Here is a 72,089-nt window from a genome sequence, read left to right on the forward strand (position 1 = left end):
GTGGAACAGAATGGAACGGATGGGGGATAGGAATGAGGTAGAAGAGATGCAGAGGGTGACACTTCTCTAAGTGTACCTCTTTGTATATGACTTTTAGAATCACGTTGAGGTTTCTCACTGTATGTATATAAAAATATATATAGTACATATATAAATTTCTTTATTATTTTTGCAACTTTTTAAACTCTGAAATTATTTCAAAATCAACACTTAAAAATCAACAAAAAAGCATTCTCTTTGGGGGCCAGCCTGGTGGTGTAGTGGTTAAGTTCGCATGTTCTGCTTTGGCAGCCCAAGGTTCGCTGGTTCGGAACCCGGGTGCAGACCTATGCACCGCTTATCAAGCCATACTGTGGCAGGTGTCCCACATATAAAATAGAGGAAGATGAAAATGGATGTTAGCTCAGAGCTAATCTTCCTCAAAGAAAATAAAAGCATTCTCTTTGAAATCAGAAATAAATCAATGGTGCCTGCCTTAATTGCTTTCATTGCTGCCATTCTACTTTGTACTAGAAATCTTAATGTATGCAATAAGGAGAACAAAGTATATAATATGAATGAATATTAGAAAGAAAAAAATCACATATATTTGCAGATGTGTTTGCTAGAAAATTAAAAGAGAATCTAGTGACATGTGAAGTGTACTTCTAAGAGAGTGGATCAAAATGAATGTACAAAAATCCACAGCTTTCCTATGCATGATCGACAAACAATTAGAACATATGAGGGAGTGGGGATAAGCTGCCAGGTCGAAGGCGATTGAGGAATAAACGGGAAGCAGGCTACAGAGGCTGTGTGTACAAGCAATTCTGAGAATTTTGAACACAAAAAGGAGCAATGGCTGTTAGGGTATGTAAAAGAGAGTTGTTTTCTTTCTTCTTCTTCTTGTTCCTTCCCCTCCACTTTTGTCTTGAGGAGAAATATTACAGCATTTTTGTATACTATTGGAAATCATCAGTAGAGGGAGAAAGACTGACATTGCTGGACAGTGATGGTAACCAGACCCCCTGCAAAAGCATTGGGATAACCTTAGAAAAGAAAAGGTCATTTCCTTAATTGTAACAGAGGAAATTGTAGGCGATGTATGCACATGGACAAAGGTTTGTAGATCTGGTGGTGTAACAATGAGGAAACATTGTGAAGTATGAGGCAAGGTCAACATCTGAGGCTGAGAGTAGGGTGGGAAATTTGAGGAGACAGATGAACATGTGAAAGAGTAATCTTAGAGAATCAGAAATCAAGTTTTCTATAGAAAAGTGTAGAATTGCTGGGCAGTTGAGATTTTATTTGTGATGTTAGAATATGAGTTAAAAGTGAAACCATTTTTCCTGGTTGTTTATTTGAATTTTTCTGGCAATGTTAAGCTGCTTTAGGTGCAGGCACAGAAAAGGTGAATCGTTGCTTTGCATCCAGAGTGGGTTCTTCTGGATGGGTATGATGGAGGGAGAGAAGGAACAAGGAAATTGACGGTGTTTGCCAACACCAATTATGGTACAATTTTAATGATGGAGCATGCCATCTAAACTGAACAAGGAGGCGGGGCTGGCCCTGTGGCCGAGTGGTTAAGTTCACGCTCTCTGCTGCAGGTGGCCCAGTGATTCGTTGATTCAAATCCTGGGCGTGGACGTGGCACTGCTCATCAAACCACACTGAGGCAGCATCCCACATGCCACAACTAGAAGGACCCACAACAAAGATTATACAACTATGTACCGGGGGGCTTTGGGGAGAAAAAGGAAAAAAATTAAAAATATCTTAAAAAAAAAAATAAACTGAACAAGGAGGGAAGTGAATGGAGGATGAGGCTCTGGATAGAGAAAAAAGTTATAGGACCAATGGATTAGAAGTCATGATGGTGATGAAACATTTTAAAATGGTGGTATGTAAGCAAGTGCGCTAGCTGGAAATGAGACCTTCTAGAGAGTGAAATGTTTGCTTTCAAGATGTCAAAGTTCTACAATTTTTGGTGGACATGGTGTGACCATAACAGGGGGCTGAAGTAAAATCAAGTCTAAAAATAAGGAGGTCAAGAATTGGTGTGTCCCAGGGTGTCAGTGAGGTAGCCAGATGGCATAGCCTCAAAGAATAGGCAGTTCGTAAGAGGGTAGAGGTGCAATGGAATGGACATGACGATGGGAAACAGGGAGGACAACCTGCCCACCACAACATGAGACTTGAGACAAGAATGGCCTGTACTGGGAAGACTACCCAGTGATGCTTTGTTCTCAGGAGACAACTAGATTTCAATTAAGTGAGAAGGTGGAGGAACTGTCTCAAGAAGAAGTTGAGTATGTAGGATTGTTTGCTGATCACCAACATGAGTGAAAAGCTTTGGGAAAGAGGAGATATAAGGCAGATTGGTTCAGATGGGATAGACAGAGCAGTGTGGGTGTAAGAGTTTTGGTAAAAGTAACCAGGGCAGCTTGTATTGGGATTTGAATCATGATAGGATTTATCCTGATCATTTTCTAAAGAGGCATGAATTTGTTCCACCATATTTGTGTGCAAGAAATGTAATATTTATTTTACTTTTCTCTGTTAAATCATACTTGACTCTGAGTCTTTGTTTGCCTATCTGATAAGAAATGAAATTTTTGGTATGCTTGGTGGTCCCCTTCTATTCTCTGGGATTATATAAAAATGGAAGGTTTTCTACAGTGTTCAGGAAGTTGGGGGGGCCTTCTCGGCTCATATTGTAATTGTTGCTCATGAACTGCTTATTGTCCAAATGGTGTTTCATTTGAAGTCAGACAGTTATTCTGCTCGAAAGTCTCTTTGTTTCAGCCCTAGTTCTGTCCTATGAAATTTGGCCATGGGCCGCTAGGCTTGTTTTTCCAGGTTCAGTCGTGGGGAATCCACATCCCAGCTTTATGAAAAAGTCCTAGTATCTCCTGGAGCATTGGGTGGGGTACTGATCTCTGCCACTGGTAGAACCCACTTTCCTTTCAGTCCTCCATATCTACACAAAGTCATTCTTACCCTGAAGTTGGGAAAAACTTTATTTTAACTGTTTATTCCCATTAGCACAGGCTTTTGAAACAAGTAGCTCCATTCTTTCCAAGAGTTATGCCTGGAAGATAAAAAACACTACTCGCCTGCTGGGTAAAAGGAAGGAAAAAAGACTTCGTTCTTTCAAGATGAGGCTATGGGGACATTTTTCAATCAAATTATTCTCATCCCCCTTTTAGGGTTGAGCGTGCACTCAGATCTTGTCCTGGGGTCTGAATACATTGCCCATAGCATGGAAACTTCCAGGGCAACTGCTCCCTCTGCTTTTAAGGGCTCATGTGACTAGACTGAGGCGGTATAGGGTGATGAGAGGCACTGCTCCCTCAAACAAGGGGGTGACATGGCTTCAGTATCTGGCTCCTGCTCCCTTAGAAACTAGCACGGCATGTGGAACTGCAGAAATAGGAAAAGACTTCCCCCAAACTGGGAGTTCTCCACCATTATGCAAATCAGTTAACACCAAACAGTTGCTTTCACAGTCACGCAGTCAGGGTGCCCAGAGTAATCATTTCCGTTGCCACCATCGGGTGGGTGTGAGAACTGGGCTCATCTTAAAGCATATGACTAATGAGCGTGTATCCGGGGGGTCCATCTGGTATTGATGGGGCTCATCTGAAATGATGGCAATGTAGCCAAGACCCAGGAACACAGTTTATGGGCAACTGACTGAGCCTTCATGACTTTCTGCTTCTGGGGGTTGATGGTGGAAAGGAAAGGTTTCGGGGTCTTCTGTTTCATTCAGAATATCTTCCTTTTGAGAGCATTTAGTTGAAAGCTATCCAGGCAAATCAGTTACCGGATCAATTTGTCACCTTCTGGTCTCTGGAAAATACAAATAAGGTAATGCTCAAATGGTTTTGTGTAAGACCAGCCTGTGGTCACCCCAGTTAACACCATCTGCCTTTTGTCTTGATTTCACTGAGGAAGTAGCATGTGAGTGTGAGGAAGCTCAACTCCCAGAAAAAAACAAACTGAGGGAAAGAAATGAAAGTTCAACCATCCACTTTAGTAATTAAGAATAGGAAACATAAGACTCTATCTGATAAATGCAGCATATAACAAAAATGGATTTTAAAAACATAGTATACATTAATTAAGTAAGAGAGGACAGAGAGAATGTACTATAGATAGAGAAAACCAGAGATAGCTAGAGAACGGGAGGGGAAAAGCAAGAGAAAAAGCAGTAAGTTATACTTACCACCAATTACTCATTATCCTGGAGTCTTATTTTATTAATATTTTTCTTTCTTTGATTTTTACCTCCTTTTTGAGCTATTTTCTTTTTTCTGGTTGGCTTAGAGACCTAAATTTGAACAAAATCAACTTTTTGTAGTATCAATTGACATGAATATTACCCTCCTCTCCTCCCATATTATTTATTTGATTTGGATTTATGTGAGTTTTAGTTCATATTCTGATCTCCAGTGTTACCTGGGGGTTTTCTGGAAATGGGCTGTAACTTGCACCATTAACCTCTATATTCTATTGCTGCCATAACAACTTAACACATATTGATCATATTATCTTATAGTTCTGAATTCTAAAGATCAGAAGTCCAAGACAAGTCTCAGGCTAAAATCTTGGTGCCAGGTCTAAAATCAAAGTATTATCAAGGCTGCATTTCTTTCTAGGGGCTGTAAGGAAAAAATCTGTCTCCTTGCCTGTTCCAGCTTCTGGAGGCTACCCACATTCCTCGGCTTGTGGTTCCTTCTTCTATCTTCAAAACCAGCAGCATTGCATCTCTCTGACCTTTCTTTCATCCTCACATCTCAAACTTACCACAGCCAGGAAAGGTCTTCCACTTTTAAGGGCTTTCCCCATCTCAAGGCAGGTTGATTAGTAGCCTTAATTCCCCTACCATGTAACACAACACGCTCAAAGTTCCCAGGAATTAGGATGTAGACATTTTTGGGAGTTATTATTATGGGTGGGCCATTAAATGCCTACCACAACTTCTCTTGTTTTACAATAATCAAATAATTTCCCCTTTAGGTCTACAGGAACCTCTCCTAGTGTGTTTACAAGGATTTGTCTATAAGGAATGTCGAACGAGGAAAGTGTGGCCCTAGAAGTGGTTCACTTTTATGGAGAACTCACTTTTCCCAGCCAAATTCCATACATATTTTTAAAGGTTGTTCTAGAAATTTTGGTCTACTTGAGCCATAGTAAATATGATTTGTATCTTATTTTATTAAGTGTTCATTAGCGTTTGTCAGCTAATGATGTTTGGAATTAGCCTTTATGTGTCTAGATAGACAGGGGAAGAGGGGGGACCCATTATGAGGACAGAGATTTAATGTTTCTGACTTTGGGTCCCTGATTGTATAGTGTCACACTCTTGTGGGGAGGGAAAATGTCTGGAAGAGCTTACTGTCACCATTTGAATATAAATTAATTTTTCCAAATAAAAATGTTAATATTAGTAATTTTGTTGACATCATCTCTGGTTCAGATTTACTTGGAACTTTTAATTCTTTTGACCCTGGTCATGCCAAACCTACTGAGGTAAATGGAAATAGCTTGCCATTTTTCTCCTTCCCTATTTTCTTCTCCTACATGGTATCCATTCTAACTACCCTCAGAGCATCAGGGATGGCTGATGTGGGGAGGCCAATTAATTTTATTACAATTCTGAGATGCTTTTGGTTTTGCCCTCCTACTTTTGCCTCTGCACCCACCAAGAGTACTCTCCACACAGAGGAAATTAGATATCAAAGAGGGTAATTAATTGTGTCCAAGGACTGATGTCAATATTCATCTCTAGCTCAGCCACTGTAAAGAGCATAATTATTCTTCCCACTTCATGTACATTATAACCTGGGCTCTAGAGTGCTGGGAAATGAACTCCTCTCCTCTGTCCTCCGCTAAATGGCCCATGTCAGAGATATACTCTTAGAGTGCTGTTTCACTGGCTGAAGTATCAGCAAGGCGAGGAAAAATAGGTGATCTTTTTATGGCAGAATTCTAGTATGCCAACTTCTGAAAGTCTTGATGCTTTGTAATCAGGTTTTTGAAAAGGTGGGCACAGAAGAGTGCACTCAAGAAATAACAATTTTTCTCTGATTCTTTCCTTTAAGCCCATCTCTCTTCTCTGTTCCTAGATAATATCTTGGGTGGCTTCCATAGTGTTTCGGGCACTTTTGAATGGTCTCATATGAAACGAACATCAGAACTTCACCTCATATGATCAAAAGCTTCTTGCTTCTCTCTGGCGCAGGCCCTTATCCAGGCTTTTCCCAACCAGCATAAGGGAAAGAGCACACATGGTGTATTCATTTATCCTCCTTATTCCACTTTTTCTCCTGCTTGTGGTTGGCAGTCGACAGAGGGAGAGAAGATTAAAGGGAAAATACCAAGTCTTCCCTGCATTGCCCCACTGCTGGCTGTCTCGGGTGGGCACTTTTGTTGGCTATTTTGACTCCTTCCCACTGTCAACTTCCACACTGGGCCTATCCCTAGTAACTGATCTCTTACAACCCACCTCCATCCCCCCAGCTCTTGTTCCCTGGGGAATATTTCTGGCCAGACTGATATTCCCCCAATATGGATTTGTACTGGATATTTTATTGTTTGTTGGAGTCTATCCTCATTATTTGGTGCTACTGTCTTACTAGTAGTAAGTATTTTAAATAACATCCCTATTTCCAGCCTTGCTTCTACAACACTTCCCAGCACGTGGCCCTCCTGTGATCTCCTTTCAAGATGACTCAAGCTCAGTTACTTTCTATGGGATCTGCTTAGTCTGTGGGAACTACACTAGCAGCCTTGAGCTGCAGCACAGCCAGGCTTTCCAGCAGACTTCTCATGGGAATAGCCAGGCACCAGTCTCCATTGTGCCCTCCTCCCCAAATCCAGAGAACAGGTATCAAGTTTCCCCAGGAAATCTGTAACCTCACCCTTCTCTAGCCACATGGCAACATCAAAGCCAGCAAAGCACCTCATTTGGAAGGACAAGTGAAAGGAGGAGAAAAACGCATCACCCTCTGTTCTTTGGAATACCTGTGAAAACAATCTTTTCCCCATCTTAAGTTATCCCTAGTCTTCTCCTGTATGTGGGAAGGGGCACCAGTTGCTGCGAGTGTTTGGCCATACCTTGGCAAGTCCAACAAGGACATGCAAGACACCACTGTTTAGAAATTGCGGGTGTTTATCAGCCATTGTCCTCAGCTTTGGGGCCTTAGCCAAAACAATGAGGAGACAACAGGAAAAGTTCCACTGGATGTTTTCATGACCAAAGGCAACTTCAATAGGCAGACTAGGTCCTGCAGACAGGTATGTGCTTTAAATAGAGCACGGCTGCCTCCATTTGCTGACTCAACAATATTTCCTGTTGAATTCAGGTCTCAGAGTTTGTGGCCCCACATAGATTGCCCACTGTAAGCAGGAGGGTGCTATACTAGGTGCTGCTGAAAAAGCAAAGAGGACTTTGTTCTTCAATCGTGAGGTCAATGTGCTTATAGGCTAGAAGGTGGCAAAGATAAAACCTTGACATGAATACCCCAAAATCTGATAATCACAATAGTAAAGGTATAGCAAATAGTCTATGAAAATTCAGATTCAGAAGAGAGAAGTTATTTTCAGCTCAGAGGACCAGTGAAGGTGTCCTCAGAACACCCAGAAGAGGTAGTGTTTTTCATTCAAGAAGGAGTAAGATTGGATGAGCTAAAGCAAGGGGCATTCCTAATCTGAAAGTCAGCAGCAAGCAGTAGAGAAAGTTAATTCACTAATAAAATAGCAAACATTTTTGAGCTCTCACTGTGTTGCAGGCTCTGTGTTATTTATATGCATGTAATTTATTTTTCAAAATAACTTATGAAAAATGTGCCATTATTATCTCCAGTTAACTGTTAAGAAAACTGAGATGTTGATTAAATTAAGTTGACCAAGGACACACAGCTAATAAGTGATGGAACTGGGATCTGAGCCCAGGGTTCTTCTGACTTTAAAGCTCATAGGTTAGAATCTCTCTAAAAGGCAAAAATTTGCAAACTAAGGCATGAGTTCATAAACAAAGGAAAATGTCTGCTGATGAAGACCATTTGGATGTGAACAAACGTTACAGTGTTTGGTCCAGCTCCCAGGATGATGCTCACCCCTGCTTCTGGGCCTCTGTTCTCACAGTTCTCAGAATCTCAGATGTTCTCCCCTCTGTCTGTACTCAATAAAATTCCCTATCTCCTTGAAGGCCTGATAGAAGACTTGCCACTATAAAGGCACCTTCAGCTCCAACATCCCCGCAAGCCCAGGTCTCTCCACTGCCTCCTCACCCACTATAATTCCAGTTCACATCACTGCATACTGAAGGACACACTTTCTCTATTATTTCTTATTTACCTCTTCAGATAAAATGTAAATTCTTGAAAGATGGGACTATCTTTTATGTTCCTTTTGTATTTCTCATAGTGCCTGTAGATCTGCTGATTGATTACAAGGTTTGGGGCTATTTTTAGAGTAGAATTAATTGCTGGTATGTAAGGTTCTGCGGGAAAGATTTGACCTTCCATTTTGTAAAACTCCTAGCAGAATAAAACTATAAGATTGAGAAACTTCTTGTGAATTTCAAAAGCACCAGCATGTAAGGCGATGGAGGGGTGCTTGTACTGCTGAAGAGTCATTAACGATGCCTCCATAAGGGAGAATGTTGGGTTTGACGAGAGCCAAAGCAACAGCAGGGAGAATCCAAAGATTCATAAGATCAGTCTGCACAGAGGAGTGTGAGAAACACGAAAGGCTGTTGTTTTTGTCTAAAGTGTTTCCCTTCTCAGAGAATGAGCCAAGGGAATATGTGGTTTCAGAACTTCCCTTCTGTTCTCCAGCTTTTGCGACACCCCAGCAAATGCAAAGCATTGTACATGCATGAATTTCGTAGTTGAACAGGAAGAACTTGGGAGGCAATGACAAATACTTCACAGTGCCTCCCTGGCATCTGAGGTGGTTTTCTGAGAGAACACGAGCTCCTACTTAGTGGATTCTCAGGGGACATCTGTGGGAGGAGCTTTCCATAGCAAATATGTACACTCTCACCATCCCCACAGCGCAAATGCCACACGACTGTGTACAATCTGGTGCAAACCAAGAATGTGGAAGGGCGACTTAAGGAAGTCTTAAGGAAAACTCATGACCACACAAGTTGTCCAGAACACTGAATGGTAATTATATAAATCATATGTGTTATTTTCAAGAAATCACAGAGAATGTATGCAGCAGAAGGAAACTCAGGAAGGAAGCAGGTTGGGGTAAAACAAAGTATTACATTTATGAGGATGTAAGAAGTAGCTTTTGGGAATTGCTCATCTTGAAAAATATGACAGCGTCAGTCTTTAGAAAAAAATGACAATCCAAAATACATCAATCTTCAAACAGCAGTAGAAAACTGGATGTGACTTTATTGAGATTCCCCCCACCCCAATCTTAGACACATGTCTTTATAGCTAAAGAGCCATGGCTGCTTATCTTCTTGGCTGATATATTTAGATTTTCTTTAGCACATGCTTGATGAAGTAATACTTGCCAAATTAATTCAAATTGGCTTGAATAAGAGCTTAGTCATGTGGATCTCAAACTGGATGAAACTGATTAATAATAAATGTCAGGATTTTAAAATAATGAGTGAAATGCAAGAAATGTAGAAGAGAAGGCAGCCTTTTGACATAATTTCTCTCCTTTCAGAGCAGTGTCTGTTTGCTCCACCCTTGCCAAGGATCTCAGAAGGCTGCCAGGTGGGAGGTGGCTGGAGAATGGTAATTATTTTGTGAGCTCGTCTTGCTCCTTTGTATATGTGCACATGTATAGGCATCATCCAGTTTTTTAGGCACTTTAGTTTCCTGAGTTCTGGGACTGCCTTTGTTTGGCCCCTGTTCCATACTGTCTAGTACAGTGTGAGTATCTAGGGTGGGGTCTTGCAAGCTTCTCTTGCTCCAGAACTTGCTGAAGCCCTCCAGGATACTCTGAAATGGTCCCTCCTCAGGCCTAAGATAAGGCTAGGGTCAGCCTGGTGTGGTGGGATCATGCAGTAAATAGGCCCCTCTCCTGTCAAGGCCACTGCTCAGTTCTTCCTTCCTTTTCCTTTTCCTTTGGCTGTGCTTGTTCATCTCCTGAAGCTGTTGCTTCAAACACAGGAAGTTCATTTATAATTTAATGAATTAATTCAACAAAGATATGTTTTTATGACATCTAGGGAGACAAAGACAAATGAGACAAGAAATTCACAGCTAGAGGAGAGGAACACAACTACAGGACAGGGAGACACATGCTATGCTCTGGTGTGCCCAGGATGCTGCAGATTATGCGTAGGAGCCAGGCTCACACCAGCCAGGGAAGCATTGAAAAGGATCGGAGGGGCTTTTTGGAGGGCATGATGCATGAAGTGAGTTCTGATGAATAGGGAAAAAAGGGCATTCTTTTCATTCATTCATCACATATCTACGTGGCACCTACTAAATACCTGGCTTTTGACTGGTTGCTGACAAATATTAGTAAGCAAGAAGAGATGTAGTAGGGCCAACCCAGAGATGCAAGCAAACAAACAAAAAAGAAAGTTCTTTAACTTCTAAATTGAATCTCTTGCTCTGAAACATTCTATTCTCTATTGGCAGGGTTGGAAGTTGGGGCGTAAACTTACCATTTCTTTCAGTTCAAACAGTCTTGTAGATAAACGCAGTCTCTTTGGGGTACCTGGTCAGCCTTTCAGAGCTTTTCTCCCTTCCTCTTTCCTTTCTTGCCATGAAGAATCTGGGCACAGGGGGAATTTATTTAACCTACTGGAGTTGGGGGGTGAGGGGTGGCGGGGAAGTGAGTCTGGTCTAAGGAGTGTTCTTCTGTGTTGGCTCCTACTGACCTCGGATGTCTCACCTGGTTTCTGGGAACTGATTTCTGTCATCTAAACTTCATCTACTATGGATATAAAGTGTGGTATTTGATCTTGACACAGAACAGGTGTAATGATTATAGCTTAGGAGTTCATGGATCTCCTGTTACTGATTGGGCGTTGCCTCACCTCTCACTAGGGATGTTTGACCTCTGAGGTCTAATTATGACTCCTTCGAATCATGACTTCTCAACATTATGACTCCTTCACCTTTTGCTATGTGGGCATTTCAACCCTTATCTCAGCAAGCTCTCTGTCTCTACTCTCAGACATCTTCCTTGTCCTCCTCTACCCATTCCTTTTGGAGTATTAATGGAAATTCTAAGTTCCTTCTAAATAGTGTGGAAGCCAGGGGAGACCTGGAATCACCATTTTCCTTTCTGTTTTTCTGTGTTGCCTTCCTGTGGTTCCCAATGGTAATTGGAGTTCAGACTCCTTCCGATTTTGGCTTCCCTCTCAAACTATCAGAGATTTCTATCTTCTTGATCCACTCTCCGTGGCTGAGGGTCTCAGGGGTCATTTTACCCTAGATTTGTCCCTTCCAAATTGGCTCCTTCCTCCAACAAACAGTGCTCTCTATTTCTTCCATGGTCAACTGGGAGCCTCCTTTGTATCATATCCTGAATTCTCTCTATCTATGGCTTGTGGTAAAACAACATGTTAGATCTCTGAGCTTTATTCTTTGTATGTAAAAGGATACTTCTGAAAATTAGAAAACACTTTTCATGTGGAACAAATCCTGTTTTTTAAAATTATTATGTCACACTGGCCTCAGAAACTTATTTTAGAGAGAAAAATCTGAACATTCCTTTCATTGCATTTCTGCTATATCAATTCTAATGATCCCTCAAGTATTATGTGCCTTAGAATTAATGGAGAGGAGTTTGCAATGTAAGGAAGAGCAGCAGAGAGCACATTAACATACTTTCCAAATATTTTCCTCCAACCTATATAAGTTACTGTATCTGCTTTCATTGAGTTTATATTTAGTCTAGGGAGATAGAAGTTTTTAAATTGGATGTAGTCCAATTTGTCTGTTTTTGCTTTTGTTGCCTGGACCACCCTACCTTTTTGAAGCACATGTACACAGGTCTCCATTCAGCTACAGGAATAGGACTTGAACACATACCACTCAACACACAACATTAACCTCTCTGTCCCATCTTCTGAAAGGAAGTCGTTTTGCAAGGTCAAGGAAGGGCAATCCTCTTTATCTTCCTTTGACTGAATTGCCGCTGAACGACACAGCTATTTTCATAAGACAAAAACAATTCTCTTTAAATTTGGAGCTGTAGATGTTGGAGTACCTTTGGGGAGATTCCTTCAAAAAAGAAAGGTTTTGGAAATGTGTGGAGGATATATAAGCCTTTCTTTCTCTTTGAATGTCCTGAGAGCCCTTCTCTCATTATCGCTGAGTGTTTGCACACATAGTTTGGAAACATGTCTAAACTTTCAGTCAGATGAATTATTGTTGTTGCTCTAAATTGCTAATTAAATGGAGGGATGAGTTTCTCCTAGGTCAGAGTTCCCCAAACTTTATTCGTGTGACATTTATGTACCATGCAAGATTTCCCCCGATCCCTATATCTCCTCTACTATTATTTTTACTTAATTAAAAAAAATGATTTTAAATGGACTCACAAAATTCTACGAAACAGTTCTGAAATCGTTTGTTTGTAACACATTAAATTAAACATATACCTATTAAAATAAAATTTATGTATGACCTAAAATGCCGTTGCCTGCCTCCAGAGGAATGCACATCAGACCTCTCTTCTCCATTTACTCACTAACATCTCCTAGTTTGCTGCCAAGACACCTCAAGCTCAACTCAAAACTCAGCCCCCACCAATCCCAACCATCCTCACCAAACTCTCCCAGTGTCCCTTATCTCTGTGAACAGCAGCATCCTCTATCCAGCTGCTCAAGCTGGAGACTCAGGAATCACCCTGTACCCCCTGCCCCCCACATCGAATCCATCATCCAGTCTTGTCAATTTTACCTCCTAAAATTTTACCTCTTGAATCCATCTTGGTCTGAAATAATGTTTTCTCAGTCCTAGGCCACTGCAATTGCCCCTGACTAGTGTTCAATGATGTTTCAGTCACCCTCCAATCGCCACTAAACATTGCAACCAGAGTGCTCATTTCAAAGAACAAAATCCTTAACAAGAGTCTCCTGCACCTCCAGCCTAATTTCACCCAGTACTCTTCCCCAGTCTCCTTTTTCGCACCTAGGGGCCTCTCTCAACTCCATTTGTGCCTCAAGCTGTCCTGCCATAGAGCATTTTCACATGCTGATTCCTCTCCCTGACAACCCTTTTCTCTCTTTCCTGCATTCTTTAGCCCAGTTACTTTCCGCTCCTCCTTTGAGTCTCAGCTCAATTATCACCTCCTCTGGGAAATGATTATTAACTTCAATAACTAAGTTGAGTTCACTTATTTTCAGTTCTCATACCACCTCAACTCTATTTCATCCCACTTACCAAAGTTACAATTTTACATGTATTTGTGTGACTATTTGGTTAATGTTTAACTCCTTCGCTAGACTGTAGTGCAAGATCCGTGTCTATTTTCCTCTTTCTTGTAAAACCAGTGCCTGTCATGGTTCCTGGCACAGTGGATGGTCTCAGTAAATATTTCTTGCATAAATTGATGGATTCATAATGGGCTGTGAGGCTGGAGCATGAGAAAGAGACATTGACTGAAGGATTTGCCAAGGAAAGAAATTCAATGAGAACCAAGTTTTAAATTTTCCCCAAGAAGAGGTTACACAGGCAAGGAACCGGTTAGGAAGCTTCCCTCAGCAACTCTTTAAAGATTGATTGAAACAGAATCAAACACTGAGTTTGACAGATGTTTCAAAGAAAAGAGGAAGGAAAGCAAAAATAAAAAGATAGATATTGATCAACAAGAGCAATGTTGAGAAATTGGAGGCAGGCTGGAAATAGAGTTAACAAATAGGTTAGAGGTAGATTCTGGGAGTAAGAGCTGAAAAGCTAAGTTTATTTAATCTGAAGAATCAATGACTGAGGTGTCACTTAGTAAATGCCCTTAATATCCCACTGTGCAGACCAGAGCAAGAGAAAATGGAAAGAAATTGCACCTGGAGAGTTCTGTTTGATAAAGGAGGTCTTCTTGTCTTTATGGATGATTAAACCGTGGACCAGACTAATAGAGAAGCTAATGAATCTTACTTGGAGATCCTGTAGGAATGGATGAGACAACCATTTATCTGGAATAAAGGCAAGTGATAAACTAGACTAACTCTTAACTTCTTCGTGTTTTTGGAATTGATAGTTTTCTCGCTAAGGAATTTGTCTCCACCTTTTCTGCTCAAACCTACTCAGAGAGGTTTTATCTAAGAATATACCATAGTAAAGATCAGGCTCCACTACTTCCATCTTGAAAAGGAAATAGAAGTCTTTCAACTGCAGGGTCCCCTCGAGCTGGACCCTACCTCCTTTCTCCTCTTTCCGGGCAAAGCTCTTTAAAGGTTTGTCTGTGTTGGCTGACCTCACTTCTCTCTTTACTCCCCTACCCGCTGCATCCTGACTCCTTCCCTTCCCTCTTCTCTGAAGCACTTACCAACACTGCTAACGGCATCCTCATTAGTGAATTCAAGAGTATACTTTTTATTCCTTATCTTAACAGAACTTTTAAGAACAAATAACACTTGCTACACTCTCCTTCTTGCAACACTATTTTCCTTGTTTTTTTTTGTTGCTATTTTTTTATTGTAGTAAAATATATATAACATAAAATTTGCCATTTTAACTGTCTTTAAGTGTACAATTCCATGACAATAATTACATTCACAGTCTTGTTCAACCATCACCACTATCTTATTCCAAAACTCTTCATCACACCAAACAGAGACTCTGTACTCATTAAACAACTTCCTATATTTTCTTGATTTTGTAACCCTATAGTCTTTTAATTTTTCTCTTCTTTCTCTCTTTCTTCCTTCTCAGGCTTCTCTGTGGGACTCTTTTCCTTTACCCATTACTTAAAATCTGCTCTCCGTGAATACTGACATAGACCCTTGTCTCTTCTTACCATATACATTTTCTTTGGTAAATCTCAATCTGTTCTTGCAGCTTCTGCGAGCATCTAAAGCTCAGATCTCTGTCCTGAACCCTTTGAGATAATTCTTTACTTATCTGTTGTCACCCATCAATGCTACAGCCCTTTTGGTCCCTCTAAAGCTTTATGTTATTTTTATTTTTTTTCATTCACCTTAGCGCCATCCACTTTGCCTCATGATTAGTGAGTAGCTAAAGAAATCAAAATTGCCCAGATTTATTATCAGTCTTTACTATAAAACTGTGAGATCCTTGAAGCCTTGGAAGCACATCTTGTTCAGTGTGTTATTCCAGTACCTCCCTCGGTGATGCCCATCAAGACCCTCATTATACACGTGTGGAAGGTGGTAAGGGGAGCAAGAAGGAATTTTCATAGTGTGTTAGACCTCGACTGTGTGAAGCAAGAATTTTAATTTGGGTGGTCTGATTCCAAAGTTTGTGGCTTAACTATACCAAAAAGCAATTATTATTAAATGGTTTTAAAAAATTATTGGAATATATACCATCTGCAAAAAAAAAAACCTTGGTTTTCTTGGAGAGTTTTACATAGCTCATCATTTTTGAGCAATTTACCAGTCAATGTAAACTGATAGCTCGTCTGTCTTGGCAGTGGGACTAAAAATTCCTCAAGGGCAAGGAATGTGCTTTATACATTTTTTTCCTCCCAGTTTTACTGAGATATAATTGACAAAGCTTTGTAGTATTTCTTTTTCTCACCTTTGCAATTACATTTCCCTGTACTTGGAATTTATTTCTCCTTTTACTCACTTAGCTTCTTCATACTCTTAAGATCTCAGTTGGGAGGTCACTTCTCCAGGAAGCTGCTTAGGAACTCCTCCTAACTTCTCTCACTGCATTGTCATGGCTGGTCTCTCCTACTGGTCCCAAAATTCCATGATTGGTAGAGATAAGAACTACTGTATTTATTGTGTGTTTCAAGGCTCAGCATGAAGTTGGCAATTATTAACCATTTGACTCAACAGCAATGACTGTTATTGAATGAAGTTATAAAGGCAAGGGAAACAAAAGAAAAAAATTAACAAATGTGACTACATGAGACTAAAAAGCTTCTGCATGAACAAAACAAAAAGACAACCCACAAAATGGAAGAAAATATTTGAAAATTATATATCCAACAGGGGGTTAATTTCCAAAATATATAAAGAACTCGTGTAACTCAACAACACACGCAAAAAAACCCAATCAAAAAATGGGCAGAGGATATGAACAGATATTTTTCCAAAGAAGATATACAGGTGGCCAAGAGACACATGAAAAGATGTTCAGTATCACTAATTATTAGAGAAATGCAAATCAAAACTACTCCTGTCAGAAAGGCTATAATTACCAAGACAAAAAATAACAAATGTTGGAGAGGATGTGGAGAAAAGGGAACATTCATACACTGCTGGTGGGAATGCAAACTGGTGTAGCCACTATGGAAAACAGTATGGAGATTTCTCAAAAAATTAAGAATGGAAATACCACACAATCCAGCTATCCATCTACTGGGTATTTATCCAAACAACTTGAAATCAACAAGAAATTTATGCCCTCCTATGTTCATTGCAGCATTATTCACAATGGCCAAGAAGTGGAAGCAACCCTAGTGTCCTTCTACAGATAAGTGGACAAAGAAGATGTGGTATATATATATAAATGGAATACTGCTCAGCCATAAAAAAGACAAAATCATCCCATTTGCAACAGCATGGATGGACCTTGAGAGTATCACATTAAGTGAAATAAGCCAGACAGAAAAAGACATGATTTCACTCATATATGGAAGATAAACAAACACATGGATAAAGAAAGCAGATTAGTGGTTACCAGAGGGGAAGTGGGCTGCAGGGTGGGCAAAAGGGGTAAAGGGACACTATACTGTTACTATATAGATAGTAACAGATAAAAACCAGACCGTTGGTGGTGAGCAAGATGCAGTCTATACAAAAATAAACAAAGAAAAATGTATATCTGAAATTACACAATGTTATAAACCATTATGATCTCAATAAAATAATTGAAGAAAAAACAGAAGTATTGAGAACATCTAAGTATCTTTATGCTGACTCATGGATACTAGAGGTTGGAGATAATTGATTCTGTCTGGCCCTTGCTGTTTTGTGTGTGCCATGTCAAAACACTTTACGTTTAATTGAGAAACAGTAAAAGTAATGACAGAGCTTTTATGGACAATTAACTAGAAGCTTCAAAACCTTATCTGCAACTTAGCTTGATGGGCACATTAGCTTAATTGATATTTATTGATTTAAGATAAAGTCCTATCTAGCATTGTTTAAATTGAGGTTCTGCCTTTCTTTTTTAATTAAAAAAATAAAGAATGAAACAGTTCTTATGAAACAAACAGAGTTGCCTTGGCTCTGTTATTTATAGAGCATGCAAATTTCTGGGTGCTCTTGCTCTGTAAACTACCAGAAGGAGGCTATAACTCCTGTTCTGATCTGTCTGTGTTCCAGGCACTTTGGATAATGTATCTTTGCTTTGAAATAGATAGCCTTGGTGCAGTTCATATGGAGAAGAGTCTTGTTGAAGAAGATCCAGGTGTATTGAGCAGCGTATGAAAGGGCAATGCAATGTTATATATTTCTACAACTACCCATGATTGCGAAATACTTCCAAACCCTTGTTTATAGACAAAAACTCTATGAAGTGTGTATATATATTTCTTCAGATTTTATTTTATAGCTATAAGACCTTGGCCTTCAGTTTCTTCATATTTAAAATGAATCTAAGATCTTGGTGCCTGGAGGTAGACTTTCAATAGTTTTCCTGTCTGAAAAATGTATTGTTTGAATGCTTTTTTATGACACTATACTTTAAAAAAATAATTTAAAGAATCTTAAAAGCCAGACACCAAATTTGGGAAAATATCTACAAATTAGTATAAAAAAAAGGCAAATGGGGAAAATTGACAAGGGATATGAATAATTTCCAATATAAAAATAATAAATGGCAAATACATGTGAAAAAGTTCAATTACGCTTGTAAGATAAAAAAGTGCAAATTAAGATAACAATATAATTGAATTGGGAAAGATTAAAGAGATATAAAGATATAAAAATTAAAGATAATTTTCAGTGTTGGCAGTAACAATGACTAGTAGTTATTGAGTGCTTGCTACATGCAAGATACTGTACTTCTTTACCTTTACTGAGGCACTTAGTCATGAAAAACATTTGTGGTAGATGTTCTTGTCAACTGAAATTTTACAGATGAGGGAACTATGGCAGAATGATGATGAAGAATTGCCCAAGGACATATAGCTGGTAAGAGAGAAGCCAGAGGGTTTGATATGATAACCATTATACTACATTGCTTTGTGAACTATTAGGTGAATAGATGCTGCCACAAATGGCTCTGTGGGATGAACGTTGGTATAAATATTCTGAAAATCAGTTTGGACCTCATTTTGGGCTATGGAACATCTGGTTTATCTCTGCAGCAGATATCATCTCTGCTTCTCTTGCTTAGGAAACGTCTTTATATCTTTTTCCTGTATCCTTTATCTTTTGTGTTCCCCTAAATATTATTACAATCACTTCATCTTACAGTTTTATATTCTATGTCAACATACATCTGCCCAAGAACTCACTTACCTAGGTACACATCTTTGTTAACTATTATCATATTATGATATGATATGTTGTCATATTTCAAATCAATTTTATCTTAGAATGTCATTCTATCTTCAGCTCAATTTTACACAGAATATGTAGGTCTAAACAAAATTATTAGGGGCCGGCCCAGTGGTGCAGTGGTTAGGTTCACACGTTCCACTTCTCGGCAACCAGGGGTTCACCTTTCAGATCCCAGGTGCAGACAGGGCACTGCTTGGCAAAAGCCATGCTGTGGTAGGCGTCCCACGTATAATGTAGTGGAAGATGGGCACGGATATTAGCTCAGGGCCAGTCTTCCTCAGCAAAAAGAGGAGGATTGGCAGTAGTTTGCTCAGGGCTAATCTTCCTTAAAAAAAAGAATAATTATTGTGCAGATATAAAACCATAAGCCATAATCACTCATTTAATTTTACTGTTATTTATCATCTCACGAGGCACTAAGGAATGAGAGTCATTGGGAAGGGTAAGCATCTCAGTGATGGAGGAGGAAGATTGATTCAACATGGGTGGTGCTGCCTTGAAAAAGACAGGCTGTATCTGGGATGTGATGAAGAATCTGGGCATTCAGGGGTGTAACAAAGGAGCACTGGGGCTCCAGAAACTGGAGCAGGAAGAGACAAGGACTGTGATGGGCTGAAATAACTTAACTCCCATTAGAAGAGATGAGATTGTACAAAAGTCATACTTTACAACCGTGTACAGAGTCAACTGGCTGGATGATTCCATGGGCTTGACAACTCAGGAAAAGGAGGAGTCCTTGCTTGAGGACGGCATGTTTCCAATATCTTCCTATATCAACATCTCAATTAGACAGTCTTGACCATCAAGAGCAGTGTTCCTCAACTTTTTTCGCTTTTCTGCACCCAGGCTGCTCCTTAGACGAAATACTCCTCAAGTTATGAGTCATTCTCTGCAGTTTTGCTCGTATCTTTCCTACTCAAGAAGGTGGATCATATGCGCTTTCAAGCTACACATTCTCCCCATCCCATCATTCTAGCATACCCCACTACCCTTAGGAGCATCCCTCCCACATGCACAAGGAGAATTACTGCTCTAGATAAAGAGAAAGAACTTAGGAAAGAATATGAAAAAAATGTGACATGATCTATTTTGCCAAATCAGGAACTTCCGAAACTTAAAACAAAACAAAACAGATTTATCTGGAGTCAGCGCGTGTTCCTCCATATCAAGCTGCTCAAAGCCTGAAAGACAGATGCAGACTGATCTGATCTCCCCTCCAGCCTCCCACCCAGCGTCTGGCACTCCCGTTCCTTTAAGCGCAATTCCGCTGCATTAATGAAAATGTTGCCCCTGCTACTTTATTTCTAGATCTAGAAACAGTGCCCAAGAATATTCTTAGGGCTATGCTTATTTGAATATGAATATGCTTTAATTTGTAATGGTTATGTTAAATTACTTAACTTTATCTATAATGGAGATAATTCAAGGTAAGAGGAGTTTCTGAGTTACTTACCTAAGGGAGTTTCTTTGGCTGTAGCTTGAGAAATGCTCACTATTGTTAACTCTAAAGTCCACTGAAAGACATTTATCTAGAGGGCGAAAGAGTAGGAATGTGTTGGAGCATTCTGGAAAAAAACAGCTTCTGTACGATAAAAGCAACACTGCAAAAAGATTGTTTGGAAAGTAAGACAGAATCAGATTAAGTAAATTTAGGACTTTTTAGAAAGTCACACAGTAATTAATTAGAAACAACTAGCAATAATAATTAATGAACTAAGTAAAATTAAAAAATATGTGGATTTTGATAAATTAAAATAGTTGAAATAGAGAAACCCAAAGTTATTATTATAGTAAAATTAAGAAAGAGAATGTTTTTCATTTGTAATCCTTATTAATTTCATAATGGAAACTATGTAATTATGGTTTTAATTTGCATCTCTGATCACTACTTGATCAGATTTTCCATATGTTTATTTTTTCTGGCTATGCACTCCTTTGGGAATTGATTGCATCCTTTGCCTCTGTATCTATAGAAGTCTTATTTTTCTAATGAGTTTACCATCTTTTTTGAAAAGATGTATTTCGTGGTTTAGCATACAAAGCCTAGCACATTTGCAGGGGTTCAATACATATTGATTTCATTGAAAAATAAAAGAGGATGTTTTTCGTATTTAGGAATATATTTTCCTTTGCATTATTGATTTATTTTATATATCACATGAATTAACTGATATATTTATCACTTTAAAATATATTCCAATTTTATTTGCATACCGGCAAAGCATTTCCTTTGGAGTTTTTGTTTTTCCAATTCTAAAGCTTCCCATGGGTAGTGTAAGTGCAGGAAAAATGGAAAGTATTTCACAAGGATGAGAACCTTCAAAAAGAAGGCAAACATATCTGAATGGGGAATACTCCTCCCTCTGCTAATAATAGCTTTCTGCTGTGGGATGCTGGGTTGTTAGGGTAAAGGGAAGGTCATTGAAATTGGAAAGGAATGTAATGTGTTGATACCAGAAAAGTTTTTAAAAAATGATACATAATTTGTTAAAGTACGCTTCCTCAAAATGGGTTTGATTCATTGAATTGCCTATTGGCTTTACAGGGGCAACAAAATCTCCCAAGTTATTGCAAGTCAAATTGGTCCTTATCATCTTTATGCTTTCCTGGCATTGTTAGAGACCATGACTAATGAAGGATATCTCTTCCTAGGACCATATTTCACCTCCTCTATGTGGAGCTCATGTCCAGTGCCAAGGCGTCCGAAGACTTAGATTTCCTGGGCACCGAAACACAGCCAAACCAGTCTTCCCAGGACTTGATTACTAACAGACTGTCGCCAACATTGGCCTTTCCTGCTTTGATCAGTCTTTTGTACCACCTGTCTTTTCTCCCACAAGTAAGTTTCCTGATTTTGCTCTTAACTTCCAACTCTTGCCTCTGAATGTTTGATGAACTAGAGAAGCTAAGGTAGGAGTAAAACCTTAAGTCTTCTTTCTTGCATAAAGGGTAATGACTTATACACCACACTTTATAAATGAAACCAACCTTGCTTCATTTGCTATTGATGATTGGGTCATGTACTGACAAGCTAGTCAAACCTAACCGTGATGGGGTTGAGTATGAGGGAGGCTAGCAGTCACTGATGAATTGACATGATCTGTTTATCCATTCATTAATTTTTCACCCCTCTGTTCAATAAATATTTGAGGGCCGATCATCTTGTACCACTAAGCCTTCGTGGAACTTAGAGGTTAGTGAGGAGGCAGACATAATCATAAAAAAATATTCATACAAACAAGGAATGATGGAGAAACAAAGCATTCTGAGAGCCTATAATAGGGACGCTGACTTAGTTTAGGGAAAGCTTGGCTGGAGATCTCACACTTGATCTGAATATGAAGGCTATGTTAACAGGGAGATGAAGAGCAAAAATAAATGTGCTTTGTTAGGTAAAGAAAAGACAGTCAGCTCAATTTTTGTCTCACAGAAGCTGAAAAGTATCCCCTCTTCTCTTTCTCACTAGCATTTCTGGTAATGAGAGTGCTACAGTGAGCGCTCATGCTCCTTCAGGTTTCTTTGTGTTAATGTGCCGTTATGGAAGGGTACAGGCATGCATCTCTTCTGTGAGATGCTATGGCATTGGGCAGACTTGAATAGTACTTGAGAAGTAGCCAAGTCTTGCTTTTATTGCCATAATCTCATCCTGTGTCTTCCCCAAACTGCAGGTCTGCCTAGATCCTTGGTGCTCGTCTCCTGTGAGGCCAGTGCCTGGGAGGAGGTGGAGAGGCATTGGCGTAGGGGAAGACTGCGTGAAATGCTGCCTGCAAGCACCGTGGCCTAGAAGGGAAATGGGTCTGATCCATTATGCCACTGTTCCAGCCTCAGTAGTGATTCCAATTTTTCCAAAAAGATTCAAAATATTCATATAAGAATGTGAAATATTGGGTGACAATAGCCTATGCAGATGTAGGAAGGCTGGATAAAATACTGAACTCAGTAAACACACACATGGAATAGAGATTTTGTACTAAGGAAGATATAAATCTAGTCAAAGGCAGGGACTAGAACGCTAGCATTTTTCACAGGTCATACAGGCTTATGGTGGCTATTGTCCACATGAAGAAAATGTGGGTAATATTTTGTTTTTCTTTCAGAGGAATAGTGAGCCAGCTCAGACCTGGACCAGCTTTATAGGATGAATGCTATAGCAACATGCAAATGCTATTTAATTTATGCTCACTTTTTGGGTGAAGTTTCTGCATCTTTTAAAAGGTCTTGGGACTCTTGATAAAAACAGTAACTCTAGTTATCCAGAAGACTTTTTTCTTGATGAGAAAAGAGACTGAAATGTTCTCTTACATTGCATATTTTAGAATAACATGGTTTTTGGTGGCTTCTTGATTTTGTAATAGGCTTGGCTTCTAAGCTTTATTTCTGATCATTGTCAGAAAATTTTAGAAGAGCCAAATTTAAAATAAGTTTAAACATTTTTAACTTATTAATATTCAGAATTGGAAAAAGTTTTCATCACTGTAAGGTTACAAATTAAAAATAGTCTTTCCCCATCCTTTTTTACCCACACTAACTCCCTTGAGTGTTATTGCTAATAATTTGTTATTCCTAAGACTGTCAGCTATTATTTTTATTATCTCTTTCTATACACTCAAATATATATGTACACATGTACATATATACACACATAGTAGGCATGGTCACACATACACTCTCTCTCTTTCAGACACACACATACACATATACTATTTTTAAACACATGAGGTTACATTGTATATATTATTAAAAATCTAGATTTTTTAAAATTCAACAACATGCCATGGGCATCCTTTCATGTCAGAATATACAAATATAATTGGTTGTGTTTGACGACTGCATAGTATTCCTGGTTGGAACATTTCATGATTTATTTAACCATTCTCAAATTGATGGACATTCAGCTTGTCTTCTAAATTTTGCCTTTACTAAAAATACTACCACGAACATCACTTGTCCACTTACTCTGGAATACTTGTACTCGAATTTCTTCAGGCTGTCTTCCTAGAAGTAGAATTGCTGGGTCAAAGGTTGAGCATATTTAAAATTGTGATAGATACGAAGGACAGAACGTTAGAGACATAGAACTGCTTCTTTGCCCCTTCTCTCCCCTCAAAAAGGAACATTCCTTAATAGATTGCCAGAGCCATGCTCCAAGCTAGGGTGTCTGGGGATAAACTGTTGTCCAAGGGAGAGTCAGCCAGCCAGTTCTCCTGCCTGGTACAAGAATTTGAATTTATAAATAGAGAAAGATTGAATTTGTTATTACTCAAGCTGTTGGAAAATAGCTTCCAAAATATTAAAAAAGTAATTTGATTTGTTTTCCTGGCCCCATTTCAAATGGTATAGTCCTTACATACCTTGAGAAGATTGTCTCCGAGTCCGAGTCCCATAACTCACCTTCCTATTGGTCAGCTCTGTCTCTTTTTCTTTATTGCATCATTTTTCTCACATTGATTCCCTTGTATTTCATAATAAATAATGACTTTGCTGACTTACTGCTGGAAGTCCCAGGCCACTATTTATTGTTCTACTTCTACCGACTTTAATGACTTCTGGAAACATCTTGATGGTAAATGTACAGACCTTTGTTAAGAAAAAAAGAAAGAAAAAATATGTCTCCCTTTTTGTGCAGTCCCTCTTGAGTTTTCTTATCTACAACAACCCAAGTGACATTGGTGACCTTCGTTTATTCCCACTGCCCCTGATTTTAATAGGTCTGGTATTCTTGTTAAAACTAGAATGCAGTTTCTGCTTATGTGTACATAGCTCAAACACATAGACTGATTTTTGGTTACCTCATTCATTTCAAGTCAATGTCCACATGGCTTTCCTCACGGACCTTTAGCTCTCTGTGAGCATTACTGATTCCTTGGTTTCTACCTTATACTAAATATATGTTTCTACTAAGTGTATATTCCCTTAGTTAGATAATTTTTATTTTAGTTTATTTTACTATAAAAGTAACACACATTTATTATAAACCATTTAGAAAGTACAAAAATGGAATTTTAACAAAGTAACCATAGCTCTACTCCTCAAAAAGTTTGGCTGTTAATATTTTGTGTACTTTTTCCTGAGATTTTAATTTTTTTATTCTACATACTTTGTTGTTCTATGTATAAAATTTTATCTTTATACATTTTTATATTTATACATTTACTTTTTAGTATCTTGTAGTAAAATATACATCATATAAAGTTTACCAATTTAACCATTTTTAAGTGTATTTTTAAGTGGTATTTTGTAGATATACATTGTTGTGCTACCATTACCACTATCCACAGAACTCTTTTCATCTTGCAAAATAGAAACTATGTACCTATTAAACAATTATTCCCTGTTCACCTCCCCCCAGCCCTAGGCAACCACCATTCTACTTACCATCTCTGTGAGATTGACTATTCTGGGCACTTCCTATAAGTGGAATCATTCATTTTTCATTTTGTGCCTGGGTTGTTTTACTTAGCATAATGTTTTCAAGTTTCATTCATGTACATAATGTCTTCAAGTTTCATCCATGTAGTATGTATCAGAATTTCTCCCGTTTTTAAGGCTGAATAGTATTCCATTGTATGTACATACTACATTTTCTTATTTAATTATCTGTCGATGGACACTTAGGTTGCTTCCACTTTTTGACAGTTGTGAATATGGGTGTACAAATATCTCTCCTAATTCTTGACTTCAATTATTTTGGGCATATACAAAAAAGTGGAATTGTAGGATCATTTGGCATTTCTGTGTTTAATTTTTTGAGGAAGTGCCAAACTCTTTTCCATTGAGGCTGTACCATTTTTTGTGTACCAACAACAGTGCACAAGGGTTCCAATTTCTCCATATCCTCACCAACACTTGTTATTGTCTGTTATTTTCTCCAATAGTAGTCATCCTAATGGGTATGAGACAGTATCTCGCTGAGGTTTTAATTTGCATTTCCCTAATGATCAGTGATGTTGAGCATCATTTCATGTGCTTTTTGACCATTTGTATATTTCTTAAGGAGACAAATCTGTTCAAATCTTTTGTCCATTTTTTAATTGGGTTTTTTGTTGTTGTTGTCATTGTTGATTGGTTGATTGGTAGTTCTTTATATATCTGGACATTAACCCCTTGTCTTAGTCAGTTTGGGCTGCTGTAACAGAATTTTTTTCAAAGAAAATCTTTATTTCTCATTAACTTTTGAAGGATAATTTCTCTGGATACGGAAGTCTAGATTGGTAGGTTTTTTCTCTCAGCATCTTAAATATTTCACTCCACTCTCTTCTTGCTTGCATAGTTTCTGAAGAGAAGTTGGATGTAATTCTTAGCTGTTCCTCTATAGGTAAGGTGTTTTAATCCTCTGGCTTCTTTCAAGGTTTTTTTTAATCTTTCATTTTCTGAAGTTTGAATATGATATGTGTAGGTGTAGCTTTCTTGATATTCATCCTGCTTAGTGTTCTCTGAGCTTCCTGGATCTATGATTTGGTGTCTGACATTAATTATCTCAAGCCATTGGTCACTTTTTACTCTATTCCATTCACACCACCTTCCTTCTGGGCCTCAAGCACACCAAGCTCTTTTCTAACTTTCAGATCTTCATTCTGTTATTCCCTCTCCTTATAATGCTTCTGCCCTAGCTCCTCCTCTAACTTCATTTCATCCTTCAGGTCTGAGGTGAAATATTCACTTCTGTCAAAATAGGAAGTTGACAGGTACAAGCTCTTTGTTTCAGACTCTGGTCTACTTTCTGTTGCCTTCTGCAGGGTCCTAGGAAGACATGAGTTTTAATAATTTGCCAGGGAAAACATATGGACAGGAAGTGGACATTTACTACAATTTTGAAAGATATATTTTCAGAGAGTATGTAAAGTAATGTTCTGAAGAGACTTGAAGGATAGGGATCATGTTATTTAATTCTTCCATGATTCTCATAGCAATGGATATTTATTATTTGAACAATTTGTAGGCATTTGCCATTAATACTATTGTCATTATAAGAAATACTTATTGGTAGGTTGATTTCTAAGTATTTCTGTTGCATTAAGTGAAATTTACTGGTTCATAGCCGAGTTCCTAGACTAGTCTGCTGTATTTCTGTATTCTTTGGGCCTCTAGCAATGCACTCATACCTGGTTCATTCAATAAGCCGTTCATTCAACACACATTTATTGAAGCTTCTTTGTGGCAGGTGATATTGAGATTACAAAGAGGAGCAAGAAGAATAAGGATTGGCTCTGTCCTTAGAGCTCAGAGTTTGGTGAGGAAGATAGATTTGTGGAGAAACCTCTGTAATTGTGGTATTCACTTATGAGAACCAGGAAAGAAGCTTAATCAGGCTTCACTCTAAAGATAAGATCTGAACAAATTCTAAGGGAGAAGTGTACTCCTGGTAGAGTGAGCAGTGTGAACCATGACAGGATGATATAGAGATGATGAACATGTTTGGAGAACTGAGAATGGTTTAATGTGACTAGAGTGTCAACTGTGCATGGGGAGAAGGGACAGGCAAAGGATGAAGTGAGAAAGTCAGATGGTGCCAGATGGTAAAGCAAGCTCTTGGATGCTGCTTTGCAGTGTTTGAATTTTCTCATGGACTTGATGGACAGTGACATTGGGAGTGACCTAGTTCAACCAGTGTTTAGAGATGTAGCTCTGGAATCAGTGAGGAGAACAGCCTGCATCAGTTGATACTGCATTGACTGAATTAACTGGCTTGTTTACTTTCCTAGGCAGTGAATATATAAAATCCTTTGTTGCCACCTAAAAACTAATGTAGCCATCTCTTTTTATGGGAAAGAAAGCTAAACAATAATAAAATAGTCAAAGGAAAAAAATCATGAAGATTAATCTCTCTCTGAAAAAACAAACCACATCAATTGAAGTGATTTATCTCCATCAAATTATTTTTCTTTATATTATTAAGGTTTTTGTTTTAATTTAAACATTCTACCATAGTTTTTAAGACCCGTGCCTTATAACATTGAATGATTATATGCTTACCACACAGATTTCAAACTTGCCAAGAATCAGGACTTGTTTTTGGCAGGGGAGAAATAAAGCTAGCACTTAGGTGTTTACAGAATAATGTGTCTGTCAAGAATAAAAAAGCTGAAGCAGACAGGCTTCGGCAAAGGCCTTTCACTTCCTGTCACTCGCTCTTGGCACTTCTTCATTCAGAACATTTATGAACAAACTTGGGAGATTCACAGTCACCTCCTCACAGTCAGTGTGTACACTTATGGGTCAAATGAAAATAAAACTACTTTATGAGTGAAAATTGCCCTTCCATAGGAACTGCGAGTAGTCCAGCTATTTTGTCAGCAGCATTTTATTGCTTTTCTGTATCGTTGGATCTAAGTAGAAGCAAGGGGAAAGCATTCATTTCGGTGCTTGGAAGCAGTGCCAGTTATTTCAAGAGAATGGGAAACATCAGGATTGGTTTTACTTTTTATCAAAGATCACTCTCATCAAATAACCTGGAGTCTATTTTGAAGAAACATGTTTCTGTGAAAGAGGATTTTCCAACTGAGCGGTTGGAAAATATTCTACAAGTCATCCTCACAGCCAAGCATAGAGACAGCAAGGAGAAATGCCCATTTCCTTTCTGAATTCTCCAGAGTCATTTTTGATTAGGAGAAATGCTAATCCAATTCCCAAAGAACTCATCCTGACGTTTCAGTGTGATCGTATGTCTGCGTGTGGTTGTAAGGTTTTTTTTCTGTTTTGGTTTTTCTTTGTTTATCTGCCCAACAAATATTTATTGTTTTGTTTTGCTTTTTGGGTTCTATGATCCAGCTCACTATTTGGGCAAACTTTTGTGAATTTGATGAGGTAAATCACTGGATGACAGACCATAAAAGAGATCTTTTACTAGGACTAGCAGCGGATATGCCTTGTCTCTGGAGTCCAGGTTTCTTCTTAGCCTGCACAGCCAAGGCCCAACCTCTTCTTGGGAAGTCTAACCGTGGCAAACTCCAGGACAGAAAAGTCCCCTTCTGCCACTGGGATGTGGGACTCTGAGCTCTTCTGTGTTCTTTCAAGGGCGAACAGTTTCTCTCTTCAGGCACAATTCAAAGAGAAATTGTAGTTTCTCTAGAAGGATTATATTGTATAATCAGAGACCAGTAGACATTTAAAGTAAATCATGATCGAAACCCTCAGGGTTAGAAGGGACTTTAAAGGCCATTTGATGTTGAATTTCCTCCATGACATTCTAAGTGTTCCCACTTGAATTCTTCCTCCAGTAGGGTGCTTCCAAGTTTCCTGGGCTGTCTGTGACTGCATTTGTTGACACAGACATTTTCTCCTTATTTATGTCTAAAATCTATTCTTTTCACTTTCAACCTATTTGTCCTAGTCATACATTGTGGAGCTTGGATTAACATCTGACTACTTAAGAGCAGTGCTTCTCAAACTTTAGCATGCTTGAGAAATTGCTACAAGATTGCTTCCTGGGGTCTACCTCCAGACGTTCTGATTCAGTAGGTGTGAGATTCTGTCACAGAATTTGCATTTCTAACAAGCTTTCCGGTGCTGCTGCTGCTCTGTGGATTACCTTTGAGCAGCAGATTTTGACTATTCAAGATCCTTCCCTCTTCCTTTGGGAACTGCACCTGGTTTTTCTTTCAGGGACTAACTTGTCTCCTACCTCAGACAGACTGATTGGGACTACCAGCCACGCCTCTCCACCGACCAAGTGTGTGCATGTGACAGAAGGTAGGCCAATGGGATTCTGACTCTTGAGAATTTGAAACAAGGGGAGAAAAAAGTAGGGTCTCCATCATCCTGTTGACCACAACTACTACGCAGGTCCTTGGGCCTTCCCTGCTCCCCACTGCTTCTAGGTCTAAGCCTCATATCCTTTCAGTAAGTGATGGCTTTTCTTCTGGTTCCACCTCAGTTTTTTCTCCTCCTTTTCTTCCTCCTCTTCCTCTTCTTTCTTGTGTTAACCTATTAGTTTCTACTTTTTGCCACCAAAAACCTGAGCAGATACAAAACTACAAAGAATTCACCTGCTCTCTTGACCATAGTCCACACTTTCAGATAAGACAATGACGACTTGCTTCTCCAGATGCAAGGCCTCTAGTTCTTTCACTGATTCTTTGTAGAACATGTTTTTGAAGAAGTCTCCACACTGTTGTGTTTTCTTTTGGGACACCTACTACTAGTTGTTTCCATCCCTTTTCAAGTGTGCTGAACAGATGTAAATCCAATACTTCACCAGTTCAATATGGCGTGATCCAGACTGCAGAGAGGAAAGAGATTTTTAATGCCCCAGCTGTGGGCACTATACTTTGATTAATGCCACCTAAAGCAGAAAGAGAAAGGAAAAATGGACAATTGTGTAGTAGTTTATCTGGTCAGTGTCAACAATGAACAGAGATAGTCCAGGTTCCACAGTGGATCTTTTGCACTGAATGTTTAAATGTTGATATGATTTCTCCCCTACCCTTAGTGCTATGTAGACCAGAGAGAACACCAGACGTCTCATTTCTGCTGACAGGCAAGCAGGGAAATTGGCCCAAGATGGAGGAGAAAGCAAGGGTGTCTTTGGACAGCATGCGCTCAGGGCTGGTCTTGTGTAGAGGAGAAGGGAGGGTGGAACATTAGACTCAGCCATCATCGTGTGCTCAGAGAGTGTGCTGGCACTTTGAGAAACAGTAGAAGCAAAAGGCTTTCCTGGGATTCTTAACTGCAGACAAGACATTTATTTATGGGCTCTTTGGCTCGCTTCATTCTGGGAGAGTGAGAGAAGTCTGAGAAGAAGGCAGGGATGCTCAGGAACATTAGGAATTTTAAAAAACAAATTGTCATTCTTGCTATTCCATGTAAATAGGCAGAAGTTTAATTTGTCTACTTGATATGCATATTCATAACTAGTCATTTCTTGGGCGGGAACTTCTCAGGCAATAAAAAATGGTCCTCTTTGTCCTCGATGGTGATTTTGAATTTAAAGCAGAATGACACAAAGCATTTGGTCACTTCCAATAACAATGGTAGGGAACACAGGCACAATAGGTCTTTGGATTTTTCCTGTAATTTACTTGAAATTATTGTTATGTGTCCCTGAGATCTAGGGTCAGTCTACTTCTATGTAGCAGAGTGGGGTGGACAGAGGAAGGGGATGAACCGTGATGCTTTTACAACAAAGGCTCTGCCGATGCATGGAGATCTGTTGTTAGGATGGTCCTTCAGATTTGTCCCAAACTGAAGCAATGGGACTGAGCCTTTGTATCTCATTATCACCTGGTCACTGGATGTGGGCTGCCCTGGCAGAGGGTATGACCTTGGCTGAGGTGGCTCTCTCTGTCTGACTGCAGTTGCAACAAAAGGCTGTAGCTGAGAGCTGTCAGGTGGCCACAGTCCCAGCTGTTGGCCAATGGGTCCCGCCTGGGGAGTACTGACAAGGAGCTGGACAGTGCCCCCCATATCCACTACAATTCTGGCCATCCCAATGGCTGCCTGGTGGGTCTGGGTGACACAGGGGAGTTAATACTCTGTGGAGAGAATTTTGATAGATGATGGGAGATAGAAAGTCATCAACAGATAAATTCCTCTCCTCTCCTCTCCTTTCTGGATTGTTCTGAAATGCAGTTTATGTGACTAAGCAGTATGCTGCATATGTTGCAAAGGTGTGACCAGCTTGGCAACACAGCCCCTTGTATGTGCTCTCCTGCCTTCTCTGCCTCCTTTCTTTTTTCTTTCTTTTATTCCCTGGAAGCATATCCTTGCACTAAAATGGTAGCATGGTAGCTTTTGCCTTAGCCTCTGTTTTCTAGGGAATCCAGGCTAAAACCAAAAGACCTTCTTGAAATCTCTGGAATTATAGAATTTAAGTTATAAGGGGCCTTAAAGATTACCCAGTTTAATCCTTCTCATTTAACAGGTCAAGAGACAGAGGCTCAGAATGGTTCAGTAATTTGAGTGCATCCCAGACCCAGAACCTGGGCTTCCTGACTCCTGGTCCCATGCTCTCACTTGGTCACATCTTATTTACACTAACTCACTTGGAAAATGATTTGACCCAAGAAAATGGTCATGTGATGGGATTTTACCTCTGACATGAGTGGCTGGGGCCCATCCTGGATACAGATGCTCTTGACTTTTTGCGCTACCTCCTATGAGGGCCTCCCAGAGAATAGTATAGAGTCTCTAGACTGTTGAAGCTAGTAGGAATCAGGGAGATCATCGAGCCTTGTGTTTCCAATCTATTTACCATAAAGGATCCCTTCTGCTGCCTCCCTTCATTTTAACATCCAAAACTTTTTACCAAAATTTCTTCTGAATTGCTTTTTTAAGACATAGTTATTTTTCTATGTCTTTAATTAACTAAAGACATACAAAACTTCCATCAGAGTTGTTGATGTGAGCTTACTTTTTCAGCCTTATATATTGCAGATAAATATATGGCTTCTGTTTAACTCTTTAAAAGAGAGTGACAAAACCACTTTTACAGAATCCTTCCAGGAACCCCAGGGAACAAACCACTGATCTCATCTGCCCCCCATACCTACCCTCCACTGCCCCAACAGAGGCCCAGCAGATACCAGAGCCTGGGCTAGAATCTGGGTGTCCTGACTCAAACGAGGCAGTTCTTCCCAAGTTCCCAACAACCTTCCCCCTCAAGAGGCCTCTTACCTCCTAGTCACTGTCAAGGTCCTTACTGTTGACTATGAGCAGGTGCCATTACTCCCAAGTGCTTGTGCCTGCAGTTCCTTGGAGATTCCTTAGGCATCCATCCTTGGGCTGCCGTCCTTCCTCCAGGATGCTCATCCAGAGGAGAAGGCCATTTAGGGTCTTGTCAGTTAAACCCCAGTTGTTCTCTTGCTCAGAAGCAGTTCTTGGTGGACTAGCCATATCAGACTGCTCAGCCCTAAACTGCGTGTACGGCCAGGAGGGAGGTGGCAGCCATCAATGGCTCCCTGCCTGTCACTTTCAGGTCCATCTGCATTTGGATTTCCCCAGGAAGAGAAGCACTGAAGTTCAGGAGGATAAGGGTCTGTGGCCTGATTGTATGGGAGACATTTTCTTAAGAATGAGTACCTTTTTTAGGACTTTGTTAGTTAATTAGCTAATTAGTTACTTCATTAGTTAATTAGGACTAATTAATTCAACAGATGGATTCTTCCTAGCCTCCTCATATTGGGCTGGTAATTGAGAGAATTTGGTTCTAGTCCTTACTCACTTGCAATGCCATCTTGAGAACATCGCAACTTCTGTAGAGTTGTTTTTTATTTTGTAAATTGGGATAATAATACCCATTTTAGCTTCCTGACAGTTTATCATTCTTTCTGCCACTGTCATCCTGGCTCAAGCCCCAGTCACCTCTCCCTGGATGACTTCCAGTCAGCCTCCTAACTGGTTCTACTCTTGCTTCATAAAAAGTCCATTCTCCATAGAGAAGTCAGAGTAATCTCTTAAAAAATTTCATTAGACTCTATCATTCTTCTGCTTAAATCCCTCCAGTAGCTTCCCATTAGATTTAAAATAAAATGTGGGCATTTTGTTATGACCCTCTGGGATTTAGCCTCTCTTTGTCTCTGAGTCCTCACTCCTCTCTTCCTCTTGCTGGCGTACCACGCTCCAGCAACACTGACGTTCAGTTTGCTCTTGCCACACACCAAGCTATTTCCTGCCTCAGGGCCTTTGCATTGCTGTCTCCTCTGCCTGGAATGCTTTTGCACATCTGGCTGGCTCCTTCTTGTCATTTAGGTCTCAGCTCAAATTATTTCCCCTGAGAGGTCTTTCCTGACTACCCTATTTAAAATAGTCCTTCATCCCATCTCTTGGTCCTCTTTATTCCATCATCGTTTATCACTATCAGAGACTATCTAACTTAAATAAATAAATAATTTATCCACTCAGTAGGTTTTCTCCCCCTAAAATGCAAGCTCCATTAGGCAGGGCCCATGTTGGCCTTCACTACTGTATCTACTTCAGCTACTGGACTCCCAGAGCAGGCGTTCATGAATAATGTGTTGAATGCTTTTGTTCATTTCATGCTGTTTATTGAGCTCTTCGGGTGTGGTAGGTGCTGCTCCAGCCATGAGAATTAGCAGGGACAAAACAGACAAAGCCCCTGCCCTCATGGTGCTTATGTTCTGTGGGGGCTGGTTTGAGGGAGACATCAGAAGGTACAAATAAATAAACAAGCAAATACTTGTCTGGTGGTGGTAAGGGCTTTAGATGAGAGACGTAGGAAGGAGGTTTGGAGTGTCAGATGGGATGGGGATCAGGGGAGTTCTCACTCATATGTGATGAGAAATTTGAGGAGGGTGAGGAAGCAAACCGTGAAGGTGGGGTTGGTGGTGAAAGAATGTTCTGGGCAGAGGCCTTGAGGTAGGTGTGTAGCTGGCATGTTGGAGGGATAGCCGAGAGACTGGTGTGGCAGCAGCAGGGAAAAGGGGGTAAAGTAGTAGAAGTTGGAGAGGTAACCAGGCAGAACAAGGAGGCTTTGCTGGGCCTGCAAGGGCTTGGGCTTCACTCTGAGCGAGAAGGAAACCCCTGGAGATGTCAGACTGGAAGTCACATTTGATCTGTCTTTCTTTCTAAAAGAGTTACTCTGGCCATTTATGAGGATAGACTTGGTGGGGGTGAAAATAGGGAGATACTTCAGAAACCAAAGGAGGGGCCATCTGAGTCGAGGTCATTTCAAGGTGAGGCAGACAGGACTTGTTGATAGATGGAATGTGCGGTGGGAGAGAAAAGAGTCAAAGTTGATTCCCAGGTTTTGGCAAGAGGGATTAGAAGAATAGAGTTGCTATTTATTGAGATGGAGGAAATCCGTGGGAAAAGTAGGTTTGGGGGAAAATCAGACAGCATTTCTTGGGAAAGAATTATATTACCTTAAGACGGTATTGTTACTAAGATGATTGATTCCAGACCTTCAGGGGGCCCTTGACAGTTTTTTAATCTAACATCTTCTGCCTTCATTTAAAAATTATTCTTAATTTTTAAATTTCTTGAAAATAAATTTGTATTCATGTCTGTGTGTGTGTGTGTGCGCCATGGGGTATGTATAAATGGCTGGAGGGGATGAAAAAGTCATGCCAGTAATTGATAGGTGAAGCCTAGTTCCAGCATGTTGTTAGCTGGGATGGCTTACCCTCCTATCTGTTTTGGATAGTAGAAAACCAAAGCCCAGAGAGGTGGGGTGTTTTGTCTGAGGGCAAACAGCTAGGGAGAAGTGGAACCAGCCCCAGAACAAAGGTCTCTGCTCTTTCCAGCCTGGGCTTCTTCCGCAACATCACACTAATTCTTCACTGTTGCCTCTCATTACGGCAACGGGCATCTCTTGGAGAATAAGGATTAGAAACAGATTGAGTAAAATATACACACTGTTAAAGATCATTGTCTCCTCAGAAATACTCAAAATCTCCCCAAAGCCAGGGAGAGGGGAGAGAAGGCAGCGTGAATGTTTCCAGTCACAAAATGTGGAGCACTAAGAATTTGCCTATAACTTACCAAAAAACTTAAGTATTTATTTCCTTTTCTTTATGCTTGTAAAGCAGCAGGAAGAAACAAGCTGTTCCACTCAGAAACCACAGAAAAATGCTTCCGCGATCTGAGGCTGCCTGTAGCATATGGGATGAATTCTTTGGATTTAAGAGGCAAACATTCAACAGACCATCCTTCCCTCACAGCGTCTCCCTCCACCTGTGACAGGGGGGCCTTACTGAAGGACCAGCTGACTGTGCTTGACTTGGTGGGGAAAGGTTAGATCTGTACTCCTTACCTCCCCACCCCTCAACAGAAGGGTTTTTGCTTTGCAAAGCTGTGAAAGGTCAATAGAAAAATGGGCATGCCCAGCACTCTCCTTGGATGTTTCTTAAGGGTGGAAAGTCAATGATATAAATGTCTAATTAGAGAAGGAAGACACTTGCACATTTAATCTTGGTGGGGGCTGGGGATCACACTTGGTCTCATTATCGCTTCGGCTCCCTACAGTCTTCCCTGACACTTCTCCTATTACTTTCCAACCGCCATGCCAGGCGCTGCACTTGAGCCTCTGGGCTGCCGTGTGCTGTGGCTGTCATTGATACTGAGGTGACATGAGGACCAAAGCCCTGGTTCAAGTTTCTTTTGTACTCTGTGGGAAAAAGCTACCAATTCAAATCTGGTCAAGGATCACCATGAGTCTTTTGGCTCTGCTAGATTCATCTGCAGGAAACTCCGTCCCTAAAGGACAGAATGAAGTGTTCATATGGGCTTCTGTAGAAAATGCCAGGCTGTCATCTTCTGGGGAGGTGTGATTTTTAAAGCACATTAGCCACCAGTAGTTGATGAGTTTCAGCTCTGAGCCTTTCCTCTAGTGTGTGGGAACTTGATAGAGCACGACGCTTGAGATTTTACAAACAAGTATATGAATACTCAATGACTGTTCATAATTCCTAGTCCTTAGGGGTAAAATATTGGGGAAGAGGATATTAAAAACAACATCAAACAGGCCCAAGTGCAAAATGGTTAGGATGTTTTTTGCAGGGGAGCAGGTCTGTGGTCTTACCTAATCACCAACTATCCTATTAGTTTGAGGGATGAAATCTCCGGTTTTTTCTTGTAGGATGTCAGGGACCACATGGCAGAGTAAAAAAGGGACAATTAACAGTGGAGAGTTTACATTTGATTAAAGTCTTTTCAGCCCAAATAGCAGAAGTTTTTCTTTTTTGTTCCAAAAACTTTTCCCATAATTCAAAGGGATGAGGATAACAACAAGCTTGGTTTGATGCCCTGTCACCTCTCAATCCTTTGTGCAAGCACCTCAGAAAGTACCACCATGGCTGATTTCAGATGTGGATAGTGGAAGTATTTTAAATCGGACCTCAGAAAATGCTCTTCTGTTAGGGGTAGCTCCCCATGCTGCTGGGAGGAGGCCTCCGTACCCACAGCTTATTTTCTCATCCCCCTCCTGACAAAATAGCATTAAAAACCAAAGCAGAAACCTGTTTCAAGGATAACACATCATGGGAGGGAAGGAAAATCCTGGTAGCTAACAGTGAGCACCCTAGGAGAAGCACTCAGCTGGCCCAGCCTGGGCGCTGGTGGGAGGTGCCCACAGAACGGACAGAGCCCCAGCACTTGGTGGACGCCCGACGGAGGTCGCATATCTGCCACCTCCCAATCCACAGGAGGAGCCACAGGCCTCCAGTGAGAGGTGGGGCCTCCCTCCTCCAGGAGATTGGCCTGGGGAAGTGTTCTCTCTCCCACTCCTTCCTTTTTTAGTCTTTCATGGAGATTATATCTTGATTTAAAAATCATCAGAGAAGTAGCAAATGCTATCAAAACTGTAGAGAGCCAAGAGGGAAGAACGCATTAATAAAGGGATAATCTTGGAGTACAGATAAGGGTCAAAACTAGCAGAGAGAAATGCAGGGTGAGTGGCTAAGGGTGTTCTCTGTATATGTAAGACTCCCTCTTAGGCGAAGGTTTTGATGCTGGTGATGTCGCTGGAGTAAAGTCCAGCATCTGAGAAATATTTCTGCTGGGGCTACTCAGGACCCGTGGTGTCCATTCAAGGCTTTCCGTGAACGTATTCTATCCAAACTTCTGGAAATCTCTTTCTGTACTTCTAGGCTCCTTTTATGGAGTGGAAAGGACCTTAAACCACTCTCTGACTAAGCTAGGAACAAGTGGTTTCTTTTCTAAAGCTCTAAATGCTGCCCCAAAGCCATTTAACAATTATCTTGTTAATTGGGAGACTTTAGATTTTGTTAATTGGGCTTCAGTATTTCTCCAAGCCCTTCCCAATTAACCCAGTTTCATTTTGAGACAGGGAAATTCCCCAGTGGAGGTCACCCCTTCTAGTGCAGGCTGCTCACAATGGAGAGATTTTTTTTCCTCCCTGTTTTTCTAATGATGCAAAACAAAGCAAACAGACCTTAGAATTGGCCCTTGTAAATAAAGCCCAAGAAAAATGGCAGGAGCCGAAGTGAAGTTCCCACTTTGCTGTGGGGACAGTGGCCAAGCAAAAAGGACAAATGTCTCAGGGTGATCCGCCCCTGCAAGAGCAGTTCTTCCAGGGTTGAATTCCTAGCACCCCTAAGAAGAGAGCAGGATAAGGCGGGAAGAAAAATAGAAGGAGGAGGAGGCGAATGAGGCCAACGCAGCTGCAGGCTCAGATGATGCAAAGGAAGAGCGATGGAGCGTTCTTCTTATAGATTATGAAAAAGACCCGAGATGGCCTATATAGAACTATATTCCTATTTTTTTTTTTTGCTAACTATTTCTCTGTACAATTTTCATTTTTCCTTCTTCAGCTTCTCTTCACATTTATTAAAAAAAATATTTTCTGGTTTGCTTTTCATTTCCCACGTTTGGTTCCTGTCCTCTCTCTGAATGGTCCTCTGTCCCTTATGTCCTTTCCTAGTCATTTTAAGTTGTTTTCACTTTCTGGTCTTTTTCTCTTCTCCCACCTTCCCTAAGCCCCATTGAATAGACATGGGACATAGGAAAATGATTTCCAGAGCCACAGGTTTTCCAACAATTGAGCAAGAAAATGTCTTTCTACAACAATTTTTGTTTGTCTTTTATCTCAGAGGAAAAGCTTGTTTGTTTGTTTGTTTATTACTAGATACGAGTTCACTCGTTAGTGAACAGAGCAGGCACAGAGCAGCTACTGGGTTCTGGTCACTGTTCAAACTGCTGAGAATACACAGACGAATGAGATAGTAAAAGCAGCTGACTCTGACTGAGCGTGTGCTCTATTCCAGGCACAATCTTTAACATTTCCTTTTCATTTTTTTCTCTCTGCTGATTCTCACAGCCAGCTTTATGAGGAAAGTTCAATTTCCTCCATTGTCAGACCATTGCCTTGAAGTGTTGGGAGCACAATATGAAGCTAGCCGTATGGCTGTGGAGCCCCTGACTTCGACACTTTGCTCTAGTGTTAGTCCCTGCCGTAGAGTAGCATGCAGTCTAGTGGGGGTGATTGACATTGAAGAGAGGACCACTGCAACAGAATGCGCGGGGTGCTGTACTGGGCCCTCATGTACGGTTGGGCGGTTGTACACTGCGCACCTCCTGGAAATGTCATTCACTTAACCCTAGAAACGTGCGGTGCTCTAGCAGGAGACAAAACCCATACAAATAATTTGAGTAAAATTTGATTCAAATTTAATAAGTTTAATAAGAAGAATTTTTAGCTGGGAATGGGGACTAACTGCAAAAGGATGGTAAAGAGAATTTTAAAGAACACAGGAAGGGCAGAGATAGGACTTCAGTATCCTGATTCCTTTCTGAAATCAGAAAGGGCTGACAACATGAAACTTGTTTTTAGCAATCGTAAAGAATATTTCATTAACATCTCAAAGGCAAATTAAGACCTTAACATCACATATACAAATTAAGAGGTGTGAACAGGAAATAGTGTGTCTGGGAGATTTTATTTCCTACGGCAAACTAACTTCAGTGTGCCCATGTGTGCCAGACTTCCAGCCCAAGACTTCCCTCTGGTCACAGGCAATGTCCAAACCCCCACAGTGGTGCAAAGACACAGGCACCAATCACATTCAAAATTAGCCTGATGTTGCCTTCCAGAGTTGTCAGATAGCTTGTGTTGCAATTAGCATTCGCCTGTCACATTAAATCCAACTGGGTGGCTTATTTAAGAACTAGTGGACTCAGTTTGTGGTTGTGTTCTACTTAATCTTTTTTTTTTTTCTTCTGGGAAGACTTAGGGCTCATTGTCCCAGGATGGGAGTGACCAGAGGACATCGTAGAGGATGGGTGCCTGCCTGGTTTTTGCAACATGGAAGCCTCTGAACTTCATTCAGTCTTACTGTAAATGCAATTTCCACAGGGTGATGCTATGATTTCATCATCCTCATAGGATCGCGATGTGGCAAGCACATCCTCAGAACGGGTGGGTTGGCTTGCTCAGGTAGGCATCAAGACCTGAGTCATTCTTTGAGCACATTTGGTGACTGCTGCGTGCACCAGCTCTGTTTAAATAGTAATTTAAAAGGTCATACTCATTTCTCCATGTAAGCAAAGGTTTTACTGAACCACTGAGGCACCCCACCCTTGAGTCTGGAAAGAACCTCAAGTAGCCAATCTAAAAAAAAACAAGGACTCTCTCTCTCCTTCTGCTCATTTTTTTTCTGGTTGTTCAACACGGTATCCTGTAATCGCATCACTGGAGCCTTCCTGCATCCCATAGGAAACACGGTTAGCACACGCTATCATTTACTTCGCTGGTTGTGCATTAATTGCTCTGCTTGTGGTGGGCAAAGTACAAAAAAGCATTGAGTCGGGGTATGGGAGGCAGATCTCCTCACTACCTTTGTCCTCTTTCTCTGGGTCCCAGAGTCATGCAAGAACTCATGGATTGCAGAAGGCTGGAGGTGTGTTTGTTTCGTTTTTCTCCAAAGGTAAAGCAGTGGACTTTAGTGTTTGTGTCTATGAAATTAGAAACTAGAGCTCAAACCATCGAAAGAAGGTGAGGGTTAAGAGTACATGCCCACGCCTTTGCGTACTTTATTTTTCTAGGTCTGCCACACATTTGTTCTGTTAAAAAATAATAAACATGATTTCATGTAGGAATTCTGAGAATAGTCTTTTAATTTTTTCTTGTAAAAAGCAAAAGATTTATTTGCTTTGAAGAGAAATCGGAGTATGGAGTTTTCTTTTTTAGTCTGGTGATGAGATGCCAATTCTTATAGGCCTTGAGGGGATTAAACAAAGCTGACTGAATAGAGGCTAATGAAACCAAAAAAGGAGAAAACTCCTCTGCATGGTGCGTATACAGATGCGTTTTCCCCTGGATAAACACTGCCCAAGTGGGAATGGTAGGGTTTCTGATGTGGGGCTGAATCTGGAGGAAAGGTCACTTACAAAAAAGGCTCTGGAGCCGGGAAAGGGTGTGTGGAATATCTGGTAGGCTCCAATGCCTGTCACTTTGCCACTCTCAGATCTGGATGCTTCTGCCTGATTTTCCTCCTTTTAAGTAGGACTTTTCTTTTTTAATAGTTTTATTGAGGTATAATTGACGTCCAATAAATTGCACATACTTCAACTACATAATTTAATGTATTTTCATATATGTGTACAGCATCACCACAATCAGGATGTAAAAGATTTACATTTAAGTAACTGAAACAAAGGTTAAAGGCTCAGCTCCTAGGCATTAGGGAGCCTCTGAAGAACAGGTAACTCCCACTCAAAGCAGGGCTGAGGTGTTACAGGGTGAGCAGAGGAGAGGGATGCGTGTCCTTGTGCTGTGGCTCACGTAGAAGTCTTAGTTTTTAACTGCTGTGAATCTCACAGCTGGAATCATTAGAGATTGTTCCTTTTTTGGTGCTTCTTGCTTAGGATCTTTAGTGCACTCCCATCCAGATGAGTGTCAGAACAGTTCTCCTGACAGTTATTTTTGCAATCCTTGTGATTTTTTGGTCAGTCAACGTTGGGGCGGAAGGGAGGAGTAGCAAATAAAAGGGGAGGGAGAGAAAAAAGGGAAAGAAGGTAAGAGTCAAAGGCAAGGGAATCTGAGTCTTGCTGTCATGCTGTTTTAAATCCTTTTACAAAGATAATATCCATGACCCCACGAAGTTCCCTCCTGCCCATTGTGATTCCTCCCTCCAACTTCTCAGCCGGCAAGGCTCTCACTGATCTACTTTCTCTCACTATAGATTAGTTTGCATTTTCTAGATTTTTATGTAGATGGAATCCTACAAGGTGAACTCTTTGGTCTGTCTTCATCAGCATAATTATTTTGAGATTCATCCATGTTGTTGTGTGTATCAATCATAGTTCATTTCTTTTTATAGCTGCATGGCATTCCCTTGTACAGTTATACCGCAGATTGTTGTCCATTCACCTGTTGAGGGAGTTTTGAGTTGTTTCCAGGTTTCAGCCATTATAAAAAAAAACCCAAAAACATAAATATTTGTGTCCAGGTCTTTGGATGGACATATACTTTTATTTCTCTTGGGTTAATACGTAGGAATGGAATTGAAGGATCATATGGTAGTCATATGTTTAACTTTTTAAAAAACTGCTAAAGTGTTTTTGAAAGTGGTTGTGTCATTTAACATTCCCACTAACTTTGTATGAGAGTTTCAGTTTCTCCACATCCTCATCAGCACTTGGTATGGTCAGTCTTTTTAATTTTAGAAATCTTAATATGTGAATAGTGGCACCAGATTATGGTTTTAATTTGCATTTTTCCTAACTACTGATGTTGAGCATGTTTTCAAGTGGTTATTTGTCATCTGTATATCTTCTTTGGTGATGTCTGTGTCTGAATCTTTGCCCATTTTAAAAAAATTGGATTATTTGTTTTCATATTATTGAATTTCTTGGGTTCTTTTTATATTCCGAATACAAGGACTTTATCAGATATGTGATTTTCCAAAATTTTTTCCCAGTCTGTGGCTTATCTTTTTCTTTCCTTCGCTGTGGCATTCAAAGAGCAGAAGTTCTTAATTTGATGCAAATCAATTTACCCTTTTTGAAAAAAAAGGAATATGCTTTTGGTTTTGTTTCTAAGAAAACTTTGCCTGACAAGGTCACAAAGATTTTCTCCTACGAGTTTTATTATCTGGTTTACATTTAGGTGTATGATCCATTTGGAGTTAACTTTTGTATTTGGTACAAGGTCTGTATTAAAGTTCAGGTTTTTTGGATATGGATATCAAATTGTTCAAGCACCATTTATTGAAAAGACTATCCCCTCTGTATCAAATTACCTTTGCATCTTTGTCTAAAATCAATTAACCACCTATGTGTGCTTCTATTTCTGGGCTCTCTATTATATTCTATTGGTTTATTTGTCTATCTTGGCATCAATACTATACTCCCTTGATTTCTGTTGTTTTATAATAACTTTTGAATTAAGGTGGTAAAAATCCTTCATTTTTGTTCTTTCTCAAAGTTGTTCTGCCTATTGTAAGTCTTTTGCATTTCCATATGAGTTTTAGAATCATCTTGCCCATGTCAACAAAAAAGTCTTCTGGGATTATGATTGGGATCATGTTGAATCTGTAAATTAACTTGGGGAAACTGATATCTTACTATTATGGAATCTTGCGATTCATGAGCACATTATATTTCTTCATTTATTTAGGTATGCTTTAATTTCCCTTAGCAATGTTTTGTAGTTTTCAGTGTATGGGTCTTGTACATACTTTGTCAGTTTTATTCCTAAGAATTTTATGTTTTTTGCTGCAATTGTAAGTGACATTTTTAAAATTTCAATTTCCAATTATTCATTGCTAGTATATTAAAATACAATTGATTTTTAAAAATATTGTGCTTGTATGTTTCCACCATGCTAAACTCACTGACTAGTTCTACCAGATTATTTTATAGGTTCCATTGGATTTTCTACATAGACGATCATGTAGTCTGTGAATAAAGACAATTTTACTTCTTCCTTTCCAATGTGCATGTTGTGTTTTCTGTTTACCTTGTCAAGTTCTGTGTTGTTATATGTGTATAAATATTCTTGAGCTTTGTTCTTGGACATGGTTAAGTTACTTGGAAATAGTTTCATCTTTTAAGATTAGTTCTAGACTTCTGAAACCTGGTGGGCATGTCTCTCCACAGTGCTGTCAAGAGCACCATGTTCTGGGTATGTTTCTGAAACTTACAAGGGAGGCAGCAATGGCAATCACCTCGATTTCCCTTTAGCCATATCACCCTTATTTCCTTATTTACTGCTTCAGGAGTAAACCAGGTAAAAACAACCTTGAAACAAAACTGAATAATCAGTCTCATCCACCCCCTGAAAGACTCTGGTATAGCCTGGTTCAACTCTGAGTCTCTTAACGTCACTCATATTTTCTTCTACTTCATCTCTCTATGCTGTGTTATAGGTAATCCCTTCAAATGTAACTTTTAGTTTAGTAATTCTCATTTCAGCTGTGCCCAATCTGTGGTTTAACCCACTCACAGAATTTCTTTTCTTAGTTTTTTTCTCTGAAATTTTTTGATGGTTATTTTTCTTTGTTGATATTTTTATTCCTTTTAAATCTATTTAAGCATTTTATTATATTTACTTTGTATGACATATCTGATGATTCCTAGGTCTCTAATTCTGCTGGCAGTTGATTCTGCTGATTCTCACTCATGACAGCTTAAGTAATCATGTACTTTTGGATTTTGAATCCATGTTCTGTGGCGCTTTATCTTTGGGAGTCTGTTAGGGTTGGGTTGATGACGTTTCTCTTGAGAGTCAATTTGAGTTTGCCTTTAACTGGTGCTCTGGGTACCTACTAATCTTGGAGAACTTTAAGTTAACGTCTTGCCTGTTTTTTCCTAAACCACTTTGCTGGTATAAATTCAAATCATAAACTCAGTCGAGGGCAAGCATGGGGTTACAAGTTCTTAGGGGAGATTTTCCCCAACCTGAGCCCAAACTAAGACAGACATATTTTCTTATCATCTCCATTTGCCAACAAGCCAATTTTATTATTTTTTCTATTCCATTTTTGTGTTGAATGTGTAGCCCAAATACAACCTGGGCTTTATATAGGGGTCTCAGTTCCAACTTCCACCTTATCTCCTGGCTCCCATGTGGCTGTCAGAAGGCATGGCTCTTGGTTACTAAGATTGGCAAAGACACACAGATCGGCTGTAGCTGCCACATTCCACCTAGTTTTCAGCATCCTCTTCCCTTTTGCTGCTGAACTTTTTCTTGTTTTCTTTCAAACTCAGCTCTGCATTTCAATGGGTGACATATTTTCTTCAGCATTTATGTACTTTTTGATTTTGTATTGGGAGGGATTTTATTTTTTATGCTATCTAGCATACCTTTATATGAAACAAACTAGAAGAAATGAGTGGCTTTTTTGTTGTTGTTTGCTTTTTTCTACTTAGTATCCAGATTGACACTGAAATGCTTACCAGGTCTCTGTGTCAGACGACCAGATGTCACACAATCATGACCACATTGGAGGGGGGTGATTGACAATGATGTTCTCATTTATTTTGTTGCTTTTGGTGTGGTTTTTTTTGGAATATGGAGGTTTAGTTGCATGTGGTTATATGGATAATATTTATATTATATAGTTTAACTCCCACAAATGGACATATAGCTTAAAAAGATCCCTGCAAATAAATCATGGACTGAGATCGCATTACCAGTGCAAGCACATGTCAACAGCAAGAGAAAGGCAGAGCTGGCACTCCTGCTCCCAGGATGAGATCTTCATCAGCCTCATTTTTAATCACTACTCATTTTAATCACTATTTTCTCTCTTTTATTTTCTATGAAGTATGGTCTAGTACAATTGCCAGGTTCCTGAAATTCTTTTCTACATGGCTGTCCCGTTTACTCTCATCAGCAGTGGTATGGTGTAGTGAACTTAGAATATATGTGATGTATGTCTTGGGTTTGAATTCTGGCTCCATACCTTTCTAACTCTAAGACTTTAGCAAGATCCTTAATTCCAGTGCCTCAGTTTTAATCACTTGTAGTAATATCTAACTCACAGGCTTCTTGTGAGGGTGAGCAAATATGTGTAGAGTGCTTAAAACAGTGCCTGGAACATAGTGGTATGTATATACAATGAAATACTACTCAGCCATAAAAAAAGATGAATCTTGCCATATGCGACAACATGGATGGACCTTGAGGGTATTATGCTATGTGAAATAAGTCAGACAGAGAAAGACAAATACCATCTGATTTCACTCATATGTGGAAGATGAAAAAACAAACAAACACATAGATGCAGAGAAGGGATTGTGGTTACCAGAGGGGAAAACGGTGGGAGGAAGGAAAAAGAGGTAAAGGGGCACAGGTGTATGGTGATGGATGGAAACCAGACTTTTGGTGGTGAACACGATGTAGTCTACATAGAAGCTGAAATGTATTGATGTACACCTTAAATTCACACAATGTTATAAACCTATGTGACCTCAATAAAATTTAAAAAAAAAGAACGAGGTGCCCCTTGGTTTTCCTGTCACAGAGGAGTTATGAAGTAAAGATGAGAAATTATATGTAGAGTTACATTACAAAGGGAGAAACGATACAGCAAAACAAAGGATTATGAGGCTAATTCTCTAAATCATGTGCTAGAGTACATGAGAGAGATAGAAGGGAGAGGGACTTGGTTAGCGAGAAAATGTCTAGGAAGGTTCTGGCCCAGTAGAACTAAGTGAAGTAGAAATCGTGTTATTCTAATAGTGATGTACGCGATAGTGCTATTATTCAAGGTGTTATAACAAATATCTCATTTGCTGGAAAGCTTGGATGGACTAGCTTCTAGAAAATTCTCTATGCTTTTAAAACCCAATGGAATATCTAAACCTTTCTGAAAAAGATAGAAACAAACACTTGAATGTAAATCCTGACCTTCATCCATAATTAATACTTTCTCTCTTTCTCCATCAGCCAATTAAAAAAAATTTTAATTGTGGTAAAATGCACGTAACATAAACTTTACACGTCTTACCCATTTTAAAGTATACAATTCAGTAGTGTTAAGTATATTCACATTGTTGTGCAAGCAATCTTCCGAACTTTTGCATCTCGCACAGCTGAATCTCTATACCCGTTAAACAACAACTCCCCATTTCTCTCCCCCTGGACTCTGGCAACCACCATTCTACTTTCTGTTTGTATGATCTTTCAGTCAATTTTTAAAACCTTATGCTGCCTTTGAATAGACTCACTGCCTAAGAATGAAAATGCCTTTTTGACACACTTATTTTATGATTGTGTGGAATTATCTCACAGAACTTCTGAAAATCATTAGGGCTCACAAAGATGTAGTAAGCACATTGATCACCAGCCAAAGAGAGGACATGCATTTTCCCTTAGGATTGAATCAGCTCTTAGAGAACTGTTAAAAATGTTGAAATTCTCCTCTTCTGTGTCATTGTTTGAGGAGTTATTTGAGGACGTTGCCATTTGATCTCCCATTTGAAAGGCTGATGGCTATCAGCGCCTGGAACTCAAACTTCAAGGTCTGAAACAAGACCCGTTAAGGAATGCTTCAGGTTCTTCACTCTCTCTGGTGGCCATGACTGTGGGATTCCATCTCATTTCAAAGCCAAACAAGACCACTTTTTGGGGACAGTGATTAGCTATTTGGAGCTCTTTAGGAATCATGTAACTTTTAGATTCTTCTATCATACAATTTAAGTAGCTTTGAGGACTTTCCAATTTAGAGAAATTTCAAGTGAGAGTAGATTAATGTCCATTACAGTATCTGATGCATACTCAGTGAATATTTATTATGAATAATTAGGTGACATTAAATGGCTTATTAAAATTGTTTTATATTAAATATACATGGTAGGCCAGACAGCCACCGGAAGGATCTGATCATAAATAAGAAAGTATCATATTGAGATAATTATTACAATTATATTACATCATGCTTTTGTATCTGCAAATGTTATCATTCACGTGGCAATCCATATGCGGAATTTAAATATAATATTTAGTTAAATTTTTATTTAAATATGAAAAATAGATCTGGTGTTTGTACTATTGGGATGGAGTCCATGTCACAATTTGGACTTTTCTATTTTCATCTCACAGAAACAAAATACAGTCATGCGCCTCATAACGACATTTCGGTCAACTGACAGACCACATATACGACAGTGGTTTCATAAGATTAGTACCATGTAGCCTAGGTGCGTAGTAGGCTATACCATCTAAATTTGTGTAAGAACACTCTATGATGTTCACACAATGAGGAAGTCGCCTAACAACGCATTTCTGAGAATTTATCCCTGTCGTTAAGTGACGCATGACTGTAGGTGGCAAACTTTGCCCTATTATCTGTCAAACATTCCAGTGTCCTGGGAGTCAGAGGTGCCTACGTTTTTATTGTCTCCCTGATGCTGATGTTCTGTGGGCTTAGGACAAACATCCCACCATCTCTGTGCTTCCTTTTCTTCTCCACATGTGCGGAAAGAAGGATCACAGTGTCTTTCCTGAGTGTGCCCCAGAGAAAAGAGTGGACACTTGTTTCACATTTTGGCTTAAGGACAAATGTTCTTTCTTCTTTCAGCAGTTGCCAGCTAAATGAGCTTGTCTCTTTTGAAAGAGGCAGGCCTTCTGTGTGATGTGTTGCCACGCTGTGATGAGGGCCTCTTTGCAGCGTGTCCTCTGCCAAGGTTAGGCACATTCAGCTATTTGTCTGATTTTGTTGCCTATTCAAGGCAAATCTGGGCCTCCACCTTCTTCCCCGGCGCAGCTCCTCTGCCTGTGGGCTCACATCATGGGCAGGATGTTCTCCGGGTCACAGACCACACTCACCGTCTGCAGTCATGGTTCTGCAGGTCCAGCTGCCCGGCCGCTGACAAACACACGGCAGGCTCCTTCCAAGGGTCTTTTTGTTGAAAAAGATCATCATCTGCAGGTTTTCACAAAACAAAAGAAGAAATAAAAGAACAGGACAAGGGAGTTTTAATTATGTAGGATTATTCCCAGGCCAAGATTCCGCCCATAAACTCAAAGGAAAATACTTAATTAAAATAATGTCACATCATCTTTTAAAATTTATTTCTCTGACTTTTGTTTTTCTTAGTAGTTACTATCTTTATCTTGTGAGAAAATGGTGAGGATGCTTTATGGGGGAAAGGAGAGGAAGGAAGTATAGATCTATATTTTAAAAAAACACAAAAAACTCAGAAAATGGGACTTTCTTGAGTTACCAGACTTTCGGCAAGTTTCCTGGCCTATCCTGCTGTGAATCCTTGGGTTTGGGTGAAGGAAGAAGGCAGGGTGTTTCTTCTCCTTTTTGCAGAAGTTTTTGCTGGCACTTAGGGCTCTGCCACTTCTAGTTGTGTGACATTAAATAAGTGACTCTGTTTTCTAATCCTCAGTTTCCTCGTCTCTAGAAGGGGCGTAGTAACAGCATCTTCCTCATACGATGGTTGGTAGGAGGCTGAATGGGACACTGTGGATAAAGTCTTTAGCTCTGTGACGTCATGCAATAAATGACCAATTAATTATCACTTTTATTAGTTTTATTCCACTATTCTTTTTAATTGGCTTCAGAAAGGCTCAGACTTAGTTCTCTTTCTCTTTTTGCTTGGGTCTCCTCTCTCCCAAGAAGGCATTCAATGAATCTTGAGTCCGGAGCATGTAGATGATGATGACGGTGATGATGGTAATGATGATGATGATGATGTAAGGAACCATTATAAGGAACACTTCTACAATGATGACAAATATGTCTCTGGGGCTTTTACAAGAGCTGCAAATAAGCAGGTATATGGCAGGCAGATGCTCAGCCTCAGTTTCTCCTTCCATGAATGCCATGAGGACGAGATGATTACTACCCTTACTTTAGAGATGAGGAAACTGAGAATTAGAAAGTTAAGTAACTTTCTTAGTGTCATACAGCTAGATAAGGCAGAGCTGTCTAACAGCCAAGCCCACACAACTCTGCAAAAAAGGGAAGAAACTATGTTTCTCCTTTCTTCACCTGTACTCCAGCCTTCATTCTGGGCCCGTGATTGTTCTAGATGACTTAGAGCCAATGAGTCACTTCATGATGTCTGATTTCTCCAATGGCGCTATGAGAATGGAGTTGAAAAGAACTGAGACTGACATAGAGCATTTCTCAGGAGTCTTTGCAAAGCCAGTGGTCAGTACTGATCTCTGCAAATGCTAACCTACCACTTAGAACTAAAGCCCTCTGGAGTCTGTTTTCCTCAGTTTCTTTAATTCAGATTTTCATTCTCTAGGTTTAGTAGGAGTCATTGACTTTTTTTGGTGTTTGGATTCTTAAAATATTCAGGCAGAAGTTTTAGAAATGTGTGGCAAGTTTTTGGAGATTTGAAATTTCTATTACAGTGTGGTTAAAACCATTTCAAATCTCTTCAAATCCCCATGGGTTTGTGGTATAAATATCAGTGAGACAGGTACTTTTGAAAGGGATCTGTTTTTTTGAAAAGTAAAGAGATAAATGTTTGTTAAGCTACAGCTTTGGGCTGAGCCTGTAACGTTTGTCATATACTTTGCTCCATGTAATTTCTAAGATACTTCTGCGTCACTAAAACATATGTTCCTAGAAGTGCTAGGACTACATGTTACTCATCTTTGAGTCTTCAACGCCTTGTCTGTGCCTAGGATGTGGTGGCACTCCATTAATTTGATGAACATTTGAACGAATGTCACACATGAGAAAACTGATGTGAGGACAGTGTATCCAATGCGAGGGAGCACCTTCATTAATCAATCAGCTAATCAACCAATGGATAGAAAACACACATTTCTCACAGGCAGCGGAGGCTCCATGTCTTCACAGGAGGGATTTGGAGGAGGCAATCTGGTTGGAAGGGAGGCCTTCAAGACAGGTCTTAAAACTGTCATGGCAGAGCAAGCACACAATTTTTGCTTTGTTGTGTTGATTTGGAGTGGCTTTGGGGGTGCTGATAGAGATAATGGAGAAAGACAATAAAGCCCTTCAAACCACTTTTTGGTACCATGATTAGACAGAAGCTTCTGGAGAAATGCTCCCAGAGGCAGAAAGAGCTGACATGGAAACGTACTTAATTTGGTTCCTTTAACCAATCCTATATGAGTCAGCAGCAAGTAGAAAAGATGAACCAGTAGTCAGCAGTAACAGTACAACAGAGGGGACACAAAAGGAGTGAGCTGTCCCTTGCTCCCTGACTCAGTTGTAATAGGCAATTAAGCTTTCTTTGGTAAAGGAGTTAAAGGTTCTGGCTATGGCAGCAGAACAACTGACTACAGCTTGTTGACCCTTGAAGAAAAGGACTTTTGACCTAAAAGTTGAAAGGGCTATCAATCATAATAAGGCTAGCTATAATCATGGAGTGCTAAGGACTATTTAGTCTTACTTATTGCTATCAAGTCGGCGCTATTATTAACTCCACAATATGCTTGAGGAAATTGAGGTTTATGTATGTTACATCACTTGCCCCGAGCCACACAAGGAAACAGCGTGAAGCCAGGATTCAACCCTGGGACCCTGGGCCCGTCTGGCTCTTGAACTGCTCTGTGTGACTGCTCGCTTCTGGACGGCCGCATCACAGAGGAGCAGTCTCCTTAGGGGATGGGACTGGAGGCCACATTGTGTGAGTGAGAGTTGAGGGCTGTCCTGGAGGATTTTGTTTTTCACATTTTGATATGTTCTCCAGGAGTATCTGTTTTATTTCTCTGTTCTTTTAATCACAAGATTGATCTTGAAAGGGACAGTGAAGGGGGAAAGCAAGCTAGTAGAAGCCTCAGTCAGCCATATCAGTGATGGAATACAACTGTTTGAATAAGTGGTCCCCAAACTTTGAAGTGCAAAAAAGCTACCTGGGGGCACATATTAAAAATGCAGATTTTTGTTTTCTTCTTTCAGAGATTCTGATTCAGTAGGCATGGGGCCTGGGAGTCTGCATTCTTTTTTTTAAAAGATTTTATTTTTTCATTTCTCTCCCCAAAGCCCCCCAGTACATAGTTGTATATTCTACGTTATGAGTCCCTGGTTGTGGCATGTGAGATGCTGCCTCAGCATGGTTTGATGAGCAGTACCATGTCCACGCCCAGGATTCAAACCAACAAAACACTGGGATGCCTGCAGTGGAGCACGCGAACTTAACTACTCGGCCACAGGGCCAACCCCGGGAGTCCGCACTCTTAATAAGATCCTCCAGGTGATCCTAATGCCTGTGAACTACACTATATGAGCTCCTCACAACATCACCACCTACTGGCAGTGTCCTCTAATTGCAGGCCAAGAGGAAGTTGCCAGGAGAGGTTAAACGACTTCCTAAAGCTGGACCGGCAATCCTGACCTCCAACATAATAATGTCTCAGCAGAACACTACTGAGTTGTCGTGGTGAGTATGATGGAATGTATCTCTTCTGACCTCAGGATTAGACAAGCCATTTGTGAGAATGATTTAGGATTATTAACTTCCTGCTTACGTAAAAAAAAAAAAAACAAAGTGCTCAAAGATAAATAGATTTCCCTTTGCTTCCTAGCTCAGAATACAGATACAAATTAAAAGTTTTCTACATATCTAGAGATGGCTTCGCTTTGTTTGATAAGTACCAAGATGTGCTCAAGTGTTCTATCTCCAGCTGTATAAGGTTTGAATTAACTAAAGAGGTTTTCCAATCTGCTGGAAAGCACTATACCTCTTAAAACAAGAGAAGGACACTCCAAAGGCAGTACACCACCACACAAGAATTTCCAGAAAATAGTCTCTGGCCCCAGAGGACTTTCTGGTTTTTAATTTGAAGTTTGTGTTACAGTGAACACCTTCCTACCAGGTAGGATGAACATGTCGGTTGCCTGTTGAGTGACCTGATCATTTATTTATCTTTACTGTCTGAATGAGAAATGTCACTGGCCTAGCAGTGCAGTCCCTTGGCAAGGAGCTGACCAGGGCCCAAGGGAATGTTGACAGCAGCTGTTATTACTAATTTAGCTCCGTGTCCTGCATTATATTTAAAGATCACCACCACTCAGCAGAGTGCTGTGCTATTATGAAATGCTCAGATGGGAGGGGAGGCACTCCCAGGGCCTCAACGACAGTCGGAGCTTTCAGTCATATTGTGTTACAAGGATACAAGAAGCGGCTCCAGCATTTGAAAGTAGGATGCAGCATAATTACACACGATTAACTAAGGCCTCCTTGGGCAGCAGCCCAATCTGAGACTTTATCAGATAGGCCTGCAGAGCAGGAGAGAGAAGGAGGGAGAGACCTTATTTTAGCTGTGTTAGGGAAAAAATGTCCAAGGTTGTGGCTGACTGAAGAACATCATGACTAATGAGAAATGAAAAGCAGTTCAGATAAAACAAAAACAGTTTTCTACTTCTGTCACTGGAACTGTCTATGTGAAGCAATCATTTTAACTATTTCAAACAATATTATTGGTCCACAGGATGTTGTTTCCCTCGTTGTGTCCTCTTAGAGAGCTGGAGAGAGTGTTAAAGGAAGAGCAGGGTAGGAACTAATTGAGGCAAGCTCCTAGCAAGACAATTAGCAACTTGAAGGTGCGAGTCCACTTTTCTCTCCTCCTTCAGGGTGAGCGTTAACTTTAGAAAGAAATCAATACTTATATTTGTTATATATAATATAACTGGTTTTCTTATATATTTGCTTCAGCTTGGTTAAACTGCTTTGCATGACAACAGAAATGTTCTGTTAGGCTGGAGAAAATCATTTCTTGAAAAGACAGAATACTGATCTTCCTATAACTTTGCGGATTTAGATTTTGTGTACTGAATGGCTTCTACTAACTATGGTGGGATTATTTCAGAAGAAAATACATCTTTCAAGGGAAGAGTGAGGCTAGAATTATGAGTAAAGAATTATATAGGAATGAGAAAAAAATTACGTAGCCTCTTGGAGGCCAGTTGGAGTGCCAGTTGTGTGTAAAGGACCGTGAGTACTCAGTGAACATACTTCGTGGCAGCAAGCACTGAAGGAATGAGTCCCATGAGAAGTTCAGGGAGAAATACAAGACACTGAGGGATCATTCTGAAAATCCAAGACATAAATAACTTTGCTGCACTGCATAAAGTTATAGCTGTTGTTCGCTGGCATTTTTCTTTAACCAGATACGCCAGCTTCATCCATGACGGGGCTACTGGAAGAGAGTCTTTGGTGTCACACTAATCCCAGGCACTAAGTTCCATGTCTCTTAGCCCCCTTTACCTTAAAGGACAGTGTTTTCTCCTTGCCTGATGGATCTTCAGACTCTGGTCTGCGGCTCTGGTCCTGTGTGTTTCTCCTCCCGCCATTCCGCCCTGAGCTGGAGGAAGACTCTTCAGGCATGAGGGACAGCCAACACCTACATTCTGTAGCCACAGGATCCTGCACAGCTTGCCCTCTGGCCCATTCTCCACAGCTGAAAAGGTGCTGGATGAAATTATTTACATATTAGGGCTTCCAGCTCCCGCCCTCCCTTCTGTCCTTCTTTTCTTCCTTCCTCCCTCCCTTCCTTCCTTCTGTTCCTTTTTTGAAGTAGGAAGGAACACTGTCTTTTTTTAAAGTTTAAATATTATAGGTCAAAATTTATTACGGCAACAAACTCTCTGGGTATGATTTTCTAGCCCAGCAGAAGGACCACTTTTTGAGGAAATGTTATTTGCGTTGGATATTGCTTGAAATCAGTTCCAACACCAAGTTTCTGGTGGAACAAAAGAGGAGGTGTGCGGCAGAGGGCCCACTGGGCTGGGAGGCAGCAGACAGGGCGGTGCTTAGATCTCCTGTGGAGGACCGCTGTGTGAGCCTGGGACTGTCCCTCTACCCTCTGGGCCTGAGCCTCCTCCCTGTGACATGGGACAAGAGAGCTTTCGATGTAAAGGAACTCTGTACTCCCTCTCATTCCTCAGAGCCTACTATTCTCTGTATTGGTTGAAATAGATTTAACTGGACTTCTGAATTTTCAAGTTTTTTCTTCCTTTGTTCCTTCTTTCCTTTCTTCCTCCCTCCCTCCCTTCTTCCATTCCTTCCTCCCCTCCTCTTTCACTCTCTCCCTCCTTTTCTTTATTTTTCCTAGACATCTATCTTTACCTTATTTTGTTTCTCTATTTCTTAAAGTCCATTATTTTATACTCGGGAGACAGAGGATCAGAAGGGCTAAGTGATTTTCCTAAGGTTGCACAGTTAGTAGTTATGTAAGAACCTGAATGCATCTTTAGGATTGGGTCTCTCTTTCTACTATGTTATGTGTCCATAGCTTCTCTCTTGCTTTGTCCTGGTGGTTCTTCTTATAGGTAATTTGAAGACCTCAAACCAAAAAAATTAAGTATGGTCAATCAGATTATACTTTTATTCCAGAACACAGGAAGGGGCAAGGTGGGGCTTGAACATTGGGAAGTGTGTAGTAACTCTTCACTGGAAAATGGGGAAGGATCAGGCTTGGGCAACCTAAGAGAATGCTGGAAATATTTGCTCCCATAAGACCCAGGAATGTGAGCGAGCTGTTTGACAGCTAGAATTTAATCAGTGAAGGCACTGGGAAATAGCAACCACCTCAACCAGGAAACCTGTATTCCAGTCTCTGCTCCAAACATTAGCTGGGTGACCAATAGCAGTGACTTCACCGACATCTCAGGGCCTGAGTGAAGTAGTGATCTGTTAAATATCAATAATGATAATAACAACAATAATATAGAATCTGCCTCAAGGCAGGGGCACTGATCTTTGAGGCTCCTCTGGGCTCTATGTTCTAAGATTTGATTTTGCAACTGAAAAGAAACCTTGGACAGATGATGTCAAAAACTGTGAAAACACCTGATGCACTATGTAACCCCAAAATTAACAAAACTCCTGGTTGGGACCGCTTTTTCATCATTCTGAGCTGAAAAATGAGAATATACCTTTGTACTTAAGAGACAATTTTTCTCGCTCCCTTTCTTGCTCTATATATCATTACATGGTATTTATAATTAGAACTGAATTAGAATAACTTAAAAAAATAACCCATTGTCCTGGTTCTTGCTTGCACAGGGTTCCACTGGCCTGCAAGGTCTCTCCAGGCCGTGGCTTGTGGGAGTCCTGGTTTGTGCCCCTTCTCCTGCTCCATCTCCCTGCAGCTGGGCACTGCCAACTTCGCCAGGCACTGCTCCCTCCTAGGTGGATGTTGCTGTGCTGTGAGGTACTATAGCCCTGGCCCCAGAGCCACAGTGCCACTGTGCCTGCTGACAAAGTGGGGCAGACCCCTTTTTGGGATTGCACACTTCTACAGGGCTTCTAAACGGAGCTGCGAGTGTCTCGACAGTGAGACAGCTTGCCTAATATTCCCGTATTGTTTCTAGTTCTCAAAAAGGGTTCTGACTTTGTGTGTTGAGAAAGGAGTGAGGAGGCTGGGCCATGAGATGGCAAAGCTGAATGAGAAACACCTCAATATACTGGGTTCCAGGCTGAGGCTTTGTTCCTGGGCCAAGCTTGTCATGCACCATGGATGACCAACTTTCCCGGTCTCCTGGGACTGAGGAGTTTCCTAGCATGGGGACTTACAGTGCTAAAACTGGGTAGTCCCTGGAAAACTGGGACAATTGGTCACCCTAAAGCCTCCGTTAGCCCACATCCCCTCCCAAGAGGTTCCTGGGAGGTCCCGGCATTTAGCCTTCTATGAACCTGGGCAATACACATGGCTTAGATTCAAATTGGGACTGCTGCTCTCTATTTACATCGATTTTTGTGTAGAATAAATAAAATTTGAATTTCTTTATTTTTGCATATTCAAAGAGAACCACCCATGGTGGTGTACCTGACACATCACCAAAAGAGGCCGCCCTCCTCACTTGGGATATCGGTCAGACGTCATGGAGGAGTGCTAAATTCAGCAACCCCAACAAATATTTGTTAAACATCTAGCAGAACCCTACGCAGACCTCAGCCTCGTTAGTACAAACCTGAACCCCTTCCTCCTAACAGAGCAGAAGGAATCTTTACTGTTTCTATACCCTTTCCTTGAAAGTGCCCCCCACCCTCCAAGAGGGGATTTTCAGTTCTTTCATCACTATATCAAAATTTAACAATATTATTTTAAATAATACTATGTGGGAATTAGAACCAAACTGGCAGTGTACAGAGATCAATCAGTTTCTCAGTTTTATTTTTTCCCTTTAAACCGCGTGAAGGTAATTTAGCCTGCTTCTAATTGCAATCTATTTAATTACAATGCGTGCAGATGTAAAAGCAAGTACTAACACAGGTTGCAATTAAAGCATCATGTCAAAAAGCTGTTGAGGTGTCTGTGACTGTGGAATTGGAGGATGGAGGAAACCTCAGGTCCTTTAGCTCATTTTCCTATTGTGGGGACTTCACGTCACATTTATGTAATGCTTTGTGTACATCTTCTGTGATGATCACACACAAAAAGGTAGAAAGGATTGACACTATTTATTCTTTAGCCACCAGGTGCCAGGCCTGATCTGGGAAGATGACATAGATGATTTCATTTAACTTGCTCAGCTGACCTACAAGGGCACTATTTTACTCCTATTTGTGGGTGAGTTGACGGCGCTTGAAGAAATGAAATGATTTTTCCCAAGTTGTCCCAGCTGGTAGGTGGTGCAGGGATGAGCTGAACCAGATCTGCTTGGTGTGGATGCCTGCACTCTTGCCACCCTAGAACATCAGCCGGCCTTCTCTCATGGGGAAAGAACCTGAGACTCACAAAGTGACTTGGCCAAGGCTCGATTACGGAATGTGAGACCTGGAAAAGCCGTTAGAGGGTATGAAGCTCAACTTGCTCATTTTATGAGGGAGGAAATTGAGGTTCCGAGAAACTGGGTTGAGCTGGAGGCCTGCTGACTGGGGGCTGTGAAGCCAGTACCCTGCCATCCCTCTTGGCCTTTGTTCTAGTGTATAAGCTCAGACAACTGCCCCTTCACTTTCCTGGGCTGCTCCTCTTTCAGAATCCACCTCTGGGTGATTAATTGTGCTGGGCAGGCTGATGCCTGAAGCCTCTGTTTCCTCTAGGGAAGGTAGATGACTAAGCGATGGAGTTATGGTCTCTCTCTGTAAGAACACTCCTATTCTGGTGTTTAGGAATTTGCCTCCAAAATCTAGGCAAAACGTGGCTATTCCCTAGCATGGGGAGAGCTGCGATGGCTTTGAAAGCCATGGATGCATACACTCTGAGGAGAAACATCAGGCTGCATTAGCAGAGAGTTATGAGATGTTTTGCAAAACTGGATATAATTCCAGTGTTGGGAGAGTGAAGTTTTTTTCGTGAATATTACTTTGTTTGTTGATTCTCATCAAACTTTAGCTCACATAAGAACCTGGAGGGCCTGTTACTACTCAATCGCTTGGGTTCTAGCCCCAGGGGTTCTGATCCAGGAGGTCTGGGTGCAGCCTGACGATTCCCACTTCTCATTGAAGCCCCTGGGTGATGCTGAGGCACTAGGCTCCGTCGCCGACCACACCTCAGGAGCACTGCGTCAATACGCTTACTGAAGGCCATCTGGGCCTCTGCAGGACAGCCGCCTCAGGACCCGACAAGCCTGAATAGGGGAAGGTGGCCACACTTCTTTAAGGTTTTCGGTTTTCAGTAAAACATAATTTATGAAGAAAGAACTAAGGATGTCTACCACTTAGTCCATCTGTTGACAATTTATTTTCCATTGTAAACAAATGTAGATTCTACAATTTATTATGCATAAATTTGGTGATAAGATGGGTGAAATCCAGTCTTCTGAAATATGACAATTGCACAATAGAGTAATACTTAACAATATCATTTTCCTACACAGTGGATGCTGCTGTTATTTATCCCAAAACTGCTGTCTACGGTGTTTCCATTGTTTTTTGTAGAGTCCAGGGTCCCTCATCCCAGGTTCATTTATAAACTCGACTCCTTACTAACGGCCCCAGTCTCTCTGGTCTCCCTCTCCCTTAGTTTGAGGAACACTAAAAGTTACAGGCAGGATTATGTTTACACGGATCCATTCCCTTTTCCAGTGGCTTTTCAATGATAAGGTGTGTGATCCTGGCAGCAAAACTAAGAAAACTCTCATTAAAGAACTGCTATTTGATCAAAGGAACCAAAGGCTCAAGTGAGGAATCACCTTTTAAACGGCAGCTTCTCCTTGATGTAATTTGCGGGAGCGCTGCCAAGCATTTAGGGCACAGAAACCAGCGAGCAGAGGCAGCAGCGTGCTGTTTTCCCTACAACTCCGGAGATAATTGTCCATGCTGATCTGTGATTTATTTCTTTCACTGAAAACTTCGAGGGAAGGAATGCATTCAGTGAAACAGAAAAGGGAGAATCCAAAACACGTATTTTTAATTACTCCAATAAAATGCAACTGCATAAAAAGGCCTCTTGACAGCTTTTGTGGTTAAATTTCATAAACAAATTGGTAAATTTTAGGACGTTTATTTGCGAAATTTACCATCAGAGAGCACACTTCTTTGAGAACTGAGTAGGTCTGATTTTCAAGCAGAAAATCACATGGTGCTTCCTTTGGAGTGGGTGAAGGCACGTGCAGAAAGCCGTGAGGAGGGCCGTGTTGTGTCCTTATCTCTGTTTGCGCCATTCAGTCTCCTGCGCCCGGGCAGAGCCCCCAAGCCCCTTCTCCTGTTCTCTTGAATTATTCCACTCAGTTTCTAGTTGCACTTTTCTCACCCCAAGAGAAAAAACCCCGAGGAATGAACGCTTCGTCTTTTATAGTCAGCTATTTTGGGAGGTATTTGAGGCTGTCTTTGAACCTTATTTCATTTAAATTGTTTTTTCATGCTAATGTTGTTCTCTACCTAATTTTGGTCACTTCTTTGCAATGCCCTTTCACAGAACAGAAACAGAAATAGGTGCTAGTGTCACTGAGTGGAAGTTTGCTTCCCAAATGCCCTAATTGTCCTTAATCCAATTCTCTTATATCAGAGAACTATAGCTGCCAGCGCCGTTGAGAAAGAATATTTTCCTTGCTTCTGACAGATTCTTCCCCTAGTGCCTTGATCCCAAGCCCTCCAATTACGGTTGAGTGTCCTGGAGTCATAATGCCTGAACATAAATGGTCCTTAAGCATCTAGGTTTTTTTCTGGCAGTTCACTATTTTGTCTTCTTCTTTCTTTTTTTTTTTTTTTTATTTTTTTTTTTTAAAGATTTTATTTTTTCCTTTTTCTCCCCAAAGCCCCCCGGTACATAGTTGTGTATTCTTCGTTGTGGGTTCTTCTAGTTGTGGCATGTGGGACGCTGCCTCAGCGTGGTCTGACGAGCAGTGCCATGTCCGCGCCCAGGATCCGAACCAACGAAACACTGGGCCGCCTGCAGCGGAGCGCGCGAACTTAACCACTCGGCCACGGGGCCAGCCCCGTGTCTTCTTTTTCTTATTGACAGTTTTGTAAAAATACTTTCAAGTTTGTCACGGCTATAACAAAGGGCATTGAATGGAAGAATCGCTCTCCTTTGAACCCTTCTTCAATGCTGAAGTTTAAAATTTTTTCTTTATGTATGTCATGTTTTCCTGTTTCTGTTTTATGTATTCAGAAGACACTGCCAAGAAGGAGACTGTTGGATCAAAAGGCATTAATGTTTTTCTAGCTCTTGAAACAATTTGAGTATAGTTTCACCATGATGATACCAGAATTTGGTGTTAGTTTTATTGAAATTTGTTTTGCAATCTTAATAGATAGATAATGGTGCCTATTATTTTTAAATTTTCATTTCTTTCATAACTAGTAAGATTTTTTAATACATTTATTTGCCATTTGTGTCTGTCATTAAAAAAATACCACTTTATGTTGGTAAATATTAGTTCGGTGAATACTGAGTTTGTTGGGCACATTCTTGCCCTTGGCGGGATAGGAGGGAGGGAGAGAGGAAGGAAAGAAGGGGCCAGTGAGAACTCATGTTCTAACAACAGTCATTGGCAGTGCTTGACCTTGCTCAAATATGGGCCCATCTTACAAAACCTGTCCCAATTTAAAATTAGATGACTATAGGGGACAGTCCAAATATACAGGCTTTAGGAACCAAAGCCTTCTGTTTAACTATTCCTTGCTTCTTTGTTATGAGTGTGTTTTGTGTTACCATATGCTCTTCTCCCTTTGAGATGGGCATTTTGCCATGTGTATAACGCTTTGAGACTATTAATTACTCTGTACGAAATAAGTTATTATTACTTTGAGTCTCTCCTCTGATGATTCCAGTTCTCCAGGAGAAGTGGGTTTTCTTTTTGTTAGTTTTTAAATATTCTGCTTCTTATTTTGAGACCTAGTTGCAGTGGCAGGACATGGAGCTCTGGTGAACTTTCATGATAACTCAGCTCTCTGAGGTCTGCATAATTTGGGGAAGACATTTGTCATTGGTGTCCTGGAGGACTCGAACCTGCTACATGGCTTCTGCTTTGCTTGGGGACATTTAATATCGCCAACATATTTTTTATGGCTAATGCTAATGAGGACCCATAGACTCATAGAGATGAGCAGTCTATTTCTCTGCCTCTAAGTACGACAGCCAGCAGGTGGGTTTGTTTAATCATTTGTTCAATCATTCATTAGTTCATGGATGAATCCAAATCATGTTTACTGAAAAACTGTAGTTCTAGGCACCCTGCTAAGAACTCTGATTCAGGATTATTTAGTGCAGGAAATGCAGCCATGCTTCCTCTGGGTCTCCTGCTGCTAATTCTGTGATGTCTGTTAAATACTCAACTCTTTCTAGTGAACTAACTTGGGCTAATATTACTCTTTACCTCACCCTTCTTCCTCAGCACACCCAGCTGATAAGATCCTTGAGCAAAGAAAGGAGTTGGAGAAAGATATGTGACTTCACGATCTGAACGTGGAGAAAATGGAGGCCTCATTAGAAACAGGATCAGAACAGGGAAGTGCAAGAAATTAATATTGGCCAAATACCAGGCACTTTATACTGTTGTGAGGATTATAGAGAATGACAAATATGAAGCACCTGATGATCTGATTTGCATTTGTTGAGGGTCTGTGGCTGCTAGGTTGATTGAACTGTAGGAGAATGAGAAAGGTTGAGAGAGGAGTCAGAGGCTGTTGGGAGTGTTCAGAGTGGGGTGGCAGCTTAGATCACACTGTGGAGATGAAGAGAGGTGGTCAGAGCCCAGATATATTCTGGAAGTGGAAATGGCTATGGCTGCTGAATGATTGGATGTGGAAGATGAGGCAAAGGGAAGAATCAAGGCTGACTTCTGGGTCCCGGCTTCAGCAAATAGCTGCTGCCATTTATTGAACCAGGAAGGACAGGACTGGAGAAGTATGCTGCTTGGGGAACAAATATGACTCTAGCTGTATGGGAAAAGGGGAAATTCTGGGCCCACCATTTTGAGAAATCTTGTCTATATCTTTCTCCTGACAAATAGGAGGAAATAAATTGACACACTTAAAAGTGCGTCATGTTCTGCAAACTCTCCTGGTTGAATAGATGGGTTAGATTCTCAAAATTTTCATCTCCTTTAAAAAGATATGATTCCATATTTCTAAAACCATCACAAAGGCCAAACTTTTCTAGCCCCTGGAACTCTCGAGTCAATTATTGTAATGACAAGAAGCAAGGGAACATTCATGGAACACTCACTCTGTGCCAATCATTGTTGGAAGAACTTTACATATGTTACCTCATTTAATCCTCACTGTAACTATATTAAGTTGGTTATCTTACTCTTCCTATTTTACAAATAGCAAAACTGAGATATTAGGAGGCTAAGCACTTGTCTAAAGTCATATGGATAGTAAATGGAAGCGTTAAGATTTGAACCCTGGCAATCTAGTTTCAGAATTGATGCTTTCAATTGCTGTATTACACAGCCCAAAAGAAAATATCATAAGAATTAAGATTGCTTTCTCATATTGACTGCTCAGCTTTAATAAAAGCATCCTGAATTTCTTGTCTTTTAGGCACAAATTCATCTCTGTTTCTCTATGGTCTGATATTGATGGATGCATTTTGCATACTCCCTAGAGAGAGAAAGATGGTAAACAAATTAGGAAGGTATCCTATTTTTTTGGGGATATTTGCATGGTTGGGTGGGTATGTGTATCCATGTGACACACAAAACACATATGATCACTCACATAGGCATCTAAAACTATGGAATCTTGATGTTGTAAGGGAGCTCAGAGATCATCTTTTTATAGGAAACAGCTTCTGAGGGTGAGGTGACTCCACACAACCTGGTTAGTAGCAGAAGTAGCACTGGAACTGAGTTTTGCAATCCACAGGCCACCTGTAATTTTCTCTTTCTCTCTTGTGTATACTGTGTCACCTCTATGTTCCTCCAAAGGATACTTTCTTCATGATAATTCTGTGTGAGAAGTTTGGAGAAGAAGCAATGACTGTCTATAGTCCTTCATCTAAAAATAAGCAAAGATCCTCCAGAGTTAGCAGTGGAGATTGTAGAGGGACTCTGAGAAACCCTAACTTTTATGTCCTATGATTTGTTATCTTCCTAAAGGTCTTCAATTAATTATTTCTGCCACTATCTCCAGGTGGCACTGTTTCCCCATTAACACAACTCTGAGTAAGAAAACACTATACTTTTCTAGTAATACCTCACAGCACAATGGAGGTCAGGCTGAAGATTTTATGAAGATCTTCACTCAAAGGTAGGAGAATAACTAAAAGTGTCTGTAGCTCACAGACCCAATCTACCCTGGTTGGCGTCCTGTGGCCACAACTGTACAAAGGGCTCCAGAACCTGGGAGTTGCTAAACCAGAGAAGCAGAGGTGGTGGATTATGTCCCTCTGGGGAGAGAAGTAGGGACAATATGCTTAGGTTGAAGGGCTCCAGAGGAATCATATACAGAGAGTGGGATATTTGGGAACTAAAGGGCAATAAGGCAAATTCATTTCAAGTCCTAAACCTCACAGAGTTAAAGAAAGAACAAGAGGATAGATGACTAAGTGGAAACATCTTGCAAGAGAAACAAGAAATGGCCAGGATCCAGAAGATGTGGCTATAAAGATGTGGAAGAAGGGAAAAATCTTGGAGATAGAGAAGAAAGCTGGAATTTGGTGAAAATCTGGCTGTGCAGAGTAAATAGACGTGAACAACTAAGTTTGACTTCTAATTTTGAGTCTTTCTCTAAATTGAGAGAAGGAAATGGAAGATGGACAGGTGAACGTCCCTTAGCAATGGGAGAGTTTTTTTGGTAAAGAGTTCCCCAGGAAGAGTTGTTAAAATTGTGTCCTGAGAATCAGGAGAACTGAGGGGACCTCGGGCAGGAGAACATATTGACTACTGATGTGATTTTCAGCAAGAAGGAAAGGAGAAACACTAATAAGGAAAAACAGTTCTTAGATTCTATCGCTGCACATGTCAAGCCTTATCCTCACCTCTCCAACATTACCTGTAAAGTGATGCACAGTCTTTCCTTCAAGCTCTGCTTCTTGGGATGTGTTTACACATAACATGAAAAAAATACTGGTATGTATCCAGCTTTTTGTTTCTATTTTTCAAGCAGGAAATGATTCTTTTTACCAAAAGGGACTTTTGATAAACATCCTTCACTGAAGGATGCTTGCCTGTCTATGCTGGCACTGAGGGCTCAGAGCAGAGATGCAGGGAGCTGCAGTGTCCCCAGGCACAGTCAGCATCTTGCAGACAGTGTTGAGTAAACAAAGCTTCCAGCAGAAATCAGTGACTCAATGAGTGTATGCTGGGCAAATAAAAGCAAAGACTAAGACATCGTTACAAAAGCTTTGAAGCAATAGGGATTTCTCTAGAGAAATTGCACTTCTCAGAAAAGATGTAGACAGAACAGCATAGGGACTGTTTCCTTAGGTCAGGGGCAGACCTGGCAGTAATTCCACAGGGAGAAGGGGCTGAACGCTACAATTCAAATTACAACTGTATTGTTTTTTACAAAGACTTATATTATGGAACATTTCAACCAACTGTAAAAACAGGCAGACTAGTATACTCATAATTCAATTTCAACAATTATCAACTTATGGCCAATTTTGTTTCATCTGTGTCCTCTTTGCCTTCATATTATTTTTGAAGTGTATCCAGACACAGAATTATTATATTTGGAAATATTTCAGTACACATCTATCAAATATCTAATCAGCATTCAAACTTCTAATTGTCTCATAAATGTTATAATTTGTTGCTTTGTTTAAAACAGGATCTAAATAAGGCACACTTGTTGTGTTGGTTTATTTGTCTTTTGGTCTTTTAAAATCTACAAGATCCCTTCATTATTTTTTTTGTTTATTCCTTGCAATGAATTTGTAGAAGATAACTATATTCCTTAAGTTGTTTGGGTGTAAGCATCTCTGTGGCAGAGACTGGCTAAACATTCCCAAGCATGCTTTCTTTGCCTGCTAGGCACACACAACCAAATTTCCCATCCTTCTTTGTGGTTAGATGTGACCAAGTGACTGAGCTGTGGCCAATGGAATGTGGGTGAAAGAGATGGGTGCCACCATGCCTGGCCCATAAAGATCTCCCATGACCCGCTCCATGCTCTTTCCTCTTACCCAGTGAAGCCATGCATTAAAGATAGTAGAGTCACAAGATGCAAAGAGCCTATATCCCCGAATCACTACCTAAATAACAGGAGGATAGTTCCTGGCTGCCCAGGAGAGCCTTCTGTTTTGTTGCTGAGATTTTGGGTTTGTTTGTAACATCAGCTAGCATTTCCTTAACAATTATTATTGTTAACCATTTACGTGAATCTCATTATAGAGTAGTGGTTCTCAACCCTGGCTGCATATTACAAACACCACAAGAACTTTTAAAAAAGACTGATGCCTGGGCCCTGCCCCAGGAAAATTAAATATGAATCATTGGGAGGGAGGGGTTCAGGGCATTTAAACAGAGCACACCATGTCGTTCTAATGTTTCTGGGGTTGAGAACTACTGTTAGCGATTCTGAGTTCAGTGATTCTTAGGAACTCTTCTCATCTTCATAAAGTACTGAGCTGAAAAACCCCTCTAGATATTGTTTCATTGTTATATATAGATACCAGGCAGGATAAACACTCTTTGGTTATTTGTCAAGATTCTGGAGAATAGTGTGGTAAAGTCAGGTATACAGCCTCTCACCTCCCAGTTGCCTTTATAGAACACGATTTTAAAGGAACTTATTTCTCTCTGGGCCACACTGGCACACACCGTGTTAAAACTTTCCATTGCAATCCTCTATTTATATGTACGTTTCTGCCAGTAAACAAAGGACCTTCTTGAGAAGAAGAGCTCTGTGTCCCATCATTGTGCCCCATTGAGTGGAACAGTGGCAATCACATAGTGGGCTTTCATTAAAGATTATTGATGAGTGAATGAGTGAATGAACTTATCATGAGGAGATTATGGAAGTGCCTGTGCAGAGTAATTTTTCCAGAAAGGAGAAGTAGGTGTGAAGAGAAATGAGGCAACAGCTGACTCGAAGTAAGTAAAGCAAGAAAGCCTCTGGTCAATTAGGTTTGAAGAGGAAGAAAGTACAGGAGAGAAGAGAGAGATCTACAACATCATTAGAATCATGAGTGATGCATAGTACCAGCTAGGAAGCAAATATACACATCATAAAATGTTAAACTTGGAAGGGACTCAAGCACTGATCTAGTCCAGTGATTCTCAAAGTGTGGTCCCTGGACCTCTGGAAGTCCTCAGCATACTCAGGGAGTCTTCAAGGTTAAAACTATTTTCATAACAATACCACACCTGATTTGCTTTTTTCATCATGTTGACATTTGCATCATGGCACCATAGCAATGGTGAGTAGAACTGTTGGTGCCTTAGCAGGGATCAAGACTCTAAACCATGCTCTTCACCACCATCCACTCACACTAATAAATAATAAAGCCAGCTCTACTTAAGAATGTTCCTGATGAAGTGGCGCAAATTATCAATTTTATTAAATCTTGACCCTTGAGTACATGACTTTTTACTTTTCTGTATGACAAAACAGGAAGTATACATAAAGCATTTCTGCTGCGTACTGAAGCTCTTGTGTGTTGTTTGAGTTGCAAGCTGAGTCAATTTTTTCATTGTATACTGTTTTTACTTGACAGAATGACTGACATACTTTAATTATTCAGACCTGGGAATCTGGTAAACATTTTCTTGAAAAGAAAAGAATTAAGCCTACTATCTCAAGAAAAACACCTGAAAGTATTTGTTGGCAATGATAAAATTCTAGCTTTTAAGCAAAAATTAGAATTTTGGAAAACATATGTCTACCACCATACTTAATATTTTCCTAATACTTCAAGATTTTCTGATGAGATTGGTGGTAATATCAATGAATATGATTTTTTGATGTTGTTCAAAGCAACATTTGTAAGATCTGAAATAAGCCAGAGAACCAATATTTCCAAGTGATCAATGCATGCTTTTACAAAATCATGTATCAGTAAAAGATACATTCAAAGTGCAAGATGGACCCATGGATTTTCATGTAACAATACAAAATGTTTATTGATATGGCTTATGCATTGCAACTGATCTTTAAGAAACTACAACTTATGAAGTTTGATATAGTATCGTGGATGACTATTGACAATCATCTGGAAAGGCTCTTAAATATCCCTTTTCTGACTACATATCTGTGTAAGGCTGGACCTTCTTCATATTCTTCAACTTAAACTACATACCAGAATAGATTGAATACAGAAATAGATGGGAGAATCCAGTTGTCTCCTATCAAATAAGACATTAAAGAGATTTGCAAAATGGTGAAACAATTCTACTTTCCTCATTAATTTATTTTTGTTTTGGAAAATAGTTGTTTTTCAAAAATACGTTTTGTAGGTTAACATGTAATGAGTTTCTTATTACTAATTTAAAAAACTTTCCAGTTTTAATTCCTAAGATGTTAAATATTGATAGATGTAGTCTATCTAAAAGAAAGATTTTTGGGCTTCTCAGTAATTCTTAAAATTATGAAGGGGTCCTGAGACCAAAAAGAGCTGAGAACCACTGCATTAACCCATCACCTCATTGTTCTGCTGGGGAAACTGAAGTGAGAACTAGATAAAGAAATGGAGCATTAAACATTACTAGAATAAGTTGTCAAAATATAAACGATAGTACTTCTTTTGCAGGAGAAAGTGCTTTCAGACAGAAAACAAACACACAGTTCCTTACTAGAAGTGTTTCTTTTGAGTGTTTTTACGACCTGCAAGTGCAGTTGTCATCAGTGTGGATTCTAAGCTTGAATGATGTGTGGCATGGTGCAACTTACCAGAAACAAGTGATTTACTTTATTATTCTAAGTTTAAAAACCTTGAGTATGCATCTCAATCATTTGTCTTTTTGGAAAAGTACAAAAGAAAACAACAGCAACAAAAGGAAGAGCATGGGCCATAGATGAATGGACAACTTATCCTAACTAGAGCTGGTTAGTGGTTACCCTGGGCCCAGAAGCCAGGGTCCTGGTTGTTAGCCATGGCTACTACAGGAAACAAGACAGAAATGAGATCTTCATTTCTCATGTTGAGTAGACAACATTCTACTGAGAGAGATGTGATTGAGGAGTACAGGATGCTTTAATACATGTTTCCTGCAGGCCATGCCACTGTCAGAGATACAAGAAGGCTCAACCAATCAAAGATTTTCAAGGACCAGGGATGTTGAACTTCAAGTCATGCAGAATTGTTGGGGGCTGCTGGGGAAGAGAAGCAGAAGGGTTCCAGGTCTGAGGAAGGAGCAGAGAAGAGGGTGATGTAGGTTTCAGGTAGACAGTGGGGTCATACACTATCCTTTTCACCCAGGGCCACTGAGCATTTTACATGACAGATGAAGGTCTCAGAATATAGACCTGGGCAAGAGGAACCCTGCACTTTAGAGGCCCCCAATCTGGCGTCCTCTAGCCACATACCTCCCTACAGGGCAAAAAGTCTGCAGGGCCAGGGGAATTTTCCCCCACTCAGCCCATGCTACTCACTTGTAGGCCACATTCTGGGTTCAGAGCTCCTGGAATTCTCTATGCAAACAACCCCCCTCCTGTATCCAGTGTCGGCCTGTCTTCCTGAGGGTGGTCCAGGCACCACCGTGTGACCCTAAGTCTGAGGGGTGGCTGAGGGTTGGCTATTTGAGGGAGTGTGGGTGGATCTTGGACATGTGGTCTGTGGTGTCTACGCTTGAGCACATGAGGCCCCTTGGGGTACAGAGGGAGCAAAGAGTCGTGGATGGCTGTCCTCGTGCAACGTCATTCCTGCACAAAACTCCAAGGAGTCTAAGAATTCCAAGTTTAGATCTGACCTTCTCTAGTGCATCACCTCACTGTTGTCAAAATAGGAAGACAGAACATATTTTTAAACAGCGGGACTCCATTTATACTCTTGTCTGGGGCCCCACGGATATTAGCGGCAGGTCTGTCCAAAACCACGTTTGCAGACGTGCTGGCTGACCTTTAGTGTTGGAATGTTCCTGGTGAGCGATGGTCTCTGTCTCCAATTATTTCTTATCCAGAAACTCAAACTGCAGGATCAGAATGTTTTCTCACATTGGGATTTCTTTGTAAAATAAACATGTTTGTAGCTAGGCATTGTATCAGAGAATTTTACAAGTCATTAAAATTATGAAGGGGTCAATAAACCTCTCCCTAAGGGGGCATCAGCTGGGCTAGTGTACTGTATTCCAAGCTAGTGGGCACAGAATGGGAGTCCTCTCAGGAGTATCCATCTGTTTGCCTGTGTTGTTGCTAGAATCTTCCCTCTACATCAGTCTGGAGAGATGGCTGCCCCCAAGCAGGGTCACTGACTCATCTGCAGCTTGTGGGGAAGCAAGGCCTGCTAATTCAGAGACTATCAGACCCAGAGGAACAGTGCATGGAACCAGAGCTCCTCAATCATGACACCGTCTGGGCGCACGCCATACATTGGAGAAATGCCTGTTGACTCACCATCCTAACGGCAGATGGCTCAATTAACAATCAGAACTGTGGCTACTGTTGGGAGTTAAAGATATGACATTCTAAATCTTTGCAAGTCACTCTTAAATATAGTTGCCATTGTGGAGTGCTTCCTGTATGCCACTAATCACTTTATGGTCATTGTTTAATATTTTAATTTAAATTCCCATAACACTACTCTGAGCCAGCACTGTTCTAGGTGTTTACAAATGTTAATTCGTACAATCCTTATAACAACCCTATATGGTAAGCACAATGTTTAATCCCATTTTACAGTTGAAGAAACAGAGGCACAGAGTGGTTAGGTAATGTGCTCAAGGTTGTAAACTAGTAGGTGGTGGATTGGGAGCAAGAACTGAGGCAGTCTGCCTCCAGGGACCAATATAGTTAATTCTCCCAACAGCCCTTAAGGGTAGACACAATTAGCATCACATTTCATGGAGGAAGAACAGGAAGCAGAGTCCTCTAGGATGAATTGAATTGGCTGAGGTTGCATAGCTGATCAGAGGTGTCGGGGCTCCAACACTGTCTACTAAATCAGGTGGACTGTGGAGCTCCCCTGCCCCTTTTCTGAGAGTTCTGGATAAACAGGACTTTGCTGCATATTGAAAGACTTTGACAGTTGTTGAAGTCAGGTCCACTGTATGGGTTCCATTCTGCGTAATGACTGATTTGGGATAAGGGCCTGTGGATTGGAATAGGAGAGGCCCTGTGATCATTTTTTAAAACACTTGAGATCCGGGAGGAGGAAAGATGGGCACTGTAGAGAACTGAATTGCCCCTGCTGCCTATTGACTTTGGAGACTTTTGGATACTGGGTGCTCAATTGACATATGTTGTGACCGTAACCAGGATACATAGAATGAAATGCCTCCTTGTGCAGTGAAAGGGTCCAGGGTTTGGAGAGGGGCAGACCTGGGGTTTCCATTCCACCTCCATTGTTTACATCACCACCTGGAGTCTCATTTCCTCCTGCTAAAATGGTAATGATAGCACTGACCATGCTGGGTGGAGGTGAGGATAGGGCTCAGAGCAGGCAGCCCACATATAAATGCCAGTTTCTTCCCCTTTCTTCCTTCAGAGCCTCACGAGAGCCCTGAAAGAACCTATAGAAAGCTCCCTGTGCAGGGGATTTGGCTAGTGAGGGGAGTGTCATGCCAGATTATCCATCCCCTGGACTCCGGAAAGCGGAGACCTCCCTGGCCAGCAGTGTAGCCCGCTGAGCCCACTGACGCAATGGCTCCGGCAGAAGGCCCGGCTCTGCCTGGCCCTGGGCCTGGGCTGCCTGAGCCAAAATGTAGGAGCCAGGAAGCCTGGCTAGAGAGGTCCAGAGGCCTGTGGCCATCCTTTCTCTTCAGCCCAGGGTCTGCCTCTCCGTGCTCAGAGGAATGCTTGGGGAATTTGCAGAAGCAAAATGGGGGAATTGGTGCCGAATTTCTCTTTTCATTCTATCTTGCTGGTTTTGTTTTGTGTTGTGGGATAAAGACAAATGAGCAGTAAAGCCATTCCTGAGAAGCCATCAAAATTGGCAATTTGCCCCCTGGGCCAAGGCTGCAAAGGAGCCAGGAAGCTGTAACTTCACATTTTTTTGTTCTTTAAGGGAGAGAAAGGAGCCCAGGTCTAGAAATATTTCTAAAGCATTTCCTTTGCTCTCCTTGCCTGGCTCAGAGGTAAGAGAGGGAGCTGGAACATATGTTCCATATTGATTTGCATTTGCACACTTTCCTGCATCCATTATTTCACCTCATTAGGGCTTGGAAGGGGAAGCGGAGCCGAGTGTGGCAGCAACATGCGCTTTCCTGAGCCCTGTGGAGAATTGTCCCAAACGGTAAATGAAACAGTTGCAAGGGCCGGCCAGGAGCCCGCAGGCAGCCGGCATCTCCAGGCCCAAGCCCAGCAATGCCCAGCCAGCTTAGAAGGGTCCAGCTGTGCCAGAGCCACGTGGCCCAGTGAGGCAGCCTCCCGGACCAGGCGGCTCCTTGATTGATGATCCAGCCAGAGCTCACAGAGTGTCCACAGGGCCTCGTCGATCCCCACACGTCTGCTCTCCCGGTGTTGCACTCCCGTAGCAGTAAAGCAAATGGTTATAATGAAGCAACTCCTTCCCTCTTTCACTAGTGACCACCTTTTAAAAGTGGGGCTGGACAGAGAACTATTGTTTAGTTCTTAATGTAAGTGACATAAAGGAAATCCTAAGGTCAGGGCTGATCAAGAAGTAGGAGGCCTGGTGATGGGGCAGCAGCTTGCCTCTGTGGCTTTCACATACACCTCAAATTTATAACCAAATGAGCCTCTATATTCAGTTGTATTTTGTGTGAATGTATTAAAAATATACACAGGCATGTATATGTATACACATATGCATGTGTAGACGGGTAGATATGGAAGCGGCCCAGGCCTCACTAGACCTCCTAACAGCTCTGCCTAGGACAACCCTCAAAGGTCTGTGTGATCATCTCTCTCATCCTCTGATGGCTGTCTTATGGTTTGTTTCTGAGACTGTTCTCTTTCCCTTCCTTGAGTAGAGACCTGGTTCCTAGACCTGCCTCCTCGACCTGGCTCTGTCACTCATCAGCTGTGTGAACATGAATAAACCCTTGGATTCCCCTGGGCCTTCATTTCCTCATCTGTTGAGTAGATGATACCATATTGATCAACCTAGTTACAGTGTTGAGATTTGGTGAAAACAAAATGACCCAACAATATCTGTCAATGTGCTTTCATGGTTATAAACTGCTATGTAAAAGTGGGGTAGTATCATTTGGGCATGAATAAAACCATTTTTCCCCCTTTCTTGTGAAAAACTGTCTTTATTGATTATCTATTGAAAATTTCCCTTAAAGTCATCTGGACTAGCTCTGTGCCTGCCATAAAAAAAGCATCATGAGACCAAAAGCTAGTCTTTGGGAAGAAAAAGAGCTCTTCATAAGCTTCCCCAAGGGCAGGGATTAAGCAAATTCAGGGTTTACTAAAGAAGGGTCATGAACTAGCAAAGTGTTTGGTGATTGTTCCTGCCTCCATCCAGAAAGGGAAGTGGACACTGGAGCATTTGCTGCCCTGAGGAGAGAGGGGTCCAGGCCAGAAGAACATAAGGAAGATCATGAAGACTCTGTGGCAAGAAGTAAGGTACAGCCAGCCCTGGGGGTGTGGCATGACCCAGGCTCAGGGTGGGGGAACATTATTTCATAGATTCTGATTTCCGCTCAATAGACAGAAGAGCTGTCAGGACTGCTCTTCACCCCTGTCTTCTGAGAAGGGTTTCTCACGGGCCTGTGGT

At 40.7% G+C, this 72,089-nt stretch overlaps 1 long non-coding RNA gene across 1 annotated transcript; it reads left to right on the forward strand.

Moving 5' to 3' along the window:
* Positions 1 to 13,948: 13,948 nt before the first annotated feature.
* Positions 13,949 to 58,303, forward strand: LOC139075130 (uncharacterized). The gene is made up of 4 exons (XR_011525195.1): positions 13,949 to 14,121; positions 21,272 to 21,458; positions 51,246 to 51,352; positions 56,389 to 58,303. It is a non-coding gene; the product is annotated as an uncharacterized lncRNA (long non-coding RNA).
* Positions 58,304 to 72,089: the final 13,786 nt, after the last annotated feature.

Source organism: Equus przewalskii, chromosome 13 (genome assembly GCF_037783145.1).
Source record: "Equus przewalskii isolate Varuska chromosome 13, EquPr2, whole genome shotgun sequence".
NCBI lineage: Eukaryota > Metazoa > Chordata > Mammalia > Perissodactyla > Equidae > Equus > Equus przewalskii.